Here is a 72,089-nt window from a genome sequence, read left to right as displayed (position 1 = left end):
CAACCAGTGCTCCGGGGAGCACCAGTGGTCCTTGGGGGGCGGCACAAAGCATTTTCAGATGGAGGTCCGTGGCCAAATGTATATCAATTTAGGGGTCCTTGGCATGAAAAAGGTTGAAAACCACTGAAATAAAGGATGTCAAGGTCAACGACTAACAGCAACAGAGTTAATCACTTTAACACTGGCGTCACTATTTTAGGACATGTCATTTTAGCCATTTTCACGATTTTTCCAGATGTTTCGGAAAAAATGTAATAGAAAAATATATTTTGTTTGCTTGGTTTGGCATTCCACGTTTTGGTGGCATAATGGTAGAATGAATTCATCCCCATGTTTGTGCCGAATCTAGGGGGAATGAGATCAGAGGAGCTCCCTCACTCTTTTGAAGTAGTCAGACAGGTACATGGGGCACTGCATGGTCCCTTGAGTATCTTGAAGACCAGGCCCATTGCAAGTTGCTGTTAAGTTAATGTAGGGTTTGATTATGAAAGGGATTATGATTTATAGGGTATTAAGATTATTGCCTCGGCACAACGCCTCTCTTAATCCATTCAATCTGGGAACGCATCTGTGTCATTTTCAGATTTCTTTGGCTATTAAGAAATTACATTTAAAGCAAGCATTGGGGGGGGGGGGGGGGTAAGGGTCAAAGCATGGCTTTTAGAAAATGTTGCAGAATAGTAAGGTCACTTAATATGTTAGCAATGTGATTCTATGTATTTATGCTGTAGGTAGTGTAGCTATTGATTGTACTATTTATTGCTGTACTGTCTGCCTGTATGTATTTTGTTGCAATGGTGTTTGTCTCAGACCAAGGACCACAATGGAAATAAGTTGCACGACATGTGTTTTTCCTGTATAACGTCTAATCAAATCAAATCAAATCAAATTGGCAGGGCTTACTATTTACCTGTTTGAGTGAGTGATAAATAAACCCTCTTACGTATCTCTAGAATCTTAAATCAAATGTTCTCTCTCCTCTCCTCTCAGGCCTACTCCCAGAATTCCCCTGCCATGCCGCCAGCCGCGGCCGTAGCCGTAGTCGTCACCGAAGTGAACTCCGTGGACCTGGACCCGTGGAACCGGACGCAGGTCTGCCGGTGGCCGTGCGAGTGTCCCAAGGCGCCCCCCAAATGCCCGCCGGGGGTCAGCCTGCTCATGGACGGCTGCGACTGCTGCAAGGCCTGTGCCCGCCAGGTGGGCCAGACGTGCAACGAGGCGGACACCTGCGACTACCACAAGGGACTGTACTGCGACTACAGCTCGGACAAGCCTAGGTACGAAACAGGAGTGTGTGCATGTAAGTGTCACTCACCCGGACTCAAACCGACCACAACCCCATCTAAAGTGAAACCCGTATAGGAACTCCAAAGGGCAGTGGTGGAAAGTAACTAAGTACGTTTACTTACAACGTTTACTTACAATTTTGACATATTTTTACTTTACTTGAGTAGTTCCCGATTTTCTATTTTTTACTTCTACTCCACTACATCTCAGAGGCAAATGTTGTACTTTTACTCTACAATTACGCTACAATTATTTGAAAACGTCAGTTATTAGTACATTTTAGATATAAATTATGATTTTATGAAACATACATTAACCACGTCTCATAACGCATCGCGATGCGACGTGTTGTGAGCTTGTAGATCTGCTATTTTCAAATATTTGTGTACTTTTACTTTTGGTACTTTAAGTACATTTTGATGCCAATACTTTTGTACTTTTACTCAAGTAAATTTTGAATTCTGGACTTTTACTGGTATTTCCATATTGCAGTATTTGTACTTTTACGTAAATATTTATAATTTGAGTACTTTTTCCACCACTGCCAAAGGGGAACCTCACCGATGTTTAACGTGAATCCTGTCGTCAGTGTTGCCAGATGGGAAATGTTAAATTATAGTAACGGAGGCTTAACATTATCGTGTTTGAAAGAAAACTATCGTACACAGCCAAAAAAGATATATCACAGGTGTAAATAATGAATTTTCACAAAGAAATGCTTATATATTGTAAGAAACAACCTTGTTTGAGACAAAAACGCATCACACATGCTGCGTGGAAGCAGACAAACTTTCACACGCTTTTTTTGTGATATGGCAAAAGTATCGCACATTTAGGCATTTTTGGTATTATTGATCATACATTGTACGTACAGAGGGTAACATGATGGTACAAATGCAATGATTATCGTACATCTGGCAACACTGGCTTTCGTTCTGTAGTGAGGAGGACGTGTGTAAATGTAAAAATCCCTCCCAACACATTCTTTATGTGGAGGGGCTGGAAAAGCCTTGTTTTGATGAGTTTAAAGGACTAGTTCACCCAAATAATTACTTATTTTCTATCAATTACACAGCCCACGAAGCCTTGGATTCATGGAGATTTTATCGCATTCCTGCGGCAATAGTTTGACGCCCGGGTGGCTGGTCAGAAGGAGACTCCATTGAGTCTCTTTCACTGGTCATCAAATTATTGGCTTAGGAATACGACAAAAACTCAATGAATTCAAGGCTCCATGAATTGTGTTATTGATAGAAAATCTGTCTTGTTTTGCTTAACCCATTCAAGCCGGGAACGCATCTGTGTCATTTTAGATTTCTTTGATCTGCTATTTCTGCTATTTTTGAAAATGTTTGAACATAAATGCCAAAAACACAATTAAATCATTGTTTCATATATTATATGAAACAATTATTTAATTGTGTTTTTGGCATTGAACTTTGGAACATGTTTGGCTTTTTAAGCTTCGTAAATAATGACAATTGACAAAAAATATATAATGTACTATGGCCATATCTAATAATTGTATACACTTTCAAAATGTATTTTAAAAAATTGCTGAAATAGATGATCTACAAGATGTGTTGTAAGCTTGTCGATCTGCTGTTTCCACTATTTTTTTAAATGTTAAATATATGAAACATTTTCAACATGGAAACGATTATGACAAAAATAATCACGATTATCCAAAAAAAAAAGAGTCACGATTAAAGGGGAAGACCACCCATTTTCAATATTTAACTATGTCATTAATATAGCATAAAGGAGTTGTGTGGAAATAAGAAAAATTTTAAATGTTAAAAATTTTAAATGTTAAACCCAAATTGATTTTGGGTTTAACATTGCAAATTACACCATGATGAGTCATCACGGTGTAATTTGCAATGTTAAACCCAAAATCAATTTGGGTTTAACATTTAAAATTTTTAACATTTAAAATTTTTCTTATTTCCACACAACTCCTTTATGCTATATTAATGACATAGTTAAATATTGAAAATGGGTGGTCTTCCCCTTTAAGCGATTATGTAATAACTGTGACAGGCCTAAACTTGTGATTGTGATTTGCTTTGCCATTCCTTTCATGCCAGACATGTCGGGCACGGGCTGCGAGCACGACGGCGTGATCTACCGCAACGGGCAGAGCTTCACGCCCAGCTGCAAGTACCAGTGTGTGTGCGTGAACGGCGCCATCGGCTGCGTGGCGCTGTGCACCGAGTCCCAGCCCCCCCGCGTGTGGTGCCAAACGCCACGGAGGGTCAAGGTCAAGGGCCAGTGCTGCGAGCAGTGGATCTGCGACGAGCCCAAGAGGGGGCGCAAGACGTCCCTGCGTCACGCCGAGGGTAAGAAGCAAGCTTCACCACGCCTTGTGTTATGATGCTTGTAGATCAGTTATATTTTGGGGGTTTTATTCAAGTCCAGGATTGCAGGTTTAAACTGTTACATTTAAGAGACAAAACATAAAATAACAAAGTTACTGAGTGTACACAGTCACATTCTTAGTGTATATTTAAAACCTTTGCCATTATATTTTCAGCTTGAAACCCTTTTTTGTAAATAAATGAGGAAAAGTTAACAAAAATGTGATATTTACTCGCGACCTATAAAGTTTTTGGTGAAGTTTTTGCCTGTGTTTGAAACACTGGTGTGCTCTATGTATCGTTTCTCCCTGCCTCCCAACCAACACTCAACACAGCATGTCAGGCAGAAACTTCCTATCTCCTTATTTCAACTTTTTAAATAAATGAATGTCCTTCTTCATCATCATATTTTTGGACATTAAGGTTTCTATCTAAACCCAGCAATTTGTACTTTATTCGTCACCCCGGCTATCGTCTTTCTTGTCCCAAAACTTTGAGTATATATATTTTTAAAGCGAACATTTGTAACTCAAAACTTTGCTTCTGGGGGTCCCTTGAACAAAATATTTTTGATCCTTGACATGAGAAAGTTTGAGAACAACTGTTCTTATGGGTTCTACTCTCTCTGTTTGTTTGTTCGTGCGTGTGTGCGTGTGTGTGTGTGTGTGTGTGTGTGCGTGTGCGTCGCGCCCTCCAGTGGCCCCGGCAGAGACGGTCAGCTGGCATAAGAACTGCATTACCCAGACAACCCCGTGGAGCCCCTGCTCCAAGACCTGTGGGCGGGGCCTCTCGCTGAGGATCTCCAACGCCAACGAGCAGTGTGAGCTGGTCAAGGAGTCCCGCCTCTGCAACCTGCGGCCCTGTGAGGTCGACATCACCAAACACATCAAGGTACGTAGGCACCTACGATAGGTACCTCCTATCTGCATATTTAAACTGTGTGTGTGTGTGCTTTTCATGCTTTGGTTGGTCGTATTCTGGTTCTTCATGTCGTAAAATCGGGGCGTTTCAAGAATATTTAAGGGTGTGTTATTTAAATGACGCTCGGTTTCAGCCGTGACATTTATCAAGGCTCCGACCAAATGCACGCTAGGATTGGCTGTATAGGATCCTTTGATAAATGTGACTTCGACGTTGGTGTACGGCCACATTTATGGAAAAATATAAGCTGTTTTTTACGCTCCGTTGATAAATGAGGGCCACTATGAGGTTTCCACCCAACATAGACGATACCGTATAGCGTTGCTGTTGGCTGGAAAACAGTTCCTTTCTTAAATATTATTATTATTTTAAAAAAAAACATTTTATTGTGGATCTGCTACTTTTGATGCTTTTGACGCTGTTGTCTGATCAAGTAGGGCCAGGGGGTGGACTGGGCATCTGGCATACCGGTGGGCCGACCATGGTGGTCCGCAAATGATTTTAAAAAAATCCCCCGTTTTAGGATCATAAATCATCCACTACCTTTCAAAATGTTAGAAAATTCCCCAAAATAGCGGAAATACTAGATCTACTTATAATCATACGGTCATTTACGGGTTGTGCGGGCCAATTCTTTTTGTCCCCGTTTTACGGTAATGTTTGGGCTGGGTGGCCTCTCTGGCTCCAGAACATGGAAGGATGCTTTTCAGTAAAAGTGGTGGTATTATTAAGAGCATGTGCGTTTGTATGTGCCTCGACGGAGCCGGCCGGTAGAGTATCTGCACGCCGGTTGTGGTGGGCCGGTCACACAGATTTAGAATATGGAGATAGGAGGTTTCTACCCGACAACAACGAAATGACAACAGAGTGGATGATGTTACAGTAGTCCCACAGCAACAACGCCGTAATGCTAACCGAGTCACAGTCAATTGAATTGCCATTTATTTTCCCTCTCTCTCCCAACTAAATGAAGCCGGGGAAGAAGTGCCTGAATGTGTACAGGGAGGACCTGGCCTTCAACTTCACCATCTCGGGCTGCGTGAGCAAAAAGCCGTACCGGCCCAAGTACTGCGGCGTGTGCACCGACGAGCGCTGCTGCATCCCCTACAAGTCCAAGACCATCGACGTGGACTTCCTGTGTCCAAACGGCTCCGGCTTCACCTGGCAGGTATGTTACTTTTGATTGATTGATTGAAATTTTTATTAGGCAAAAGAATGTAAAACAACACAGTTACATTTATAATGCTTTTGTCTAAAAGGTCCGGCCAAAAAAGTCCTTGCGGACTTGTTTCCGTTGGGGTCCTTGAGTTAATTTCATAGACATATATAGTAGCAACCAAACAGTTCAAAAATCAACATGAAAATACAGATAATACAGAAAAAGTACCACTATGTACAAAAAAAGCATTTAAAAATATATGTACAAAAAGAAAGGGGGGGGGGGAGCATGGAAAAATAAAAAATTATATACAAAAAAAGCATGAGGAAATACAAAATATGTACAAAAAGAGGAGGGGGGGGGGGTCGTCTGTCTACAGGGAAACTGGTACTAGCTCCTCTTTCGGCCTCCAGAAAGATGGGTTTTTAGGGCTGTTTTGAATGAGCCCTTTGGTTTTGGTTTGATTTGATTGTTTATTTCGGAAACAGTTTAACCCACTTAAACCCCATATGGTTGAGCGGAGTCCCTCAGGGCTCCATGCTAGTGTCTTTTGTATTTTTCTGTTGTGGATGAATGGTTAAAGAAATCAAAAGGCATTTCAATTTCAAAGGCAGAAGTTTAAAGCGCATCAAGCCCTATCCCTTCTTGCTCCTATTATTTGTCAATCAAATAACATTGAGGAATAAAGAACATTCTAAAAGGAAGAGCAAATACCATCAAAAACCAAAAAATCCTCATTTCTTCAATGCTGTTGTCCCATAAATCCACACCTTTAATCGTAATTATTTTTCCCTCTTTTTTTTCTCCTCCCCTCCCCTCCCCTCTCCTCTCCTCTCCTCTCCTCTCCTCTCCTCAGGTCATGTGGATCCAGGCCTGCTTCTGCAACCTCAGCTGTAAGAACCCCAACGACATCTTCCACGACCTGGAGAACTACTACGGCTACCCCGAAGTCATGAACTGATACGTTTAGTGGTAAAAATAAAGGGTTATTTGTCGAGCATCTGTTTTAACCTCGTTAACCATTATCAAATACTATTACTAATACTATTCAAAAATAGCAGATCTACAAGCTCATAGCGCGGCACCGAGTGCCGCGCTACGAGCCTGTAGATCTGCTATTTTTGTGTGTGAAAAATTTGAGCAAATCTTTGAATGTATATGCTTTTTAAAGCGAACATTTGTAACTCAAATACATATCCCAAAATACATCTCAACATATTTTGTTCCAAGGACCCCCAGAAGCAAAGATTTGAGTTAAAAATGAATATATATTCAAAATACAGCAGATCTACAAGCTCATAGTGCCACGCTAAGAGCTTGTAGATCTGCTATTTTTGAATAGCCAAAGAAAGCTAAAGTGACACAGATGCGTTCCCGGTCTTAATGGGTTAAAAGGTTAATGCTGCGTTCACACTGGTTTAATACAAAATATACAAAGAAACAACAAAGCTACACAGCATACTGTATATCTGTTGCTTTGTATCTTTGTATCTGCAGTTGAAACCAGCTCAACTTACTCGTAGCTTTGTAGCTGTTGTATCTTTGGAAGCAGCTACAAAGGTGGGATGTATCTTTGTGTCTTCATGTCGCTGGCTTCCATTGAAAATGAATGGTAGACTGTGTCTTTGTAGCTGCCAGTATGAACGCAGCATTAAAGGGATAGTTCACCCCCAAAAAGTTTTTTTTTTCCCTATCGATTAGTCACCCCATGGAGACTTGAATTCGTGGGGGGAAAAAAATCCCAATAATTTGATGACCGGCAGCAGTTCCGGTAGGAGACACAAAGAGTCTCTTTTGTGTCTCCTACCGGAACCGCTGCCTACCGGTCGGCTGGTCATGAAATTATTGGCTTACAGGAATGCGACAAAAAACAAAACATATCCATGAATTCAAGTCTCCATGGGGTGACTAATTGATAGAAAAAAAGTTAACTATCCCTTTAAGCTCTATATTCTGATAGTAGGCTACTCATTGCTATATAGTGTTTGTTCAGTAACAGGAGTCTCCCTGTCTCTCCGGCTCTTTAGTAAACAGAAAATGCATTTTCAGGTGGGTTGCCGATTTCAGCCAATCAGAAGAGAGTACCCATTTATCAGCTTCATGTTTATTGCGTTCCAGTTCCAATGTTGTATCTGCTCATTTCTTTGTGTCATCACTTCCAATTTCACTTGTTTAATCTGTATCCTGACTGAGTTCTCTATCCTGATTGGATAAAATTGGTCTCCTGACCTGAAAATGTATTTTCTGTTTACTAAAGAGCTGGAGGGACATGGAGACTCCTGTTACTGAACAAACACTCTATAGCAATGAGTACTATCAAAATATAGAGCTATTTAACACTTTAAATATATATATATATATATATATATATATATATATATATATATATTTATATATATATATATATATATATATATATATATACATATACATATACATATACATATACATATATATACATATACATATACATATACATATACATATACATATATATATATATATATATATATATATATATATATATATATATATGTGTATCACCTTTCAGCCCTATAAACGTTACGACGAATAGCGAAAATAGCCGATCTATAAGTAGATCTAGTATTTCCGCTATTTTGGGGAATTTTCTAACATTTTGAAAGGTAGTGGATATTTCTTTAAAAGGGCATTTTCTTTCTTTAAAAAAAAACGTTTAAAATATATATATTTTATTGTTTTGAATTTTCTTTTCATCTTTATTTTGTTGTCTAAAATGATATACCCAAAATTGGGAGATCAGGTTAAATCATGGTCCTAATACCTGCAATCTGTTGGAGAAATTATGATATATATATATTTGTTGTCTTCTGCTTTCCACATTTGTTTTTCTTTGTTTGTTAAAGAGTCATTATTCTGCAATATATTGTAATATATGATTTTCAGTATAAGGGATAAATCTTATGAATTTTTTCATATTGGAAAAATTTGTAAATATGACATACTGTACATATGTGTGTTTCCGGAATGGATTCATAAAGCATGGTTTGTTTTGAAGAATATTTAAAGTGCGTTGAGAGTTAATATAGACCAATTTCACTGTTTACACTTAAATGTCCATGCATGCATGCGCACTAAACTGGTTGTACAAAACCCAGTTCTTGTCAACAGTGTGAAATGACCTTGGTTGTTTTCATTTTGTAATTAGTGAGATGGGAAAATGTATATGACTATTATTATACCAGTTAACGGCAGAAGACTGAAATAATGTTGTTAAAAAATCTCAGAACTTTGACAGACAGTGGACGAATATTTACCAATAAATGTTTTTGTTTTGTTGTTTTTTTCATATGAAAATGAATGCTCCGTGGGTAAGCAGAACATTGCTTAAATGTACAATTACAATGCTTTTGTGTATTAAAAGATACATTAAAAGATATGGTGCCTCGAGATGTAAAACTGCATCCTTGACTTTTTTTACCCGTACCTGTACCAAGTCTGGTCAAACCTGGACTAGATTAAAATAAAGAGAAATATTCGAAACAATGACTTTGTGAAAACAGAGTAAAAAAACCTGTGCTCCTCGGAGCACAGGTCTCCGCCAGGTCAGGTACGTTATTCTGGCCTCCTGGTGGCGCTATAATAGGCCAATGTGAAAAGGGTGCCATTTATTCTTAGGTCTTTCACGGCAATCAGACACTGCATTCATGATTTGAGGCATTTTGTTCCAAAAATGTGTTTTGCTAAATTAGACCTGCTGGTGGCGCTATAACAGGCCAATGTGAAAAGGGTGGCATTTCTTCCTCGGCCTAGTGGGAATGTGCGTGTGAAAATTCACGGAAATCGCATGCTGCGTGCATAGGAACAGCAGGAACATAGCTGTTTTACAAGCTTGTAGATCTGCTATTTTCGCCTATTACGACAGGCCCACAATAGAGATGCTAGGGTTTTTGTGGTTAAGTGGCCTGCCGCCTGTCTAATAGAGATGCACAAGAATAGAATACATAGTTTTATTGGCAATTTAAAAAATCACAACAATGTCACCATTAAAAAAAAACGCCAACGTGGATTATACACAAAAAAGCCAAAGCTTGTTTCCATTGTGGTTCACTTTGAGACATAGAACAACACGCTAAAAAACTGTACAAACACCCATAAAAAGCAGAAAATGAAATCCTTATATATAATGTTAGAAACAATACATAATAGAACACCGAAGTCCTGACGTCATTCGTTCATCCCCAGGTTTGCGGAAGTAATTTCTCTACGGAGAATAACATTGGGTCATCTTAGAATCGTCTCATATAAGAATTGTGGTCCAAAAATAAACACACTGTCCCGGCGTTATTGTCAGGGAGGAGGTTCTGTATCGTTTATGATAGTCAGTCACTTATATTTGATACAGTCTGTTTCTGGCGAAAATGTAACTAATTCGGCGGAAGTAACATTAGCGTTTTCTCACCGTCAGTTGATGCTTCATATCCATAAGAGTCAAACCGCCGGGGTCATTTGTTTATTTTTAGAACACAGTTCTTATTTGACGCGATATTAAATACGTCTATGGGATTCAGAACGGGGGTGGAAAACTGCGAACCAGGTAGACAAACAAAGGATGTGTAAATGACGTCAGACTTTGGTGGTCTATAGGACAAGGCTATCCAGGGTAGGGATTTAACTGTGACCAGTTAGTGTTGAGATGGAGCCATGATTTAATTTTCAGGACAAGACCTGAGGCGATTCTTTAAAAAAAAAAAATTCTAACAGTTTTGGGGGGGGGGAAATCATTTAAAAAAAAAAGATTTTTCAAAAATAGCAGATCTACAAGCTCATAGCGCCACGCTATGAGCTTGTATATCTGCTATTTTTGAATAGCCAAAGAAATCTAAAGTGACACAGATGCGTTCCAGGTCTTAATGGGTTAAAGACTGAGTATACTGTAGTGTACTCATTCCAGTACACTGTACCAGTGGTTCTCAAACATTTTCATGTCAAGGACCCCCAAATTGTATAAGTGCCCTAAACTGCGTCTGTACTCACCCAATAATTAATTCCTAAGACTTGGAGTCAGATATTGTCCTCTAGTTTCAAATCCATTTGAAAGTTCTGCCAGAAAATGTGTGTTTAATGAAATATCTCCACTTTTCCACAAGCTGCACACGGATGACTTTTTGCACTATAGTCCCTTTCCCCACACCTTCTCAGAGGAAGTGACACCCAAACATACTACTGGGATTGGGTCTTGAACCTGTGACCATCTGCTCGCTAGAGAGCCACTTTACCCATTCAGCTATGACTGTCTCTGTAGTCACAGTGGTTCTCAAACATCTTCATGACCAAATTGATATATGGATGTGGACGCCCATGTGAAAAGATGTAGTGCCAGGACCCCCCATAAGAAAGATTTATATTTAAAACTTTTTAAAAATTTGGCAAGATGTTGGGGACACATTGTCAGGGCCAATGAGCCACTGAGCTTTTGTTTAATGTTTATTAAAAGCCCTCACTTTCAATACATTTCACCATGTTATTGTCCCTTACACCAGTAGGGATACTATACTAGTCCTGTGTAGTGGAAGAAATCTGGCATTAAAAGTAAAAACATTACTAAAATTGATACGTATTGACCGCAGACCTCCATCTGAAAAGATTGTGCTGGGGTGGCCATAATAAGGATTTGTTTAAAACGTCAAGATTCTTCAAAATGTTGATCTGCTATTCATGGGACTTGAACCCAGGACCTTTTGCTCACGCAGTTAGCATCTTTTCACAGTGAGCTATTGTGATGACTGCTAGAACAGCAAAATAGATGTAATAGATTCATCACAAAAAAGCCATAGGATTGTTTCCATAAACCATCAAGCAACAGCAAAACAATGATACGGAAACAAAATAATTTTAACTGCATATTTTGAGAGTTTGTTTGCATCGTTGTTTGTTATACTCTGTTCAAGTCTTCCTGCTTCTTTAATCTGAAGCATGTTTTAAACACTAACATCCAGAAACCACACCTAAAAGCACCAAAGAGACATGTGTAAATGTGTGGAGGTGCCATAGGCAAGCGAGTTCTGGCGTGGATACCTAGGCGACCTTGTGAACAAGGCCAAAGCAGGTTCAAGTCCCGCCTAGGCACTGAAGCACATACTCATTGATGTACTCTGTTACCCCTGGTGTACGGGGATGCAGTACAGTGGGGCCGGGGAGCGGTTTAGCTCCCCGGTGTTTCCACACCGTAAAACTAGGTGGTTATGGCAAAAGAAATCACACCTATCTGAACTTTTATGTAACCAAGGTAACAATGACAATTAGGTAAGGTCACTTCCTGAACTGCACTGTCTCCTCCAGTGATAGATCAGCGGGCCTATAGGTCTAATAACTCTATGGTTGTGAGCCAGTAGAGCAGCGGGCCTATAGGTCTTATAACTCTATGGTTGTGAGCCAGTAGAGCAGCGGACCTATAGGTCTTATAACTCTAAGGTTTGAGCCTGTAGATCAGCGGGCCTATAGGTCTTATAACTAGTCTAAGGTTGACAGGTTGGCCTCTAGATGGCAGCATTTGACCAGGTGTTTTAATCCCACTGATGAAGCTACAGTGAACAAACAGCTGAATGTCACTCAATTCAACAGAAATACCCCTGGTGTACAGGGATGCAGTACAGTGGGGCCGGGGAGCGGTTTAGTTCCCCGGTGTTTCCACACAGTAAAACTAGGTGGTTATGGCAAAAGAAATCACACCTATCTGAACTTTTATGTAACCAAGGTAACAATGACAATTAGGTGAGGTCACTTCCTGAACTGCACTCCTCCCACCTCACTGTACTCCTCCCACCTCACTGTTTGATGTCTGTGCTGCTGCCCTGTCTGCTGACTGCTGAGCGCTGAGCTTTTCTATAACTAAGCTTGTTTATTCACATTGTGATTTATTGAATATTGCTACCCACTGTTAAATATTGGAATGCAGTAGATGGCGCTCACACACTGTCTTTGGGTTTTCTGGCTCAGTGATGTTGTGTTTGTTACAACGAAGTCAAGTCTGATACTTTTACTCAAGTAAGAAATGTGAGTACTTTCCAACCACTGGCACACAACAGTTGTTACATCATGTGTGGAGGTAGTGATAGGAACCTATGTGTGTGGGCCGGGGGGAACAGTTTAGGTGACGGACCATTCATTCACAGCATCTGAAGCTACTGAAAGGACATATACTCTAGTCTGTATACACATTAATAGAGTTATCAAACACATTAATAGAGTTATTAAACACATAATTACACGGAGGCCTTGAAGAATGGGTACAACGGTTTGTTGAAAACTAAAACGGACGGTTATTATTATGCTGCAGTGGTCACAGCATTAGCATTAGCATTAGCAGCAGCAGCAGCATCATCAGCAGCAGCAGCAGCATCATCATCCAGGTAAAGTGCCTTTTATTTTCCACAGAAACGCCACTAAATCCACATTCGCCACATTCGTTTTTAGATCGACCTGGGATTGTATAATTGTGTACTGGGCTGTCTGTAACCTGCAGCTTGGGCTTAAAGCTAACAACAGCCCATCTTAGACAATTGTAATGATTCATAAACATGGTTATTCATATCTTTTCATTCATTTTCATGCAAGTATGCAATATGGTGTCAACATGGCAAAAAAAGCGCTGGTAGTTGGTACACCTGGTTTCGGCTGGGAACAGGGTTCGATTCCCTGCAGCGCTGTGCTTACTGTTTCATGTTTACATTTAATGTTAGCACTCAATTCATTGATTCATAATACCTGAATGCACTTTTTATGCAAAGCTGTTCATGTGAAAGATGGTTGCATACTGAGCAACACCAGAATATTCACCACATGCTGACTGCATGTTTTAATTTAATTGTGGTTCAAGCATAGGCATAGGATGTTGCTGTGCATTTGATCACTTGGATCTGGGTGTGCATGCTTTCTTTATTATATATTTTTTATTTATTTATCATGTACAATTATTTCATTTCATTTAGAAACATATGTAGGCTATTAGCCTACATAGTATAATGTGTGCAGTGTGCTTTTTGCAAGCTGAAAAATGAAATGATGTGAAATGTGCATCAACAGAAGTAGCTATTGCATGCAAGCAATCAAACTCATCTGTGTCACATACTCCCCCTTCTTAGAAACTCTAGTTTTAACATTTCAGTGCTTTTTGAAAATAATCGGATACATAATTGCTTGCAGCAGGATTTTACATGAAGCAGAGGAGCAGTTGAGAGACACCCAGACACACTGCCGTAGTCTTGAACCTGTGACCTTCTGCTCACCAGACAGTCACTGTGCCCATTCACCTATGGCTGCCTCTTTGATCATAGTGGTTCTCAAACATTTTCATGTGAAGGACCCCCAAAGTGATATGTATTTGGCCGTGGACCCCCATATGAAAAGATGTAGTGCCAGACAGATTTATATTTAAAAAAAAATAGAAGAATTGTCAAGGAACCTTCTTTTTTGTTGTTAATCAAAGCAGAATAAAGACTGTAAGAAGACTGTGGTGCAGAGAGATAGCAAATAGCTCAGCCTGTTAAGACGCTGTCTACATGAACCAGAGGATGCGGGTTCAAACCCCACTCTACTCTTTAACCTGAGGCTTTCCTTTGCAGGCTGACTTCCAGGAGAACAAGTTAAAAGCAGCACAGAAAGCTGTGTGAAGTGCGCTGGACCAGTGGCGCAGCGGACTATCCCGCAGGATACCTTGCCGGTGGATGCTCCACCGCTCGGTTCAAATCCCGTGTCGGGTCCTGAAAAATAACCCATCGATGCGTAAGCAGTGGGGGCGAGGGGGGCCGTGTCCTCCTCGTTGTTTCCAGATAATAAAGTGGTGGGGTTATAGCGAAAGAATACACAGCAAGCTGAAATATTATAGTAGGATTAGAGAGAGGAATGGGTGGGGTTAGATAAAGGAAAAGGTGGAGCTAGAGAGAGGAAGGGGGGGAGTTAGCGAGAGGAAGAGGTGGGGTTAAATACAGGAAGGGGCGGAGTTAGAGAGAGGAAGGGGAGGGGTTAGATAAAGGAAGATAGCTACAGAGAGGAAAGGGTGGAGAGAGAAACAAATTATAATAGATGAAATATCTATTATATCAGATGATATTTATCATATATCTATAGATCACATGGACAATATATGATATCTACAATATATTGTAGTAATCTAGTAATAGATATCATTTATTATGATATCTATATCATTTATTATGATATCTACTACTATAATATAGATGACAACAATATATTGTTATGTAATAGATATCATTTATTATAATAGTTGTTAGATCATCTATTATAATTTGTTGTTTCTCTCTCCACCCTTTCCTCTCTGTAGCTCTCTTCCTTTATCTAACTCCGCCTCTTCATTTATCTAACCCCGCCCCTTCCTTTATTTAATCCCACCTCTTCCTCTCTCTAACTCCACCCCTTCCTCTCTCTAGCTCCACCTCTTCCTTTATCTAACCCCACCCATTCCTCTCTCTAATCCTACTATAATATTTCAGCTTGCTGTGTATTCTTTCGCTATAACCCCACCACTTTATTATCTGGAAACAACGAGGAGGACACGGCCCACCTCGCCCCCACTGCTTACGCATCGATGGGTTATTTTTCAGGACCCGACACGGGATTTGAACCGAGCGGTGGAGCAACCACCGGCAAGGTATCCTGCGGAATAGTCCGCTGCGCCACTGGTCCAGCGCACTTCACACTGCTTTCTGTGCTGGTTTTAACTTGTTCTCCTGGAAGTCAGCCTGCAAAGGAAAGCCTCAGGTTAAAGAGTAGAGTGGGGTTTGAACCCGCATCCTCTGGTTCATGTAGACAGCCTCTTAACAGGCTGAGCTATTTGCTGCCTCTCTGTGCTACAGTCTTCTTACAGTCTTCATTCTGCTTTGATTAACAACAAAAAATAAGGTTCCTTGAAAAAAATTCTAAAAAGTTTTAAATATAAACCTTATATAAATCTGTCTGGCACTACTTTTCATATGGGGGTCCACGGGCAAATACATATCACCTTCACATGAAAATGTTTGAGAACCACTGTGATCAAAGAGACAGCCATAGGTGAATGGGCAGAGTGACTGTCTGGTGAGCAGAAGGTCACAGGATCAAGACCCGACTACAGGAGTGTGTCTGGGTGTCTCTAAACTAGACACAACTGCTCCTCTGTGAGCTAAAGCTGGGGAACATTGGACTATAAGAAGGGTGGTGGGAAAAGGAGAGACATTTTGAGAAAAAGGAAGGGAATGGATGCAATTCTAACTCAGCTTCATGTAAAATCCTGCTACAAGCAATTATGTATCCGAATACTGAAATGTTAAAACTAGCATTTCTAAGAAGGGGGAGTATGGATCCCAAATATGTGACAAAGATGAGTTTGATTGCTTGCATGCAATAGCTACTTCTGTTCTCATCATTTGATTTTTCAGTTTGCAAAAAGCACACTGCACACATAATATAGGCTGTAGGCTAATAGCAAACACAAATAGGTCTAAATAAGTACATGATAAATAAAATACGAAACAATGTTCCTAAATGTCGAGGTTTCAAGCCAGGATGACGTGCATTCAATAATGACATCAAAGTGCATGAGTGAGCATTACTTTCTGTGGGACATAATTTACAGTGCAATGTACACAATGAAAACCCTATCTAATTCAAGGTATTTTAAGTGCATTCAGGTATTATGAATCAATGAATTGAGTGCTAACATGTAATGTAAACATACACAACAGGACAAAGGTGAAACAGTAAGCACAGCGCTGCAGGGAATCGAACCCTGTTCCCAGCAGAAACCAGGTGTACCGACTACCAGCGCTTTCTTTCCATGTTGACACCATATGTCCATACTTGCATGAAAATGAATGAAAAGATATGAATAACCTGGCTTTACCAACACAGCTCTCCTTCAGTGTTTAGTGATTGACCTGTAATCACACAATATACAATTTTTATATAGCATCAACATCATCTATAGCCACTATAAACCCTATACATCAGCTATTTGAAAACAGCTGATCTACAAGCTTGTTGATCAGCTATTTTCAACAAATCAGACCCTTAAACTAAGCTAAACATTCTAAGGAGCATGATAGTGATCAGTGAGTATGTTTATGAATCATTACATTTGACTAACATGGACTGTTGTTAGCTTTAAGCCCAAGCTGCAGGTTACAGACAGCCCAGTATACAATTATACAATCCCGGTCGATCTAAAAACGAATCCACTGTATTCACCAACTCACCAGGTTATTTGAGCATTAAATCGTTTGCTTTGCCACTTTAACCTGTATGCTGCTGCTGCTGCTAATGCTATTCATCTAATTCAGTAGCTTCAGATGATGTGAATGAATGGTCCGTCACCTAAACTGTTCCCCCCGGCCCACACACATAGGTTCCTATCACTACCTCCACACATGATGTAACAACTGTTGTGTGCCAGTGGTTGTAACAAACACAACATCACTAAGCTGTATGTAACCCTAGGAAACCCAAAGACAGTGCATGAGCGCCATCTACTGGAATATTTAACAGTGGGTAGCAATATTCAATAAATCACAATGTGAATAAACAAGAGAAAAGCTCAGCTGTCAGCAGACAGGGCCGCAGACAGGGCCGCAGACAGTGAGGTGGGAGGAGTGCAGTTCAGGAAGTGACCTCACCTAATTGTCATTGTTACCTTGGTTACATAAAAGTTCAGATAGGTGTGATTTCTTTTTCCATAACCACCTAGTTTTACTGTGTGGAAACACCAGGGAGCTAAACCGCTCCCCGGCCCCACTGTACTGCATCCCCGTACACCAGGGGTAACAGAGTACATCGATGAGTATGTGCTTCAGTGCCTAGGCGGGACTTGAACCTGCTTTGGCCTTGTTTACAAGGTCGCCTAGGTATCCACGCCAGAACTCGCTTGCCTATGGCACCTCCACACATTTCCACATGTTTCTTTAGTGCTTTTAATTGTGGCGTTTAAAACATGCTTCAGATTAAAGAAGAACCACTGTAACTCCCACTGTCCCTTCACTTCCTTAATTACTGCAACAAAATACATTTCAAAATATACATTGAAAATGATTTAGTTTAGCTTTTTTTATGGAAAACACCCTCTGTCATTTTTGTGATTCTATTAAAAAAGCTAACTGTGAAAAGAAGCTCTCTGCATGTTCAAAGGTCCTGGGTTGAAGTCCCACAAATACCAGAACAACATTTTGAAGAATCTTGACGTTTTAAACAAATCCTTATTATGGCCACCCCAGCACTATCTTTTCAGATGGAGGTCTGCGGCCAATACGTATCAATTTTAGTAATAGTTTCCACTTTTTTATGCCAGATTTCTTCCACTACACAGGACTAGTATAGTATCCCTACTGGTGTAGGGGACACTAACATGGTATACAGTGAAATGGATTAAAACTGAAGGCTTTTTGTGAAGTGTCAAACAAAAGCTCAGTGGCCCACTGAGTAATGGCGCCTGCCTTTGAAAAGAGAGGTTGCAAGTTCGATTCCCGGTTCTGACGTGTGTCAAGGTGTCCCTAGCATCTTGCCAAATTTGGAACACTTGTTTTTTAAAGTTTTAAATATAAATCTTTCTTATAGGGGCCATATACATATACATATCAATTTTGGGGGTCCTTGTCATGAAGTGGTTTGAGAACCACTTTAACTAAAAAGACAGCCATAGCTGAATGGGTAGAGAGGCTTCTTAGTGAGCAGATGGTCACAGGTTCAAGACCCAATCTCAATGAAAACACACACACTTCTGGAATACAACTCAAATCCCACGCTGTCAGATGGGAGTCTTTGATATGGAAACTTTTTTTAAAACAACTGATTGAGTTGGTTTTGGTAGTTGTAGGCTATATTTTTAGTCTACAAACCCAATTCTTAAACAATAATGTTAAATATTCAGGCTAAAAATATGTCATTTTCATATCATTCAAACAGTTTGTATTTTTTTGTAGTTTGCAGGGGGGACAGGTTCCATTCTGAAGTGATCCACCCTGGCATCTCTCACCTTCTATTTATATCTAATAATCCAGTCTGGAGTGAATGGATCCCAGTTTGCTTGCAATCAACACTAATGATAATGACACTAGTGTGTGTGTGCGTGTGTGCGTGTGTGCGTGCGCGCGTGCGTGTATGTGTGTGCGTTCTTCATGTGACTACTACTAGTGAAGGTACTGGGGTCTTCAATGTACGTTTTTCAAGCCACAAGGACCCCTGTGTTAGTGAGCACCACCTACTGTCTGGCTGCATTCCAATATTTAACCGTAGGTAGTAATATTCAATAAATGTGAATAAACAAGCTTAGTTTGAGATGAACAGTAGACACAGAAACACACAGTTTAGGTTTTGTTACAGGGGTTAACTGTTCATCGATGAGTATTGGCTTCAGTGCCTAGGCTGGACTTGAACCTGTGGCCCTGTTTGCAGAGACCACAGAGGTGTCCACCAACCATCCGTCTGCCTACGGCACCTACACACATTTACACACGTTGATTTTAGTGCTTTTAAGTGTAGTTCCTGGATGCATGTCTTCAAAACATGCTGCAGGGTAAAGGAGCAGGAAGATTTGAACCCACGACTTTTGGATCATGTAGACAATGTTCAACACAGTGAGCTGAGCTACCATGCTGCCTGCTCCAGCCCAGTTTTTGTTTTGCTTTAAGTGACAACAAACAACGATAAAAACACAGAACAGATTTTCGTTTTTGTATATCGTGCTGTCTAGAATCTCTAGATGTTTGAAGGTTTATGGAGCACAATGGAAACAAGCCTCTGGCTTTATTGCGATGAATCCGTCCATGCAGGTACAATAGTTAATTGTGTTAAGAATCTCTCTACATATATGGCAAAGGTCCTGGGTTCAAATCCTACAAATAGCAGATCTACATTCAATTACTTGGGTAAATATACAAAATCATGTACCTCTGTACTTTTTGCCAACTGTTAAAGGGATACTTCACTTTAGGGCCGGGGAAACATTTAAAAAATATATTAAAAATAAATGAAAAAAGTTATGGAAAATTCATGGCCCCCTCACGCATTAGAGTGTCCTACTAATGTGTGAGGGGGCCTTTATTTTGCCATAACTTCTTTCATTTTTTTAATATATATTTATAATGTTTATTTTATGTGAAAGTGAAGTATCCCTTTAATAAAGCATTCAATCAATCAAAACAATCTTGAAATAATTGTGACAAAGTGAAGGCGAGTTACACGTTTTTTAAAGTTTTTTTATTGTCGTTTTGTTTTTTAAATAAATACAAACCCTTTTGCCGTTTATTAAAAATGCTTGTCTCTAGCATTATTAGGCAGATGTGCACCTTTACAAAGCCATTGTTATGTGTTCTTCTACAGAGCTGGCAAGTGTTGCTGTAGTGTAGTGCAAGTAAAAGAGGAGTATATAGAGTGTGTGTCATGTCAATTCTTATGCTTGATTTGTGCTCCGTCGTATGGCCATGTTGCACGCCAAAAAGCTCTACTAGAGCTCACATTAAGAGGGAATCGCTTAGGAATCTAAATCGTTAAAATCCTAAAAGGATCCCAACCCTAGTTGTGAGCTTGTAGACGGTTTATTTTTGACATTCAACACCGTCGTACGGTGAAGTATAAATCAGGAGAATCTGATAAAAAAAAAGAAAAGAAAAATGAACAAATTCCATGGCACATATTTGTTCCATTGTACTTGATTGCATAGAAATTACTTTTTAAAAGAAAAGAAAAAACATTGTTTTTGTTTTTGTTCTCGTCTAAAAAAAAGCCAGAATTGGTAGTTAAAGCGTACAATGCAAAAAAAAAAAGAAGCCATTTTAATTTCTTTTTTACGATGCATTTCTTTTGGATTAATGACATGAAGCATCACATCTTTGCTGGAATGTTCTAAAAATATGAAACAATCTACAATAATTTGATTCCATAAAATCAACATAGCTGCAGCGTTAACTGATGAACATTAGAACTTAACTGAACTTAAGAACATTGTTAGAATGGAAAATACACATATATAAATGTTCCAGAGAACTCTGCGAAGGGGGGCATTCAAAGTATCCCAAAAACAAACAGAGCCATTACAGGAATAGGACACGTATAATGGATGATACACTTCTGTTCCCTTAATTTCAAAAGAGGAATAGCAATTTATGAAAGACAAAACAAAACAAACCTTTGTTTATTCCTATATCTTTTTCTCCACATCTACAAACCTACTCCGACGTCAATTCGGAAAATATGAGCGTTAATAATCATCAACAAAAAACAAACAATTACAATGATAACAAAAAAGATAAAACAAGTCATTTACAGTCAACATACAGATACAGTATATATCATCGCTGTCGGGTGGAAACCTCACATGTCCAGAACTGTTACTTTTCAGGATTCAAATGCAAAATTAGCAAAAGTATCAGATCGACAAGCTCAAAACGCGTCGCTTCGCGTTGCATTTTTTTTTGCTTGTGGATCTGCTTTTGTGTGACGCTGTAGTATGATCGAGTAGGGCGTTAATTTACGGAAAAATACAAAAAGTTAGAATATGGAGATAAGAGGTTTCTGCCCGACAGCAACGATATTAGTTGTGTCAATGTGATACCCCACTATGGTCCAGAACTGGCTGAGGGGCCGGGGGAGACAGAAAAACAAAATTAAAATGAGATAAAATGTACAAGCTGGTGTACTTTCTTCTCTCAAAGCCACTGCTCTCTCCCACATTCTCTGTGTGTGCGTGTCCCTGTGCTGCGTGGCTGCTAACTTAACTAGCTCACCTAACTAACCAACTCACCTAACTAACCAACTCACCTAACTAACCATGAGAGGGAGCAAACTCAGTTGAGCCCTTTATCTCCAGGATTCGTTCAAGGACTGACGACTAGTCTAGCACACCAACACACAAATTAAGGCCAATTGCTTCCATTTTCACCACTTCAGTTCTATATTACTTTGTTGCGCGATGGACAGCGGACATAGAATAAATCTATGAGCTTGTAGTTAGTTTTGTGGACATTTTTAAAAGATTTATGAAATTACGACCTGCCCAAAATAGGGACTCAGGACTTTATAAAGTGGTTAATTCCACTGAATGCTTAGCGGACTGATGGTTGACATAACATTCGTTATTTTCGACAGTGGAAAAGCATCACTGCGTTTCCGCTGCTGGGTCGTTTTGACATAGACATTGATAGCCTTCAACCTCTTCTTCTAACTCTTTGGCATGGACAACGATTCTCTTTTCTAACTGGGGTACTGTGTGTCCCTATTGCGCGCGTATCGTCTTTCTCAGCGCCCCAACTCAGTCCACATCTGTGTTCTTTCTACGTGCGTCTTACAAATATGTGTGTTGGTGTGTCAAGAGTTAGAAGCAGCGCAGCCAAGACCCCCAAGGGATCCTTTTTTTCTTTTCCAAGGTTTTTTTTGGGGGGTTCCAAAAAAAAGGTAACCAGGGTGTGTGTGTGTGTGTGTGTGTGTGTGTGTGTGTGTGTGTGTGGTCAGGTAAAGGGGTGTTGTTGTTGGGAAGGGCTTTGTGTTGCCCACAGTGTCCACACTGACCACCCTAACAGGACACTTCGGTGGACTTGAGCACCTTGTCCACGCTGCTGTTGCCCGTGGCGTCGTGCGTGTGGCTGCGGCTGCGGCCCTCGTTGGTGTGTGAGCGCGAGCGGTTGCCCTCGTTGGTGTGCGAGCGGGAGCGGTTGCCGTCCATGGAGGCCATGCTGGAGCCGGAGGCGGTGCGCGAGCGCGCCAGTCTGGTCATGCTGGCCGAGGGCACTGGGCGGGGAGGAAGAGGAGGAGGAGGAGGAAGAGGATGAGTCACGTTCAGCGATCAGTCTGTTATTGTTGAGATATTTGACAAATCGGTTGGCAAATAATGCTTTATGCTCCGTAGTACAATTGCAATTTAGGCATTTAGCAGTCACTCTTATCCAAAGCAATATAGGCAAGGTAAACGCTTACATCAAATGCAGAGAGACAGTAAACTAGGATCACAGGTAAACCAGGCGAGAACCTAGCATCAGTCTAAACAATAATACTATCAAAAATATAGCAGATCTTCAAGCTTGTAGATCTGCTATTGTTGGTGTAAAATGTTAGTGTTGCATTATGAAGTATAAATCAGGCTACCATGGATTGGTAGTTTAAACCTTAGAAGTAGAGGTGCAATAGTTATCAATATCTTTTCATTCAATATGAGTTATATGTTATAACTTTTTAGCATAGACCTTGTCAATGAATACATAACCCCCAAAAATATGGGTATAACTTCATTCATTCATGAACTGAAATGTTTAGTCTGGAGGGCTGGAGTACTCAAATCTCGCCACCAGGAGGCAGACAGTCCTCTCTTTTCACACCGAGTGTGCTTGGTTAACTTGGTAAAAGGCCAAGTTTAAACACTCACACATTCCTGGGTATTGCTATAGTGGACAAAAGGGGAGGCATTGTCTGCGCGTTTCTCGCATACTTACTGTATCCCATGCCCTGAACGAAGTACTTGAACGCCTCTGTCAGTTTGGCAGGCTGCAGAAAGAGAGACGGAGAGAGAGATTTAATGAGTGACATGAGGACTGATTATGGTATTTGTTGACATATCACTGTTTTAGCTGGCTTCTCTTTAAGTGGGCCTGTGAACAGCTGCCTCTCTGTTAATGATGTGCGAAGCAGGCCAGTGAATTAGAGCAACATGCCAACTGTGGCTCACGTCTGTTGCCTCCTTCCTAATGCTCTTAAAGCACAGCCTTCTTACAGAACCTAACCCTAACACCCCCAACCCCCCACAAGCCACTGATTATCCAGCCGTTCCCCGGTCCTCTCTAAGACATTATCCACTTCAGCCTACTTCAGTGTACCATTGCTGTCGGGCAGAAACCTCTTATCTCCATATTATAACCTTTTGTGTTTTTTCGTAAATTAATGCCCTACTTGATCATACTACAGCGTCACACAAAAGCATCAAAAGTAGCAGATCTACAAGCTCGAAACTCGAAAAATAGCCGTGAGCTTGTAGATCGGCTATTTTTGGACTAAACATAGTTTTTTTTCCCTGAAAAGCGACATAACAGTTTTTGGACATAATTAAGGATTCCACCCGCTATTTTTGAGAATGTGGGATTTTTATTTTGGGGGGGAAATTACATTTTTGGTAGCTTTTTGAAATTGGAATAGTTTTTTGGGGGAATTTCTTGAACATTTAAAAAATATATATATTATAAAATTTGTTTTGCTTATATTATTGAAAATCTTCCCCTATAATGACATGTCCAAAACATGGGAGTTTAACTGGGCCTTAAAGAGCTCCTTCTCTCTCAGCTCTCATTCACACGATAAAAAAACAAATATACACACCTGGTCAGCCTGGGGCTGTCCACCACAATCAGCCATCTAGGGGTAAAACAGGAATACAGAAACAGGTTATTAGCATTTAGCATGTTTAACAAAACACAAATGACACACGCCATTACCCCCCCAACTCCCTCGTTACATGTAACCGTTCCCATTTACTATGCCTCCTGGACGGTTAACCTCGATAAAGTGCGCCTGCCGTGGCATAACAGGTGCCTCATTTGCGTTGGGTTGTGTAACCATAAAAAGGGTGTTAGAGGCCAACGTAAGCAGGTTAATGGGAGTAGATCGTCTGCATGCTCGTCCTGTTCGGGGTTAATGTGTCACCAGGTAAACGAATGCTGAGCCAACGGAATCTTATCAGCCCGATGCCCAAAGGGCTATTAATACCCTGAATGAGCTCTCTAATGGTTCTCTCTCTCCTCACCTTGAGCAGTGTGGTCTTTGTCGGGTCCAGCTTGGTGTTGCACTCCACCTGTGAGAAAACAAGAGGAACAGTCCTTTAAGTAACGCATGTTTTATGTGTTCAGTTTTGTTCTGTGCAGAGGTGTAGTAAAAAATATTTAACATTCTAAATGTACTTGAGGAAAATTACAAAAGCATTGGTATCAAAATGTACTTAAAGTACGAAAAGTAGAAAGTGCTCATTACGCATAATTGTAGTGGAGTAAAAGTACAATTATTCGTCTCTGAGATGTAGTGGAGTAGAGGTAAAAATACTGAAAATTGGAAATGTTCCAGTACAGTAAAAAAAAATACCTCAAAATTTTACTTAAGTACAGTACTTGAGTACATGTACTTAGTTACTTTACACCTATATGCTATCTGTCCTGGAAGGGGGTCAACCCTTTTTGTGATCCTTTCCCAAATTTTCTATATTTTATTTTATTCTCCTCGATTGAGGGTTTATCAATAGCAGATGCATGGACTCAACTAAATAAACACAAGACCTTTGGGATTGGTACAATGAATGACTAAGTTCCAAGTTCAAATACAGTACATGTTGAATGCAGGTATTGCCATGACCCATATTCTCAACCTCAAATGTGCATTGGAAAATGAACAGTGATGTAAAACATTCATGTTAAAGACAGCACGATATCCTGACAAATTGGTCATGCTTGTTGGTGGGGTTACGGCCCAGGAAAACATTTGATGGTATTTTGCTTCCTTCTCGACCTCCTAGGTCACGTTAAAGTGTTATCCTTCCAAAGGTTAATCTTGAATGTTTCCGGAGGCTTAAATAACAAACCGAAAACACGGCTGACACATGTCAGCTGGGTAAGGAGGATGAGAAGTATAACCAGGTGGTATTAATGATTTTCCTGCATTGTGCAAAGTGCAAACTTTAACCCTATATATACACACCACCATACTTCTTTGAATAGTCTCTCGAGATAGACAGTTGATTCACACAATTTTCTGTAGCAATTGAAGATTGCTATTGTATACGTATGATGAATAGCAGCTATTTCTGAACATTTTTTAACGTTTTTGGGGGTAAAAAAAACATAATAATTATTTTTTAATTTTAGCTTTGTTGGTCTAAAATGACATGCCCCAAACAGGGACGCTGTCCCTGGAAAGTGGCTAAACTCACCACAGCATCGACGGCAGGAGAGCTGTCTCCAACCACCAGCATGGACGGACACCTGCAACCAACCAGGCCACACACACACACACACCAGTTAGAAACGCTGCTGGTCAAAGATTACCATCATTTGTGGTTTTATCTTTCAAGTTGAACATGGAGGAAGTTACACGCTTGTTTAGTTTTTTTTAACAACTCACTTGAGCGTTCTGACGTTAACGTTGCTTCCGGGGATCGGCCTCTCGATTTCCAGATCTCGCCGGCTGCAGAGAGGAATACAAAACAGATGAGGTTACAGCCCGAATTTGAATTTAACTTGCTGCTAAAGATCCTCAACATGCTGCTTAAGATCCTTAAGCTCAAGTCAGCATGCATGGCTGTTTCATTGATGCCGACTTTGCCCTGAGTAATTCTGTCCCAGAGGAGGTAAGGTGTTCACGTACGATCCAGTGGCCAATGGGATATCAACGTATATTATGTTTATGGCTACACATGCCCTAAGGCCAGGAAACTTTTCAGGCCGTGACCCCTCAAAATAATCATGTTTGAACTGGGGACCCCCACCCTGACAAGCACTTGGAATTGTAGGAGAACTGAGGCATTACATTTTGTTGTTCGACAGATAAATATTGTGAAAATGTTTGCCTCTTTCTTAGGTAATATCTGACTAATTTGGCCAATGTTTGACGCTTTTTTATATGCAATGTATAAATAGTTGAGTTAAATTGTTGATTCGTTTTTCCCCCTTTTTTTTCAACAATCTGTTTATTGAAGTTTACAAGAAAGACAGTGGTGAAAGTGTTCAAAACAGTTATGGAGCAAACTGTATGTTGGTTTGTTTACTGTTGAGTGAGAAAACAATGTTGCACATTAACACATTGGGTGCCAAAACCGTATATATACGGTTTTGCGCATACTAACGTTGAGTGCCAAAACCGTATATATACGGTTTTTTGAAAAAAAAAATCCTTTTTTTTTTTTTTTTTTTTTCCTTCACAGCAACAGGAAATATCACTCCTACAAGATTTAGACTCCAATCCACCTCCTGGTTAACTTATGACTTCAAAAACCTGTATCTCGGCTCCTGTGCACTTTTCTTTTTTACAATGTTAATTTAACTATTTTCAACTGGCTGCAACTATGGAATGGATTTCCGAATGTTTTAAATTTTTTCCCCCCAATTGTACGAGACCTGTATGTGTGTAATGAGGGGATCACCGTGAGGACGGTGATCACTGAAAATATTTTGTGACTACTTGAAAAAGGTTCAAAATGTTTAAAAAGTCCTGGCACTCAAAGTATAATATTTTAATAAACCTCTGGCACCCAATGTGTTAAGCTAATCATCTGGGGGCCCCCAAAATAATTTGGGGACCCAGTTCCCAGTTTGGGAACCACTGTCCTAGGCCGGCAGGGCAGTGTTTGGTGCATTTATTTACCTGTTGTAGGACTTGACAAAGAGCTGTAGGTTGAACTGGTTCATGCCGTTCAGAATGTGGTGGCGGTAGGTCAGGATCATGTCGGGGTTGTTCTGAATCTCGTCCTGTTAAGACGTGGACAGACAACACAATGATAATGACCTTTATTTATGTACCACTTTTCATACATAGACATTCAGCCCAAAGTGCTGTACAATGCAGCAAAAAATCTAAACAGATTAAAAACAATACAGACAAAAATCTAAAACAGATTTAAACAAAAACGAAACAGCAACATCAAGGTGCTGAGCAATACATCTCATAAGATGCTAGTTTAAAGCTAAGTTAAAATGGTGAGTTTTCAGTTGACGCTTAAAGATGTCGACTGTGCTTGCCTCCATGATTTCTTGAGGTAATGTGTTCCACGGATTCGGGATGTAATTGATTAATGCAGCATCACCATCATTTCAGGACCACAATGGAAACAAAGTTTAGCCTTTTAGCATCATTGTATAATCGTACTAATGTACTATTTGCAAAGTATTCAATCAATCAAAAAAATATATATTTAAAAAAATACTTCTGGGTATTAACTGTAATATAATAGTAGACCTGCCGAAGAAGATCTAAAGTCGAATCTAAATGAAACAGGGAGCCAATGTAAAGTAGCCAAGACTAGGGTGATATGCTCGCAAGAACACAAATCCGTTCAATTTCCACCGTAACCCAAAGACCTGGAGCCAGCAGCAGTGCACTGCAACAGCTCCCTGCCCTGTGCGTGTGGCTGGCCTCTGCTGGACTGGATTACTAACAGTTGTACAGGATTGTCGACCTGATGTGATTTAGGTAGAAATAGCAAAAGTCTCACATAAAGTCCTAAGCTGCAGGCCTCTCTCTCTCTCTCTCTCTGTGTGTTAACCACTTAAGTCCATAAGTCGAACAAGAAGTGGTTGCCCAAGCCCTGGCCTATAGAATGACATGTAACAGGTAGAAAGCAATGAATGAACATACCTTTCCAAAGAGGTGATTGATGAGCATGTCAGGCAAAGCGTGGGCCCAGCCAGTGACCTGCAATGATGACAGTCACAGATGCACATTAGTTTAGCCATCATGAGGCATTTTCTTCTTTTTTCAAACAGAAGACACTCTTGATGAAGATCCAGAGGGACCGAAACGTCACGTCGATGCTTGAATAAAATGTATTTACTTTACTTATTTATTTCCAGGACAGTGCACATGAATGAACATTTCAATCAATACACATGATATCATGTAAATATGCTATGATTAAAAGTATTAAGGTAGACAAGGTGGTGCTGAGCAAGAGCAGTGTGTGGGATTTTTGTTCATGAATACGTTTCTTCATCGGCTGGTTCATTCAGTTACAGTTCCAACGCACCTGCATCTGACCCAAGTGGATGTGCCAATAATTCCTTTGCAAAGACTTTTTCATACACCAAAAGATGGAGGTTCATCATATATGAAATCCCCGAAAGGATGAGGCAACTGGTATCGTTACGTTTTAAGACTGTTAAACTGTATGTGCTATTGACCTCAACGAGGGCATAATAAATGCTAATCGATAACGTCTTACACATACATTATGTAGCAGTAGAGTCGCTTAGAGCCTCTGCCTGATGACCAAAAGCCTAATGTCTCCCCCGGGCCAAGGGGGAATTCCCCTTTAGGCTAGTAGTGTATTCAAAAATAGCAGATCTACAAGCTCATAGCGCGGCACCGAGTGCCGCGCTATGAGCTTGTAGATCTGCTATTTTTGAAAAATCTTGAAAAAATATTTTTTTGATTTAGAATACATTTTTAAGAATAGCCTCAGGTCTTAAAGGGTTAAACCGTGATGGCACCAATTTTCATTATACATTTAGTTTTAGTTGACTTGTTTTGGGTACTGTTCAAGTACTTTTATTTTGTAATTGTACTCCGATTCACGTTCCTTCTGTAACCCAATCCGTAATGGATTTGGATTGTGTCCATTATTGTAACCTCGGCTGTATTGAAAATGAGGGCTTGCCACTCAATTGTACTCCGAGTTTAAATAAAGGTGGTGATGATGAGGATGATGAGGATGCCCAATCCATCCAGTCCTCATCTATTTATCCATCCATCTCTCTATGAGGTCATGTAGTGTTGCTGTGTACCTTGGTTGCTGCCCAGTCCATCCAGCCCTCAGCACATGGGTTGATGTTGATCAGCATGACACCCGTCACCATGGCAGGATAGTCCAACTATCACACACAATATATTTGATTAATAATGTATCTCCACACACACACACACACACACACACACACACACACACACACACACACACACACACACACACACACACACACACACACACACACACACACACACACACACACACACACACACACACACACACACACACACACACACACACACACACACACACACACACACACACACACACGGGTGGGACAATGTCAGGTCCCTGCTCTATATGTCTTGAGACAATTTTTTTTTTAATGCATTCCCTGCATTTCTAGAAATCTAGCAATGACGTGCTTTAACACTAATTTACTCAGCCTAATATGCATGATATGAGTGACAATATGCATGATATGGGTGACACAGAAGGCTTTAAGAAACGGGGCTAAAAGTTATGTCTTCATCGGGTTCATGTCAATAAAGCGAGTTTCCCCACTGATTTCAATGTTAGTGCCGAGCCCAGGCAAAACATTCCAGCAGGCTAAAGCAATAGGGAGCATGACGAGGTCAAAGTCAAAGCACACATTTAGTGAGCTCTGATAATCCCAGTTTGATTAAAAAACCTTAGCTAAAACTTAATTATTCAGCTTGATTTTGATATGGCATTATTTCCCTCCAGTGTTAATTTTGTCTGCACATTTTCAGTCATGAAAATGACTGAAATATTTTAGTTTTAGTCTAGTTTTACTTGACTAAATACCATAAGATTTTAGTCAACTAAATCTGCAGTTGACTAAATCTGCAGTTGATTTAGTCGACAAAAAATTGTTTTGACAGGCCTTGATGGAGTCGTAATGCCTGATTTAAACTTAGCTGTGTGCCGAAAAATTGCAGATCTACAAGCTCGCAATGCACACGTTGTGAGCTTGTAGATCAGCTCTTTTCTGAGTGTGACACCCACACGCAGACTTAGTTCTACTGGATCTCTTCTCCACTCATCCCTCCCTAACATTTTAGTCTAGTTTTTATGTGTTGATAAAATAAGATGTACAATATATTTAGTCATAGTTTTAGTCATCATAGCTTAGATTTAACCCATTGAGACCTGAAGCCGCTTCTAAACATTTTCTAAATCCTAACAGTTTTTCGGAAAAAAATGTAAAAATATAATTTTCACGATTTTTCTAAAATAGCAGATATACAAGCTCGTAGCGCGGCACTCGGTGCCGCGCTATGAGCTTGTATATCTGCTATTTTTGAATAGCCTAAATAAATCTAAAAGTGACACAGATGCGTTCCAGGTATTAATGGATTAGTTTTTATGTAGTTTTCGTAAGTGAAAAAAAGGTAGTCGACAAACATTTTTCAACAAAATTAATCAACACTGTTTCACTCACAGCGAATCTGGTCAAAATGTAGGACCCGGCTCCAGCGCCGATTCCAATAACACTCTTTATCCTGAGGTACACAGGGAATGAAAACAATAATTAATGACAGGATCCTCCTAGTAGGATGTGCTAAAAGGTATTAGAATAAATAAAAAGCAATAAAAAGTTCATACTGGCAGATACAAAAGATACAAAGCTACGCAGCATATTTGTAGCTTTGTATCTTTGTGGCTGAAGTTGAAACCAGCTCAACTTCTTTGTAGCTGTTGTAGCTTTGTAGCAGCTACAAACATCGGATGTATCGTTGTATCTTCATGTCACATGGCTTCCACTCTAAATGAATGGTAGCCTGTGTCTTTGTAGCTTCCAGTGTGAACACAGCATAAAGTCTGAACCGTGAAAGTGACTAACAATAAGCAAGGTCTTATTGTCTTACAACAGGCAACCGTTGATCAAATGCAGAGAGACAGTGTAGTGCCTCAGTAAACTGGGATCACAGGTGTACCAAGAAACCTAGCATCAGTCCAAACAATATAATATAAAAAATAATAATCTGTACAGGATACCAGGTAAACAATGAACCCCGCACCCGCCTAAATAACATGCTATCTAAATGACATTTGAACCTTTGCATAAGTCTGCATATGGTGGTCAAGACTAGAGCCAAATTCCAATACTCAAACTTCTGCCTCCTCGCTTCCTCTGTCATCTGTCGGTGACAGTGTTACGGTGAAATTGGTGACCTGCCGAAATACGTGACCACTGACCACTTCACAAAACTTATATGGAGGTCTTTAAATACGTGGCCTAAATACCGCTAGTTTGAACTCTGCTAATAAACAAACCGCAATGATTTACGTTGTGTGATGTTACTGACATTATGTGACGTCTCCACGATTGTCACATATTTCAGCGGGTCACCAATTTCACCGCAACAATGCCATGCTGGAGGACAAGATGACGGAGGAAGCGAGGATGAGGCAGAAATGTGAGTATTGGAATTCAGCTCTAAGGTCAAATACTACAGGCTAAGGTGGAGTCTGAGGAGTTGACGTCAGGGTGAACCTACCCAAAATGCTTCAGGACATGGGGAAGGGTCTCTGAAACCTGGTCCATAGATGGGTACTCATATCTGGAAGGGAGGACAAAAAAAAATACATATTCAGAAACACAGAGAGAAAAGCATCCAGTCACCGGTCTATATGGTCCAATATTGTTAAAAGGATCCCTGGCTAATATGCCTTAATACATTGTAATTGCCCTCTATAACTAAGATTAAAAACACCTTAGATATTTTATTTATTTTAGAAATAGTTCATCTTTTACTCAAGCGGGACAATGCCCGTCGCAAGTTGACGTCATTTGTCCATGCGTGGTCTAGCCCTATGGAATTTATGGAATGCATGCGCAAATAAAAAACAACGAAAAACTTCCTGCGGTCAATATGATCATCACACAAATATTTTGAATATGTTTTATTTGCACATGCAGTCCATACATTCCATAGGGATGGACCACACATGGACAAATGACATCATCAAATTGCGACAGACATTGTCCCTCTTGAGTAAAAGATGAGCCGTTTCTAAAATAAATACAAGGTGTTTTTAATTTTTAATGTTAGTTATAGAGGGCAATTTTAATGTATTAAAGGGGAAATCCACCAATCCATCAATATTTAACTATGTCATTAATATAGCATAAAGGAGTTGTGTGGAAATAAGAAAAAATTTAAAAAAAAATTAACATTGCAAAAAAAATTTAACATTGCAAAAAAATTAACATTGCAAATTACACTGTGATGACTCATCATGGTGTAATTTGCAATGTTAATTTTTTTGCAATGTTAATTTTTTTTGCAATGTTAATTTTTTTTTTAATTTTTTCTTATTTCCACACAACTCCTTTATGCTATATTAATGACATAGTTAAATATTGAAAATGGGTGGATTTCCCCTTTAAGGCATATAAGGCTCATTAGCCAGAGATCCTTTTAATATTACATTATAGCATCCATGTGACTCTTCAGCATCTGTTTTTCTTTCTATTTATTTGTTAATATCTGTGATTTGGGTCAAGGTGTAGTAGGCCTTTGTCCCACTGACATGGGAACAAAGTTCTACCATCATCAAAGCACTCATTAAGACAATAACGCACTTTATGGTCTGGACTCTTATCAAGCCCTGGTGCAAAGTGTGACTCACTTAGTTGAAGAGTGAGTCACCAGCTCCAGGGTGGGGAGAGCTAGTACTCATATAAATAGGGCTGTCACCAAGCGTAAGTTGACGATTAATTGTCATACAAATAATTGCGATTAACGATTTAATTGTGTTTTGGTATGGGACATATGAATACAAATTGCTTAAAAATTGTTTTGCCTTTTAGGCTTTGTGATAAAAAATTGCACAGATAAGACACTCAAATATACAAAGAAATTACTGACATATTTACTGCCACCATTTGTACGTGATGTTTAGAGCCGATTGGGCTCGAAACATCACACTTTCACAATATTTTCTTGCGCTTTTAGATTTTGCAGCCTACTGTAAGGAGGTAGGGGCAGTATAGATAAATAATTGTGATACAATAATGCACTTTACACCAGCATTCACTGTGGTGAACCATAATGATTAACATATTGTCTTGATTGCTCCAAGTCTATGTATGGATTTTTTGGCTCAGAAAAATCTCAGATGTAAAATATTCACCTTTCCGTCAATAGCGGGCATTTACCACTTAAGCCCAATATACTTTGACGTAGGCTAATAGCAAAAACAGCCGAATGACAAGCTCACACTGGGTCGCATCACTATTTTTGAAAAGTTAGGGGGAAAAAGAACATACACAGTAGTAGGGGAAAAAAACATCATGGGCTTATGTATCCCAGCATGCATCATTGTAACCCCCCCCCCCCCCCTCCTCCTCTCCCCGGGGATCACAGAGTGATTATTTACCTGTTTACCTTCTTGAGAGTTAAGCCTCACGGGTGGCTTAGCCTACATTATATCTCATCTGTTGTATTCCTGGTGTGTGTTTGCGTGTTTGTGTAGTGTGTGTGTGTGTGTGTGTGTGTGTGTGTGTGTGTGTGTGTGTGTGTGTGTGTGTGTGTGTGTGTGTGTGTGTGTGTGTGTGTGTGTGTGTGTGTGTGTGTGTGTGTGTGTGTGTGTGCGATGACATGCATGTCTCACCCAGGGATGCCATGTCTGCTTAGTGCTTATTATAAGCGACTTTGGGCTTGTTGGGCGGGTTGCGCTTTTTTGGGCTCGTTTCTAAAGTGTCGTTGCTTATTTGGGCTTATTTGGGTTCTCAAACATTTTCATGTGAAGGAACCCCATGTATTTGTCCGCGGACCCCCATCTGAAAATATGTTGTGTCAGGGACCCCCATACCAGATTTGTGTTGTTAAAATGTTTCCAAATTCAAAGATTCACGATTTTTCAAAAATAGCAGATATACAAGCTCATAGCGCGGCACTCGGTGCCGCGCTATGAGCTTGTATATCTGCTATTTTTGAATAGCCTAAAGAAATCTAAAAGTGACACAGATGCGTTCCAGGTATTAATGGGTTAAAGTGCTCATGTGGGCCTATGGTCGCTTCTTTTGGGCTCGTTTTCATAGACGTGGTTGCTTATTTCTCTGGCTCTCACCCGGTGGAGAAGGTGCTGGCGCCCTCTTGCTGACCAGGTGCGTCCACGTGGCACACGGCAAAGTGCTGCATGATCTCCTGCATGTCCTCGTGCACGAACAGCGGGTCCCAGCACGTCTTGTCTGGAAAAACACATCGGGAAATTAAGAAAAGGAAGTGAATTAGGTCAGATCAGGAGGACAGGTCAGTGATTGATGCTTGACCTACTGCAGGCACGTGGACAGCAATGACACGATTATATGGGTTTAGACCGACCGTATAGGGGGACACGTGTAGCAAGGTTCTTTATATAGGCTGACAGGGGTCTTTTTGCATGTTTCAAATAAAAAAAGGGACAGTTCACCCCCAAAATGACATTTTTTCTATCGCATTCCTAAGCCAATCATTTGATGACCGGCAGCAGTTCCGGTAGGAGACACAAAGAGTCTCCTTTGTATCTCCTACCGGAACCGGTCCGCTGTTCATCAAATTAATGGCTTAGGAATGCAACAAAAATGTCTCCATGGGGTGACTAATCGATCGGAGAAAAAAACGATTTTTGGGTGAACTATCCCTTTAACTCTTGTGTGTGAATAAAACATCATTATTTTGACCCATCTGTACGGTAGAGCATGTTAATGCAATACAGCCATCACCACTGCAGTGAGTGACCACTACTTGATAAGAGGCATTGTATCAAAGCTCAATATATCCTCTGTCCAAGCGATCTTTTCCAGTCTAATCAACAGTAGAGATGTTGCCGCTCGTGCCGTGGTGCAGGGGACCTGGGTTTGAATCTTGCTCAGGACATAAAAGTTATTAACACATTGAATGCCAAAAACGGTCCGGACCGTTTTTGAGGGTCCAAACGAGAAGTGCCGAAAACGGTCCGGACCGTTTTTGACCCAATTCTATTTTTATACATGTGGGCCACGTGGGGCGCTAAAACGAAACTTTGACATCACCCAATGAGTTTCTGAGAAGAAGAGGCTGGATCTGGCTCCATGTCAAAAATCCTTCCGGTCGGCGTTTTCAATGTTATCTCCTTGATTAAAAGCTTAATATCTCCATTTCTTTTTAATGTGGTGGAAACGAGCCGTTTCCGATCGGCGATCACGCTGCAATGGAGGGTCGCGTTAGAAATATTATTGTTCCAGGCGTTAGTCGGGACCCTCCGCCGTCTCGCACGCACGCTTTGTTTACATGCATTTCCGCGTCGGGGCTTCTCACAGCACTCAACGTATAACGCAAGTGGATGGAAGAAATGCTGGCACTCAACGTATAATATTTTAATAAACCTCTGGCACCCAATGTGTTAAAGGGATAGTTAAATATTATTTATTTACTTTATTTACTTATTTTCTATTGATTAGTTACCGCATGAAGCATGGAATCCATGGAGATCGTTTTGTTTTTGTCGCATTCCTAAGCCAATAATGCCAATAATGACCGGCGGAAAGATGCTAATGTATCCGGTAGGAGACACAAAGGAGTCTCTTTGAGTCTCCTACTAGAAATAGACCTCATCAAATTATTGACTCAGGAATTCGACTAAAACAAAAAAAATCTTTAAAAAAATCATGAATTCAATGCTTCATGGAGGTGTGTAATTGATTGAAAAAAAGTCATTTTGGGGGTGAACTATCCCTTTAAATAACTTATTTTCTATCGATTAGTCACCGCATGGAGACTTGAATTCATGGATATTTTTTAGCTTTTGTCGATTTTCTAAGCCAATAATTTGATAACCAGCGGACCGGTAGGAGACTCTTTGTGTCTCCTACCGGAACCGCTGCCGGTCATCAAATTATTGGCTTAGAAAATCGACAAAAGCTAAAAAATATCCATGAATTCAAGTCTCCATGCGGTGACTAATCGATAGAAAAAGCCATTTTGGGGGTGAACTATCCCTTTAAAGTGTGTCTTTTACCCATTTAGACCCGTTACACCTATATGTTGTTATACCAATACCAATATCAATCTGGGACAGGCAGTGTCTGTGTCACATTAGTCGTTTCTATATATAGCATCGGGAAACGTAGGTTAGGATTTAGAAGGCGTTTTTAGAATCGGCCTCAGGTCTTAACCCATTAAGACCTGATTTAGAGACCTGATGCCCTCTAAATCAGTAGTTATCACACTTCAAAAATTAGCAGATGTACAAGCTTGCATGAGCTTGTACATCTGCTAATTTATAATGGCCAACTCAAAAATACAGAAAAAAACACAGAATGCATTCCGGGTTTTAACCCATTAAAATGTGTGAAAATGTGTGCAAATCTTTCAAAGCATATTTTTTAAAGCAAACATTTGTAACTCAAATATTTGCTTCTGGCCGGTCCTTGGAACTAAATAGTTGAGTTTTTTTTTTTAAATATATTTTATTCAAGAAAGGACTTTTAGAATCGGCCTCAGATCTTAATGGGTTAATGGGCTAAAGACACTGTGATTTGTGTAGATTTAACAGTTAAGGTTAATCTGCTCCCCCCCACGTGGTGCAGTCAGTCGTTTCAAAGCAGGTTTAGGAGGATGCAGCCAAAACAACAACAGGTGAACAGCTTAGACACCGTGTTGCCATGTCTGCTTATTACAAGCGACTTTGGGCTTTGTTTTTCCGTAAAGTTGCGGATATTGGTAGTTGCGGGTTGCATTTCTTTTGGGCTCGTTTCTAAAGTGTAGTTGCATATTTGGTTTTGCTTCCTAAATGTTGTTTAAACCAGTCGTTGTCAAACATGTTTATGTCAATTAATATGTAATTGTCCGCGTAACCCCATCTGAAAACATGTTGTTCTAGGGACCCCCATAACAGATTTGTGTTGTTAAAATATGTCAAAAATCTTTCACATTTCCCCCCAATATTCTTTTGAAAATAGCAGATCTACAAGCTTTAGATTGGCCATTTTCAAATAGCCGACGCAAATAGGCTTAAAGTGCTCATGTGGCCTAGTCGCTTCTTTTGGGGCTTGTTTTCATAGACCTGGTTGCTTATTTCTCTCGCAAAACCTGGCAACGCTAGCTTGGAAACACAAAGGAAGAAGAAGTCCCATGCTGCTTACGGTTCAGTCCAATGTCATGGAAGGTCAGGAGCACCGGCCGGTCGCCCTTGGGAGAGCCCTTCATGGTACAGTGGACTCTTCCGTACGGCGTTTCCACATCGTGCTCCTACACAGATTCAAAGAAATGAAGAAATGAACACCTTCAGCGATAAAAATAAAAATAATACATTATTTAAACAAAAATACGCACTTTTTTTGCAAATCACAAAGTGCTACAGGGTTTAAAAACAATGGCATAAAAGTAGCAAATGCAAATAAAAAGTAACATTCGGCAACATCATAAGAGCCTTCTTGGGGTCAAAAGTAGATTAAAAACTAATTAGGCATAGAGTAAAAGAGCTAAGGAAAGAAAAAGACTAAGCAAAAGCTTTGTTAAAAAGGTCAAACAAGCATCACGCTCAGTAGTAAATAGCAGATCTACATGCTCACAACGCGTCACAAATGTGACGCGTTGCAAGCTTGTAGATATGCTATATACAGCAGGTCAGGTCAACACCAGTGTGCAGCTTAAAAATAAGAATATATATAAATATATAAAATCAGGCTTCAGGAGGAAACAGGTTGGGAAACATTGGCCGTGTGCCAACAATGTCCTACAATGGAATATCAAAACCATGCATAGTTTAGATTCCAGGTTAGAATGAATGAATCATATTTGCATGTGTTTTTCCTGTACGTTTAAGTTAAGTTAAGTCATGTACTGTACTGTACTGTACTGTACTTTACATTACTGCTGACCCTTTTCCATAGCATACCACCATTTTGCACTAGGCCTACTGGTGGTGCAGACTGCACTCACTGCAGACCCCCTTTCTGACCCCCTTTCTGTTTCCCAGGCTTATCTGAGACAGATAATGGCCATGTTTCAGCAGTGCAATTTAATAAAGACTATTATGACTATGTGTTTTTTTCACAAGTACAGATTATAAATTCTTTCCCCCAAACTTTCAGGTTATCTGGTTCTTCATGTTAATGTTCACACTGCCATGATGGTGACGTATATTCATTCATACATCGTTGCTGTCAGGCAGAAACCTCTTATCTCCATATTCTAACCTTTTGTGTTCTTTTTTTTCGTAAATTAGCGCCCTACTTGTAGATCTGCTACTTTTGCTCATTTTGAATTTGAATCCTGAAAAGCAACAGTTTTAGACATATGAGGTTTCCACCCGACAGAGACGATATTCAATGGTGACGCTGTACGTTCAGACATACATCTATTGATAGACACAACATAAATGATGTAAACCCATTCATTCAAAGACCCAGTCCTCCTGAAGAGGGAGGTTCATTACAGCATTTAAGTTCATACTAAACAATCAACTTTTTCTTTAGATGTTACCATCTCAGTTAAACATCTTTTACTGCCATCAACAAATCAAAGCTTCTCATTTTCCTGTGTGGTTCTACAGGCCATTCTTTCCCAGACAAATTAGAAGATGGCAAAATCATACAACTTATGACACTTTGCCAGCAATGTGCAACAACACACTGCCACTAGCACTTCAAACAGGCTTCAGTTCAGAGTGACTATCTATACAGCACCAATACCTACACACACTGCATTTCTCGATCATCACATGGATTAAAGCCAAATAAAATCTCACGACTGAAAATGTTTGAATGACCAAGTCCTAATGTGCGATTTGTGAAACAGTATGAAAAGGAACCCCCCCCCCCCCAACCGACACACACACACTAGCGCTGTTTCTGAAACAATTAACAAAATATGTAAAATGATAATGTTTTAGTATTATTCCTGCTGTTCTACATATAAATCCAACGAGATGAAGAAACCACAGACTGAGGCTTTTGACCTTTGCTTTTACATGAAATATCCGAGGCCATTAGGATTTTATGGAAGATACTTCTGAACATATTGCTCGTTTGACCACTTCAAATGCTCTGATCTTAAAATAATAACTGAAAACTGCCTGTCTACAAGCTATTTTCGCTGCACAACATGCTTCCACAGAAGACATGCTGGCTTCTACTGTATGGAATCCAAATGACTGAAATCAGAACTTTAATCCATGTCATCAGCATAATCTGACACGAGAACAAAACCAACTAAGCAGCTACTCCATAGAAGAAGTCATCACACTTAAATGAACATCAGTGTACTCACGCTGACTTCTATCTCACAAACGACCATTTCCACATCGGAAGAGTCCTCTAAAACCATTTTTTCAGCCAGTTGTGCGGTTGATGAGACCTTAACTAGTAATGAAATGAGTTAAATTAGCAGTAATAGCAGCAGTTAGCTCTTCGAGAGGTAACAGGGATTATAGATCCAATTGCCTGGTGGTAAGCCTCAGAGGTTGGGGCCACCCGCGCTGGTGAGCTGCGTTTTATACCCCCTCGTTGCTTACCGCTCGCCCATAATCTCCCCAGCTCCCATGGTGCCTTGTGGACCGGTCAAAACAAGCTAATTCTAGCCGGGGAAGAGATCCTTAAATTGGATCAGACAATGTCAGACACAGCAGGGGGCAGAGGAGTCGAGGAGTATCGGGTCACGTGATCCATGGGAAAACGCGGCCGTAACGAGGTGATTAAGGCAGCCATCGTTAACCTAATGTACACCACAACATGTACTGTACAGTATGTTATGAATTATTTCAGCTGTGAGCAAAATGGACCACGTGATATTTCATAACAATAACGGCGTGCTTCCCGTAACCTTCCTGCAAATGATCCAATGGACACGTGCCTGACTGGACGGATGCCCTCAATTTGTTTACTTTCTTAATGGAGTTCGTTGGGAAATGGAAAAAGTAAATTTCATCTGACCACTTCCACCACTGGCATCCCTATTTTGCGCATGTCATTATAGGCAAAGATTTTTAAAACGAATTGCACAACATTTCAAACATTTCCAGAATTTCCAGAGAAAAGTGAAAATAGCCGATCTACAAGCTCACAACGCGTCAGACGCGTTGTGAGCTTGTAGCTCGGCTGTTTTCACTATTCATCGTAAAGGCGAAAGCAGCACGTGGGCTGAGGCCCACGTTAAAGGGTTAAGTGGTTTACGGGGTAAACATGACCTCAGGCAAATCGATACTGTTTGCACTACTGGTGGTGCAGACTGCACTCACTGCAGACCCCCTTTCTGTTACCCAGGCTGATTTTATGGACATAATGGCTATTTTGATCAGATAAAAACTCACAATTTAGTACCACTGAAGTTATTATTACCCATCTTCAGTAATACGTGCACAAAAGAGAAGCATTGTTTAAGATAGTGTCTCTTATATTGGGTTATGAACTACAGTAAAAGTACAGTTTCATTGTACACATTAAGAATAAATGTATCCCCCTGATTATGCATCAAACCCACATAAAAAAGCTGCTGTAAGTGGTATATATATATATATATATATATATATATATATATATATATATATATACATACAGTATTTCTTGTTGTTTTGTTATTAAAATAAGTGTTAAATAGCTCAAAGTCTGATAGTAATCATTGCTATAGACTGTTTTTTACAGGGGTGTCACCATCTCTCCAGATCTTTAGTAAATATAAAACATATTACTAGGGCAGGATACCAATTTTATCCAATCCAAGAGGAGTCATAGAGGATAGATGATAAACAAGTGAAATTAGAAAATTGGAACACGATCAAACTGAAGCCGAAAAATGATCTTTGTGGAGTTCTCCAATTGGTATCCCCCCACCTGAACATTTATTTTCTGTTTATTGAAGAGCTGGAGAGACAGGGAAACCCCCTGTTACTGAAGAAACACCATCAATGGTTACTCTCAGAATATAGAGCTTTAACATTTTATTAAACACCCTTTAACCATGCAGGCTTCCTACACATTTGTAACAATGAATGTTCTAAACTTTTCCAAAGTATTTTACCCCATTTCCAGGCCTATATAGCGATCATACAGTGCAATAAGGAGACTCTTACACCTGTGTGCTATCAAAGACTGACTCGAGAGAGGTGTCACGTGGCGAAAAGAACAGATTTACAAGCTAACAATGAATCACAATGCAACATGTTGTTAGCTTGTAGATCTATTCCTTTTGTTATGTGACGTCCTGTACATATTAGGCCACAGGTATTTCACATGTTTTGGGACATGTTTTTATGAACAAAATCAGTAGCCAAAAACGATGTATATCCAAACATTTTCCAAAGCATTTGATTAATTCCAAACCTTTTCCAGGCCTGGAAAACAGTTTATCTAATTTCAAAATATTTCCAGGAATTTCATGACGGTGGGAACCCTGACCAGGGATAGACTAAGATAACCTGCTCGGGAGGGAGGAGTATTGTATGACACGGGGTAACCTCTGAATGTTTGTCAAGATGGTGACAGTGCAGACAGACTGGTTTCAACTGCCAGTGATCTACTAACTCCTTCATATGACCTAGTTACTGGACAAGGTCTTTAGGCAAACCCGCCCAGGAGGAGGACGGTGTCTACGCCTCTCTCTCTCTCCCCAGCCGTCCTCCCTCTCTCCCGTCGCTCCCCACCCAACATGCACATACTGTACTGTACGGTTAGTAGGTAAATTTTATCTATATAGCACTTCTCACAGAGAGATCTCACAAAGTGCTTTACATACAGTGAGTTTGGAAAACAAAACAAGATATTAAAGCCTGTACAATTCATCTCAAGCAGGACCAAAAAATAACACCACAAGCATGGAAATAAAAATCATGTAACATCCGAGCAAATGCTTGTTCAAATAGTAGCATTTTTTTCTTCGATTAGTCACCCCATAGAGGCTTGAATTCATGGATATTTCTTTGTTTTTGTCGCATTCCTAAGCCAATAATTTGATGACCGGCAGCGGTTCCGGTAGGAGACACAAAGAGTCTCCTTTGTGTCTCCTACTGGAACTGCTGCCTCAATTTGATGACCGCTGGTCATCAAATTATTGGCTTAGGAATGCGACAAAAACTAAAAAATATCCATTAATTTAAGTCTTTCAAGACCTGTGGAAGAGCATTCCAAAGTTTGGGAGATACAGCCTGAAAAGGCTTTGTCATCTTTAATTTGTAGTCTAGTATGGGGAACATCTAACAGACCCTGTTCAGCAGACCTTATAGGGCCCTGCTGGACACATTATAACATGGGACAGCAGGTCGGTCAAGCATTGACCCTACGTTATGCATGCAACACATGCAGTCACGCCCAGATAATCCCCTCTCCTCTAAGGCGGCTACACAATCGAAGGCTGATGTGTGTGCACTCACCGTGCATGTGCAGGCGCGTGCATGTGTGCATGCATTAGGAGCGTTTACTGCGTACGCCCCGGGGCGGAAAGCCCAGAGATAGACCAGATGGCACTCCTTTGCAGAAGCCCGACGTCACTAACTACCACTAAGCTCAGACACCTGTTTGACATTCAACGCTTTGCCCTGGATACCTGAGGTCACCTCATTCATGGACAGCAGGCCACTACAGGAGGGCTAGCATGAGGCTGGATGGCCTTTTTAGAGACACCATTGACAAAAACAATATTTGGTGCTAAACGCAACCATCCACTGGCTCAGGGTGGCCTTTACATTTTTTAGCCTATCCAGGTGGAATCAGATTTTTCTGTTATTCCCAAGTCGGAAAAGCAACACAAAAAAAACACTTTGACTGATTTTTGCTAATTAGATTGAACCACATTCCTAGGGGGTTTGAAATATCATTAATATCTGATTTCTATCTGAGTTCAGTCTCAGTCTAGACACTCTAGTACAGGAGTCTTCAACGTTTTTCAGGCCAAGGACCCCTTAGCTGAGAGAGAGATGAAGCAAGGACCCCCACTACATATTGTATAAAATGGTGTTGCAGATTCAAATTCTTCATAGATAGCTTCATATACTGTATTTTCAGACATTTAACCACTTAAACCATCAATACTTAGTAAACTTAACCTTTGGGTCTTTTTCCCCCTCCACACCAAACCTCTTTGCCGAAAATAGCCGATCTACAAGCTCACAACGCGTTGTGAGCTTGTAGATCTGCTATTTTCGGCAAATGTTCCCCTCAGAATAGGGATTCTAGGGTTCAAGTTGTTAATGTAAAAAACAAGTACCTATCACACACAGATTTGGCGGACCCCCTGTAGTAACTCTGAGGACCCCCTAAGGGTACCCCTGGACCCCCTGTTCAAGACCCCTGCTCTAGACACTGAAGCCTGAATGTACGACAGAGTATACGTTAAGCATTACTCGTGCCCATATGTTGTTACATCATTACCACAGCACAGAAGCCAATGCAGATATAGGTTCGAGGACGTCTGAATACACAAAATCAGATCTGATCATCACTTGCTAAATTACAGTGGACAGTCAGTCCTAAAAGGTCAGAACTGAATAGAAATAGTATTTTGTCTGCAGTCTGAACAAAGCCCTAGTCTCACTGGCTCAAGGCTTCAGGCTGCTGTATACAGTACGTGCGTACATGTGAAAAGCACATGCATGTTTTCCAGCCGGCAGACACGGCACTTCAAAAAGACCACCAAGCTCTCCTCAAGCTACAGACGTTACGACGTCACTGGTTGTGGGTTTGACAGCAAAATGCCCTCTGGTCACGAGGATTTGTTTGGAATGACTGAGTGCTGTCCAGGGTGCTGGAATGAGGTGGTTCCACTAACCAAGGAGTTTCCCCAACCTTTTCTAGATCAGGGCCCACTCGAAAAACTCTAAATATATTTATAGGCCAAGTCCCAATCTTAATTGTGAAACATTGTGAAAGGAGAAACTGCTGTGCTACAGAGAGCCAAGTGGAATGAAGTCACAGATTGGGGCTTTAAAGGGATAGTTCACCCCGCTGCGACGTGTTGTGAGCTTGTAGATCAGCTATTTTTGGTGCATGACATGCTTCCATAGGAAGACATGCCCGGCTTCTATGGAATCCAAATGACTGAGCTTGAATCCATGTGGATGTGGGTGAACAAGCGTGTGTGTGTGTGTGTGTGTGTGTGTGTGTGTGTGTGTGTGTGTGTGTGTGTGTGTGTGTGTGTGTGTGGCCACAATGCTGTATCATATCACAACAGCCAATTAGATTTCTGTGATAATAATAACATCAACGCAGACAGAACGTCGTCATCACCCAGAATGCAGCTCAACTAGAGCTGAGTCAACAACAACAACAGATGTTTGTCAGTCAATCGGTGAGCAGTTCTTTATGTCAACCACTAGATGGCACTAGACAGGCTAACATAATGGGGTCAATGAAAGACATCATCTGTTGGTCAGTGGTGGAAAAATAACTCAAATGTTTTACTTAAAGGAGCACTTCACCCCTGGAAGAAGTTCCAGGGGTGACCACAGGGGGGACCACAGGGGGGACCACAGGGGGGACCACAGCGTATCACTGCCTATAACTTCAACTCCCAGAATGCTTTGGTGCCTTGTGGCAGGGGAGGTTCCATGTGGGTGTGATCTCCAACAATAACATCCAAACAGCATGCCAGTGTCGCCATGTCTGCTTATTATAAGCGGCTTCTTTCTAAAATGTAGTTGATATTTGGGCTTGTTTCCAAATGTTTTGATTGCTGTTTAAACCAGTGGTTCTCAAACATGTTCATGTATTTTTCCACAGACCCCCATCTGAAATTATAATTTGTGGCAGGGAGCCCCTAACAAATATGTGTCAAAAATATTCCACATTTTGAAAAGCAAATAAAAATATTTTGCAAAAAATCCACATTTTGGACTTTTTCCCCCTCAAGATTTTTTTGTAAATAGCAGATCTACAAGCTCACAATGGGTTGCGAAGCGTTGTGAGCTTGTAGATCAGCAATTTTCAAATATATAATATCCCATGTCTAGGTAAAGTGCTCTTGGCATAGTTATTTTTCTTTTGGGCTTGTTTTCATAGACCTGGCTGCTTATTTCTCTCACAATATCTGGCAACACTGGCTGTCCTCGCAAACGTTCATCAAGTTACATATATGTCCAAGGATTCGTTAGTGATGTCATATCACTGGGACATATAAGTATCTTCATGCAGTTTCACTTCCGTGTCGCATAGTATTGACATCACTGTCACATCCTTGGTATTATGATCCTAGCCTTTCGTGACGGTGTTTGTTTACCAGCGCTGCTACTCCACGCTGTATTTTTTTTTTCAAGCTTGCGCTTATGAAACACTACACAGGATTATTATTTCATGTCAACATTCAAGTACAACTATCAGAAGATAACTCAGGTAAAGTAATGCCTCACTCTACAAGGGCCGCTGGCCGCAGCTAATGGGAGTGGCCGAGTGGCGAAAGAAGGTTGAACAAAGTGTTACGGACACCCCATTGGGGCTGTCTTTTGAGATGGTCTGACTGAGACACGCCGAGACATGTAGTGCGGAAAGGAATGAGACCAATCTCTCATGATGCAAATAACGTCACGAATATTGCGAAGATTACTAGATATCTAAAAACACAGATTATTCACAAAAAAAACCCAGGATCTTGTTTCTTGACTCCTAAACTTCATTAAAAGACCGAAAACTTCTTCCAGGGGTGAAGTGCTCCTTTAAGTAAAAGTATCAATACTGCAATGTAGAAATACTCTGTCACAAGTAAAAGTTTGGAATTCACAATGTACTTGAGTAAAATTACGAAAGTATTGGCATCAAAATATACTCAAACCAAAAGTAAAAGTACATACTAATGTTTGAAAATAGCAGATCTACAAGCTCACAACGCGTCGCGATGCGACGCGTTGTGAGGTTGTAGATCGGCTATTTTCAAATAGCCTAGGTATAAAATAGGGCTAAAGTGGTTAATGTGTGTTTTATAATATAATAATTTATATCTGCAAAGTAAATAGTAACTAAAGATTTCAAATAATTGTAGTGGAATAAAAGTAGAAGTAACAGTAGAAGTAACAGTATTGGAAATTGGAAATACTCAAGTAAAGCACAAATACCTCAATATTTTACTTGAAGTTACTTTCCACCACTGCTGTTGGTAACAAATTCCAAAGCAAATACAGCCGTAAATAAATAAGTATTTTCGACATCTAATCAAAGTGCATTTGCCATACAGTACATACCCTGATCACAAGTTGCAGCACAGCCTCTCTCAAGCCCTGGAGAAGAAAAAAATTAAAAGGGGAAACGGTTATGAATTTGTATTTTTAAACGAATGCAATTAAAATGAAAGATGCTTTAATGAATCTAATATCCTGAGCCTTCCTCCTGCCATGGAGAGGGTATTTTTACATCCACATCTATCAGAGTCTCATGGTCGGAACAATTTACAGTATGTGAGACTTATTATTCTATTAGGCGGCTGCTGAGGATATTTTTGGTCAATATTGCGATTCATATTACATAACTCTGTCGGGTGGAAACCTCTGATCTCCGTATACCATACTTAGCATATTATACCTTTTTGTGTTTTCTTTCGTAAATTAATGCCCGACTTCAGTGGTTTTCAAACCTTTTCATATCAAGGTCCTTTATGTATTCGGCATTTGAGCCACGGAACCACCGTTTGATGAGATTTAGACTCTCAGACCCCAAACTTTTTCTTTGTCAAAAATAACAATTTGTCTACATTCTCTAATTGTGTTACTTCTTGTAAATTAAGTAATGCAGATGTTTAACAATAATTTAACTCTTGAGAGTGTAAAATGAATTAATGAGAATTTTACTCTCTCAAGAGTTAAAGATCTACAAGGGTCCATTTGGTTACCAATACCAACTCTCCATCATTTAGCTGGGGACCACCTGGATACTCCTCAAGGACCACTGGTTGAGAACCACTGCTCTACTTGATCCTATTACAGCGTCACACAAAAGCATCAAAAGTAGCAGATCTACAAGCTCGAAACGCACAGAGTTTCGAGCTTGTAGATCTGCTACTTTTGATGCTTTTGAATTTGAATCCTGAAAAGTAACAGTTTTGGACATAATTATGAGGTTTCCACACCGACAGAGACGATAAGTTATTACAATGAACATTGCAGCGATGCAACGCGTTGTGAGCTTGCAGATTGGCTATTTTTCAAATAGCCACTGCTTCTATAGGTTTAAAGTGCTCATGTGGCCTAATAGCCGCTTCTTTTGGGCTTGTTTTCATTGACCAATGGTTGCTTATTTCTCTCACAAAATCTGGCAACACTGGAAATGATGGTGTACATGTTGCTGATGATGGCCACCCATCTGGATCCAGTAAATACAGAACTGTAATGAAAGTTAAAACACTGTATTTACAGTCACATACCGGCAAGGGGTCGACCAGCAGGGGCTTGGATTCCACAACCTGGATATCATCCATTTCAGTGAGCTGGGAGAGCCTGTGGGAGAGAGAGGTAGAGAGAGAGAAAGAGAGAAAGAGAGAGAGAGAGAGAGAGAGAGGGGGAAAGAGAGAGGCAGACAGATAGGGTCAAATCAAATGTATTGTCACGTGACAGGTTTACAGGTGTACAAATAGTGGGTGAAATTCTTCGTCTTGCAAGCTTCAAATCATTTGCAGTTTCAAGATAGGGGGAAAGAAAAAGAGAAAGAAAGACATTTTAAAACGGGTCAGAAATAGGTGTTATTCAGTGGTGGAAAAAGTACTCCAATGTTTTACTAAGTAAAAGTATCAATACTGCAATGTAGAAGTCCTCTGTTAAAAGTAAAAGTCCCGAATTAAAATTGTACTTGAGTAAAAATACAAAAGTATTGGTATCAAAATGTACTTAAAGTACCAAAAGTAAAAGTACTAAAATGTTTGAAAATAGTAGATCTGCTATTTTCAAATAGCCTAGGTATAAAATAGGGCTAAAGTGGTTGTATGTATGTTTTATAATGTAAAAATGTATATCTGCAAAGTAACTAGTAACTAAAGTACAATATTTGCCTCTGAGATGTAGTGGAGTAGAAGTAAAAGTACTGAAAATTGGAAAAACTCCAGCAAAGTAAAAGTACTTCAAAATTGCACTTAAGTACAGTAATTGAGTAAATGTACTTAGTTACTTTACACCACTGGTGTTATTTAACCAGGTGGATTAAAAGTATTCCCATTAATGCAAAGAATGTCTCTGACTGGGTCCAACCAAACAGTGTCTAAAAGAAGCGTATCTGTGGTTTCTGATGCTTTTTAAAGAACCTCAAAGAAGAGAAAGTCTCAGGTTACACACAAATGTTTTGTTTTTGATAGTACACGTTCTTTTATTTTTCTGTTCCAAGAACTCGTAGAGAACTTCCAAGAACATGAAAGCACGAGTTTAATTTAAGTGCAAAAATGTCCCACTCCATTCCAGTCGTGCTGGACGCTTATCGCTTTCTGACCGCAGAACGATGATGCATTCCTGGACTATCTCAAAAACCTCCTCAATCAAAAGAAAAAATGAAAAAAGATCAAGAGAGGGTTGACATGCGGTTGAGAGACACGAGTTGTTGAAAACAAAAAGCATGACAGTCAGACAAGTAAATGATAGATGACTTGAACTTGATAGCAGAGCACTGTGCCCTCCCACATAGTGTTGTTGTCTGAAGCCTGTAAATTATACTTTGTCGTGCGATGGTGTCGTCGAGCTCCGAAAATAGCCCATCTACAAGCTCGTGGTGCGTTGTGAGCTTGCAGATCGGCTATTTTCGGGGTGTTGATGATGGATAAACTTTGTGTAAATTTTAACCAGACTGCAGCACACGCAGATAACAACCCCAGGGACGTGCAGAGACGCAGCAGGCCTCAGCCGTTCCAAGTCCAACACCCACAACACACTCCATAGACAAACACACACACACAACACACACATCCATCCCATCCATAGACAAACAGAGAGACAAGGAAAACAGGCAGACGCTGCAGCAAGCTATTCAAGCAGAGAGGCAAGATGCAAAGACAACAGAAAGACATTCAGACATGGATGGACCGGGTCTCTCCATGGAGCATGACTGTGGATTGCTACAATATTATACTATTAGATATTATCTAACATACTGTTATTGTATCATATACTATCTTGTATTATATTTTTTATTATTGTTATTGCTGTCTCTCACACTCCTTCTCCAGTTTTTTTGTTGCCACCGTCGCAAAACTGCTTGCTCAGGGTGGGACGACGTCCGGTCTCTGCTCTGTGTGTGTCTTGAGACAACTTTGTTGTGATTTGGCACTTTAATTCAATTGTGTTGAAGGACACACAGAATGAACCATACATTCACAATTTCAAATGTTATCCATAAAGCCTGGAACAGAAGAAAGAATGCAACTTATGCATAGTGGCACTGCGATGGATCATACCAACTTGTTCTCACTCCTAAGCTTTGAGTTCTTTGTATTGTAAAAGTATATCACCTTGTCTAAGTTCAACATTCCAAGTCTCTCTCTCGCTCCCTCTCTCTCTCTGGCTGTGAAAGGCAGCCACCCACGAAAATAAAATGGTTCATTCATTCATAAAAAGATTATTTATTCATTCATTCATTCATTCATTCATTCATTCACAGAGACAAGTCATCTACGCATATAAAAAAGGTAGGCGGACAAACAAGATAAGCAGAAATAGAATCGATGATTCATTCGTAGCCCGACCAGACATGCCTGCACACGTTGGGTTCCCCGCTGCACTTTGTGTACATAAAGTCTATTATAATGCATCATGCACTATGGAAAGGCAGTGCACATGCCAGGGCAAGTCACGACTACCTCCACTGAAACTGGAACAGCGAGATACGTCGTAACATAATGTGATCCGGTTTGGCTGCAGGTTGTGATCGTTGCATGGGACACGTTGCAACCCTGCCTTTTCCTGTGAAACTTTACATGCAGGTTGATTACTTCCCAAGCTGGCGATTTCACACACTAGCAACCTCAGTGAGGGAGCAATTTGAAACACCCTTATGTGATTAAAAAAAGAACTAAATAGAGTATGTTAATATAACTATATGTACTTGGATCTACCTGCAGTTCTATTGAGAAATATATATCGTCTCTGTCAGGTGAAAACCGCATATGTCCAAAACTGTTACTTTTAATTCAAAAGTAGCAAAAGTAGCAGATCTACAAGCTTGTAGATCTGCTACTGTTGATGCTTTTGTGTGACGCTGTAGTATGATCGATTAGGGCATTCCAAAAAAACACAAAAAGGTAAAATATGGAGATAAGAGGTTTCTGCCCGACAGCAACAATATGCTGTGGCCGCATAGGACCACTACTGGTTGACAAGAGGTATTGCATGATGAAGCTCAAAGCGCAATACAGCACATGGGGGACCCGGGTTCGAATCCCAGGTATAGGCCATGAAAGCTACGGATTGCTGCTTTAAATGTGGAAACTTCAGTAGTCAATACAGCAAATCGTTTCCCCCCATATTATTATTGTCTTATATGAAACAGTGCATCTCTCTGTTCTTCAACTCGTTCTTAAGGGCTGGGAAAAAAATGAAATTGAGACTGAAAAGCATGTCCAAACTCCAAATGACTTTGAACCGTTTACACCAAGGCCCTATTCAGCTACTGACTGTCAACAGGAAAAGTAAAAGGGCAAGAGATGGAAAAAAAGAGACAAGTAATGACAAGACACTGAGAAAGCCAAAGAGAGAGAGAGAGAGAGAGAGAGTGGGACAGCGAGGAAAAGCGGGGGACCCAGAGAGAGAGAAAGTGGGCGTCAGATTGTGCAGTGGATCATTGGAAGAGGAAACGGTCAGGCTGTAGGCTGTGCTGCATGCAAATTAAATCAGGACAGTTCAGAGAGCCCTTTGTCTTGTCCAGCGGGCCGGCGGCTCCTATGAGGGTCAGGGGATCGGCTCTCTCTCTCCCCCCCCCTCTTCCTCTGCTGAACGCCCGGGGCACTTGGCTGACACAGACTTGCCGGAAGTAGGGATTGGCTATCGATTGGGTTTTATCCAATACCGGTGCTAAACCAGGATTTTTTAATACTGAAAACCAATACTTTTCAATACAAAAAATGTGCCAGAACTAATGTACTTTTCTATACAAAAAGAAAACTGTCAAGTGTCAATGTTTTGCTACACTTGGTTTCATTCTGAGAGCCTGCTGGCAGTGCTGCCTTACTTTGCACTGATTCTACATCAGTCTAAATCAGCACACAAGTTACACAGCACTACAAAAAACGGTACATATTCGGTATACGGTATCAGTAGTACCGGATGTGGTGGTACCGGTTCTGGTACGGTACGGGTTCTCAGTACTCAACCCTAGCCGGAAGTCACAGACACCACTGGGTCCATCAAAGACAGCACAGACCTCTAGACCCCTCCACAGGCTGAGAGGGCTGGCTGGCTAAAAATCTACTGTCGATTTAGTCGACTAAAATTTATTTTGTCGGACCGTGATGGCATTGAAATGCCCGATTTATACTCAGCTGTGTGCCGAAAATAGCCGAGCTGAGCTTGTAGATCAGCTATTGTCGGAGAGTGACACCTGCACACAACCAAACACAAAATGAATTGTCTTTTAGTTGTACTGGAGCTCTTCTCCACTAGTCCCTCCCTAACATTTTTGTCTAGTTTATTTGTTGTCAATATATTTAGTCTTAGTTTTAGTCATCATAGCATATATATATATATATATATATATTTGTTTTGTTTTTATTTAGTTTTCGTCAGTGAAAAAAGGTAGTCGACCAACATTGTTCGTCATAGTTTTAGTCGATGAAATGAACACTGCTGGCTGGTTGGCTGGTGATGATGTGCATCATGCACGTCACTCTCCATCACTTGCCTGTTGTTCGTCTTGGTTGCCAAGTGTCCGAGGAGTCCAGTATTTGGCCAAGCGTTTAGCTGTCTGTTTGGTTATTTGTTTGTCACCATCTTTGGCTCTGTGATGTTTGTCTTTCACACACACATCCCCTGGGCTCTGACCGCACAGAAACGTATCCTTGTTGTCAGACTGTTGTTGTTGTATTATGGCCTTCACAACAAGCCAACCAACTGCTCAGTGTCTTCTCTTGCTCAAATTAAAGAAAATGTGTTTTAATCACCCCCAATGTTTCAGTTCAGGTTGTTCTTCAGGCTGAAGCGGAATTTGCATTTAAAAAGTATTTTTGTACATAAAAAGTCCCTAAAAGTTAATGAATTCCTGTAAAACTAAAACTTAATACATGATTACATCAGCAGGAACGACTTTTACAATAACATCATGACATGCACCTGCCAATCATTGTTCAACACAGTGATTCATTATGCTAGACCACCAGGTTATTGGTGCCACAAAATATGTTTCTTTTAAAGATTTGAGGGGAGAAATAGGCAAGGCAGTGAGAGAAACTTGATTCAGCACTGCTGCCTTGTAGACATTTTCTTCTACTTTACAAAATACAGCATCTGTATTCTGCTGAAAACTTTTGCAGTAAATAGCAGATCTACAAGCTCACAACGTGTCGCGAAAGCGCAATGAGCTTCGCCGATCAGCTATTTTCAGCAAAGATATTTAATATAGAGCGAAAACAGAAAAGTCACTAGTATAGACTAGCATCTGTGTCATTTTAAGATTTCTTTGGCTATTCAAAAATAGCAGATAAGCAAGCTCATAGTGCAGCACTCGGTGCTATGAGCTTGTAAATCTGCTATTTTTGAAAAAACGTGAAAATGTGTGCAAATCTTTGAATATATATGTTTTAAAGCGAACATTTGTAACTCAAATGGTGTTTCAGGCCCCCCCAGAAGCACACATCGGAGTTAAACATGTTATGAAACATATATATTCAAAGATTTGCACAAATTGTCCACAATATTTTACAAAATTGCAGATCTGCAAGCTCTTAGCAAAGATATCTTAAAATGGCACAAGATGCTTTCGTGGTCTAAATGGGTTAACCTTGTTCAACTTCAAACTAAAAGAAGTTCATCATTAGAGATCAAATGTGGACATCCGGCCAGTAGGAACTGCAAGAAGAGATATTTCCAAAACACGCCAAGAAGAACGTGCACAAACACACACACATGCACACACATGCACACAAACACACCCTTCTATTAGTTCTCACACGGGGGGAGAGAACAGAACAGAGACCGGAGCGAGCCAGACCCTCACAATAATAGCAGCACAGAGGAAAGAGGAGAGAGAGAATCAAACAACGGAGTCATTTTTCTGCTGAGAGGCCTTCAGAAACATGGCCGTCTTCAACACTGCAGGACCTTTGTCAAGAGACGCACAGGAAAAAATCAGCCCCCGCTGACATTCCAGCACCATGTGACACGGCCAGAAGACCTCGGTCACACTGACCACCATGAATTTCATACAAACAGGGGAATTTTAGAACAATAAAAAGTATGCCCCCCCCCCCCCCCCTCTCCTCTGGAGGTATGTGCTGATGTTGCGTGTCCGTTGTTCAAAACACTGCCAAGTTTTTTATGTCAAGTTGGATGGATAGATTGACCTTCATTGATGCCACACAAAGGGAAATTCAGTTGTCAGTATGGCCAGTGGTGGAAGAAGTACTCTGATATTTTACTTAAGTAAAAGTAGCAATATCACGATATAAAAAATACTCTTACAAGTAAAAGGCCTGTGTTCAAAATGTTACTTGAGTAAACGTACAAAAGTATTGGCATCAAAATGTGCTTAAAGTACAAAAAGTAAAAGTACTAAATTGTTTGAAAATAGCAGTGAGCTTGTAGATCGTCTATTTACATTCTTTTTGGAAAATGTATGAACCTTTACATGGAAACGATTAGATGATTATGTGATAATCGTCACAGGCCTATTAATGGCTGTACTGTAGTATGAATCAAAAGGAATTGTTATGCACATCCATGTAGACTTTGGTGCAGCCAGGACAAAGAAAGACACTGAACCTGAATAAAAGAGGTCTGCACAAATAGCTTCTGCTTCCACTAAATCTTAATGTTCGAGTTCATAAGAGAAAACACTGCAAAGTAGAACGCCCGCAACACTCCAGATTAAACAAAAAGTCTCAAGGTGCTACGCCTCAACAATATGAAACTGAGAACAACAGCCAGCGCACAATAAATGTCCTTTTATTCACCTCTCCACAGACAGAGCAATGGACGCGTTTCAACCCAACAGGTCTTCCTCAGCGTTGACAGCGCTGAGGAAGACCTGTTAGTTTACACATTAAACTTTACTTAGAGCAGCAGCTGTTTGTGTGCAGACTTCCTTTATTCTAGTTCAGTACTGCAGTATATGAAACACAGTGTTCAGTAGTGCAGTATATGAGACACAGTGTTCAGTACTGCAGTATATGAGACACAGTGTTCAGTACTGCAGTATATGAAACACAGTGTTCAGTACTGCAGTATATGAAACACAGTGTTCAGTACTGCAGTATATGAGACACAGTGTTCAGTACTGCAGTATATGAGACACAGTGTTCAGTACTGCAGTATATGAGACACAGTGTTCAGTACTGCAGTATATGAGACACAGTGTTCAGTACTGCAGTATATGAAACACAGTGTTCAGTACTGCAGTATATGAGACACAGTGTTCAGTACTGCAGTATATGAAACACAGTGTTCAGTACTGCAGTATATGAAACACAGTGTTCAGTACTGCAGTATATGAAACACAGTGTTCAGTACTGCAGTATATGAAACACAGGAGAGATAGAGAAAGAGATACAACTAAAGAATACTTTTTTTTTTTAAATTTGTGTATTTTTTCCCCTCCTTTTTTCCCTCTTCATTGTACGTTTTTATTTAACGTCAAATGTATTTTTTTTTGTGAGGGGGTTGGGTGGGAGGGTTTGTTTCTCATGTGTTTTTTTTTTTTCTTCAGAAAACTAGAAGGGTTTCCGTTTATGACAGTTTATCTTATCCTGTAAACTGTGACAATCCTTCAATAAAAAGTTGTGTTGTTAAAATAAAAAACATAATTGGTAGTAAACTGTTAAATGTTAACCACTTTAAACCTGGCCTCACCTATTTTGGGCACATCATTTTATTTTAGGTGAAAATTTTCTTGAATTTCAAACAATCTCCAAAAAATTACTAAAGACCTTTTGTAGATCTACTATTCTTTCAATTTGTGAAATAGGGCTTAAGCCTTAAGGCCTTTGCACACGGGGTGCAATTTTTCGCACGGAAAAAACGGACAATAAAATTTTTTAAATGAACACATGGTTCTCTATGACCTCATGCCACCGGCTCCGAATATGCCGTGCGGCAAGTGGCTGCGGCGATGTGTTTTCTTTTCAATCGAACCCAGTTCGATTCGTGCTTCTTTTCGCATGCGGTAAAAACGGATTGACCAATCACACCCTGTCTGCAAAGGCCTTAAACCACTTATAACCTCCAGCATCCGTATTGTGGGGAAAGCTTTCGCAGATAATAGCAGATCGACAAGCTTTCAACGCGTGGCAGTGTGACGCGTTATAAGCTTGGCGATCTGCTATTTTCCATAACCATATAGACCCCTTAACAGACGACGTCACACTGGCTCCAAACGTCATACTGGCTCCAAATGAAAACCATTCTATCAGGTCTCGCTAGGACGCGCCTCACCAGCGCACCCCGAAACAACAGGTTGAGAATTGATTGCATGAAACAATCACCTGTGCATCCAGTCTCAATGTTATTAAACAAATAATTGGTCTATAGGGTTTAATGCTGTGTTGACACTGGCAGATACAAAAGATACAAAGCTACACAGCATGTTTGTATCTTTGTATGTTTGTAGCTGAAGTTGAAACCAGCTTAACTTATTTGTATCTTTGTAGCTGTTGGCTGTATCTTTGTATCTTCATGTCGCTGGCTTCCATTGAAAATGAATCATGTCGCTGCCAGTGTGAACACAGCATACAGTATGTGGTTAAGTGATTCAACCCCACCAACCCAGACTGGAGTGAGACAATAATTTGATGATAATAATAAAGACCCTAATGTATCCGGTAGGAGACACAAAGAGTCTCCTTTGTGTCTCCTACCGGATATATAAGGGTCTTTATTATTATGGCTCAGGAATGCGACAAAAGCAAAAAAAAAATCCATGAATTCAAGGCTTCATGGGGTGTGTAATTGATAGGAAATAAGTATTTCTTTGGGTGAACTACTCTTTCAAGGAAAGAGTAGTTCACCTACTAACAGACTAACAGACACACTTCCTCTCTGCCACCTGTTACCCATTAAAACCGGGAACGCATCTGTGTAACCACTTTAGACCATTATTTCATACTTTGGCTATTCAAAAATACCAGATCTACAAGCTCATATAGTGCACATATGCAAATATTGTACTTTTACTCCTCTACAATTATTTGAAAACTTGATAATTTTGGGGGTCCTTGACATGAAAAAGTTTGAGAACCACTGATTATAGCAACATACGTTTTTTTTCCAAAAAACTGTTAGGATTTAGAAGACATTTGTAGACAAAAAAATTTTAGTTTAAAAAAATATACCAAAAATAGGCATAGCAGATCTACAAGCTCGTTTTTGAACAGCCAAAGTATAAGATAATGCATGGTTAAAGTGGTTAAAATCTAATATGACAGATGCTTTCTTGGCCTGAAATGGTTAAACCCACTGGGCACACAGCAGAAAGGTCTGACTGGGCAATAAGCTGACACAACTAGGTCACCTAGCTGACTGTGTACACTGGACTGAAGAGGGTTGGATCTCCGGATCTCTGACCCCTACACGCCACCCAGCCAGCCAGCCAGCCAGCCAGGCTAATCTTTTACCTGGCTGGCCCAGAAGAGAGTATAATAACGGACGGAAAAAGATAGATGACTCAGCCAGCCAGCAGCAGCTAATGAGAGGACCTGAATGTGGATCTGTCTTTAAGCCTGATTTACGCCGTGTCATTGTTAGGACGCCGAAAATAGCCGATCTACAAGCTCAGAACACGGCGTGCTTAGCGAGCTTGTAGATGTGCTCATTTCAGCCTGACGCCATCGCAAATTATCGATTATTTATAGATCGATCGATAAGGTGAATGAACTAATTAATTGATCGATCAATTGATAAGCGGTGATTTTCCTGAGAAATACAAACTGCAAGCTACTACAAGCTCATAGCCACGAGCTTATAGATCTACAATTTTTTGGGGAAATCGTGGAAACTTTTGCAAATCTTTGAATATGTTTTTTAAAGCGTACATTTTTTTACTCAAATAATAAAACAATTAAAAAAAATTAAAAAAAAAAACATGCTATAATCAGTAGTTCTCAAACTTTTTTTTTTTGTCAAGGGTAAGATTTGAGTTCAAAATGTATATATTCAAAGATTTTCACACATTTGCATGATTTAAAAAAAATTGGTTAATTGTTAACATATACTTTGTTGCCACCACAAATAGCTAAAATAGCAGATCGACAAGCTCACAACACGTAGTGGTGCGAGGTGTATGGGGCTTATAGATCTTGTATTTTCACAGTGGCTAAAACATTATCCTCAGACTTTCCAGTACAAAGCACTTCCTCCAAGAGAACTAATTAGAACACAACCACTGTACCATTTCTTTGATTATGCAACCATTTTTACCATCTTTAGGTTCCGTTCTATTTTCTTGCACCCTCTCCCTCGTGCGTCATGATGAAAACGTGGGATTATTTGTTTCTAAAGAGGGAATCTCATCTCATCTCACACACACACTGTTTGTGGCAGATGGCTTTATTTAAACTATGGGCCATATTGGCTTGGTGTGTCATTGGCAACAGACAGTGATGCACAGGCGGCAGAGGGGTGTGAGAGAGAGAGCGTGTGTGCGTGTGCGGGTGCGTGTGCGTGTGCGGGTGCGGGTGCGTGTGCGTGTGTGTGAGACTATACTTGTGAGAATCAAATGTCCCCACAAGTATAGTAGAATTTGACAAATAGACATAGTGAGGACCGTTTTCCTGGTCCAAGAGAAATTGTGCGCTTGTGTCGTGCACCGAACAAAATGCCGATCTACAAGCTCATGTCCTCAAGTATAGTAATACTGTCTCTGTGTGCTCATGTGCGTGCGTGCGTGCGTGTGTTAGTACAGCAGCCAGACCAGTTCCAACTTCCTACAATGTCCCTTCCTCATCTTGCACTTCTGTGTTCCTAGAAGGGCGTGTGTGTGTGTGTGTGTGTGTGTGTGTGTGTGTGTGTGTGTGTGGCTATACTTGTGAGGACAAAATGTCCCCACAAGTATAGCAGAATTTCACTTCTGTGTTCTTGGACAAACGGCCGAGCACACGAGGAGGTTTATGTTTATATTTGTCTAAGTACCACCATGTCACGCACACACCGAAGATCTACAAGCTCACAACGCAAGCTTGTAATCTATACGTGTGAGCTTGCAGATTGGCTATTTATTTTTGGCTCACGACACGGTCTTGCGTTGAATGATCTAAAGCAGTGGTTCTCAAAGTGAGGTCCGGGGACCCCCAGGGGTCCTTGGAGGGGGGGCATAAGACAAGACATAAATCTCGTCTTCTGGGGGTCCCTGTCACAAAACCTTTTCAGATGGGGGGGTCTGTGGCCAAATACATATCAATTTGGGGGTCCTTGACACTGTAACAAGTTTGAGAAGCACTTATCTAAATAAGGCTTTTTTTAGGACAGCAAGCTATTCTCAGATATAGAACCCTTAGCCTGCCAGAAGTGACACCGAGTTATGCAACCACTAACAGGAAATAAGGGAAGGATATGGAACTGGTATGATCTCGGATGGAGAAGCCAAAATGAGCTGCAACAAACCATACAGTATAAACAAAGACAAATGCTAGTGGCAGTGGCTGTGGTGGAAGAAGTACTCAGATATTTTACTTAAGTAAAAGTAGCAATACCACAATATAAAAAATACTCTGTTACAAGTAAAAGGCCTGTGTTCAAAATGTTACTTGAGTAAAAGCACACAACAATTGGCATCAAAATATACTTTAAGTACCAAAAGTAAAATTACTAAAATGCTTTTAAATAGCAGATCTACAAGCTCACAATGCATTGTGAGCTTGTAGATCTGCTTTTTCAAATAGCCTATGTATAAAATAGGGCTGAAGTGGTTAATGAATGTTTTATAATATAATCATTATCTGCAAAGTAACTGGTAACTAAAGTTTTCAAATAATTGTAGTGGAGTAAAAGTACAATATTTGCCTCTGAGATGTAGTGGAGTAGAAGACTTCTACTCCACTACATCTCAAGTAAAAGTATTGAAAATTGGAAATACTCCAGTAAAGTAAAAATATCAAAACATTAAGTACAGTACTTGAGTAAATGTACTTAGTTACTTTATACCACTGGTCAGTGGCTTATATTTTCCAAACGAACGCTGTGCTTGATTGCGTTCAGTAAACACAATCTTATTATTTTTGACATTTTTGCTAAAGCCACCAGAACAATGAATAATACACACTTGTCATCAAAGGTCTATTATGTGATGATTCAATAATTGACTTGACTTGAACCATGATACCAGTCCTGTATTCTCAATCAGGCCGATATTTTTGGTGATATTTCCATGATCTGATGTCTACACAAAACCTGATGAACCACATGAAACCTGGCATCCATATTCTGGGAAAGTCATATTATTAGGTGAACATTTCTGCGAAAATAGTAGAACATTCAACAAGAATAGCAGACCCTGGGAGAGACCCTGGGAGACCCTGTGCAAAGAATTACAATAGGGTTAACTGGTTACACTTAAACCCTATATCGCATTGGTTCTCAAAGTGGGGTCCGGGGACCCCCAGGGGTCCTTGGAGGGGTACCAAGGGGTCCCCAGCAAAATTAGTTAATATAGTGTCACACAATCATTTTAACCATATTTTATACTTTGGCTATTCAAAAATAGCAGATCTACAAGCTCATAGCACGGCACCGAGTGCCGTGCTATGAGCTTGTATATCTGCTATTTTTGAAAAATCGTGAAAACTTGTGCAAATCTTTTAATATATATAAGCGAACATTTGTAACTCAAATCTTTGCTTCTGGGGGGTCCATTTTGAGATGGGGGTCCGTGGCCAAATACATATCATTTTGGGGGTCCTTGACGTGAAAAAGTTTGAGAACCACTGCTATATCGTCTGTCGGGTGGAAACCTCATATGTCCAAAATTTTGCAAAAGTATCAGATCTGCAAGCTCAAAACGCGTTTCGAGCTTGCAGATCTGCTAATTTTGATGCTTTTGTGTGACGCTGTAGTATGATCGAGTGGAGCATTCATTTACGAAAAAAAACACAAAAAAAATGTTAGAATATGGAGATAAGAGGTTTCTGCCCTGACTGCAACGATATACTCCATTGACCGGGGTCCCCCAGGGCTCTATTGTTGGTCCACTCCTTTTTTCCTAATCTACACCAAACCCTCTTCTCCGAAAAACAGCTGATCTACATCTGCATTGGTTCTCAACCTTTTCAGGCCGTGACCCCCCAACATAATTATATTGAACTGGGGACCCCCCCAACATAATCATATTGAACTGCAGGGACCCCCCAAAACAATCATATTTGAACTGGGGACCCACCACCCTGATAAGCACTTGGAATGTAGGAGTTGAGGCATTACATTTTCAGTTCCACAGATAAGCGAGGCGTTGGGAGCTTGTAGATCTGCTATTTTCCTTTCTTTCTTTCTTGAGGTATTAAAAAAGGTCTTAAGGTCCTTAAATTGTCACTTCACTGTCATCTGGGGACCCCCCTCAAAATCATGTGGGGCTCCCGACCCACAGGTTGAGAACCACTGATATTCACTGTACAAGCATGTGTACTACTAGGTCTGCTATTTTCTAACAAAGCTTCAACCAAGAATAGGGATGCTTGGCTCCATGTGGTTAAGTGATATAACATACAATCCATAACATCCGGCCACCAGTCCCAGTTATACAAAAAACTCCATGTCTCCCTGTCAGGGTGAGAGAGACAGAGAGAGAGAGAAAAACAACAACATATGCACCGATTCAATTTAGGAGGCGGCCCGGGTTTCCATTTTTAGAGTGCTGCTAGGATAAAAGCCAGCTAGGGCCATCTTTCTTTCCACCCTTTGCCATAGGTTTAAATCCAGTGACCATCAGACTCACTCCGTCTGTACAAAAAAAAAACAATCACTACCTCCCTATAATCTTTGGGAACTGGCTTTAATCTGTCCTGATTGTCTGATCTGTCCGGGAGTTTCTGAAATATAAACAGCAGTAGCAGGCTGGTACAGTTCAGCTGCTGGCACAGCTCTACATTTTCAGCAGATCAGTTATCAAAATTATTGATTTAGCCATTTTTGAAAATGTTTGAAAATATATGAACATTTTTCCACAAGGGAAATTATTGACAATTAAGCAAAAACATTATTGTGATTATTATCTCAAATAATTGCAAGTAGGCGATTATGTAATTATTGTGACAGGCCTATATCCACCAGCAGAAACGCATGCTCCAGCAGCTCTCCACACACTGACACACTGAGGTTCGTATGGGGGTGTCACAGCAGGGATCAACACAGGGATCAACCACAAAGACCTTCTTCTTGACACAACCACTGGTTGATCCCACACGGTTAGGCTACATCATGGGATCATCAATCATATAGCCAGCTGTGTGCTTGTACTGCTTACATCAGCTGAACTCACTTCATTTGCCAGAGGTTACTGTGTTTACTTGTGTCTATATAGTAGAGGAAAAAATTATGTCTGTTAGCTATTCAAAAATAGCAGATATACAATCGAGCTTGTACATCTGCTACTTTAGAACATTGTTTTAAGGATACAGGATAGGTGGGCACTAAGGGACATTTGAGAATAGCAAAATATTAGACCTTAATTGTCGAATGTTTAAACATGTTCTAATCCATGTACTTTACTTTTTTTTTTTACACTGGTGGTAGGTGCCCACCTATCCTGTTACCTTTTCAGATGGGGGTCCGAATACATATCAGCCAAATACATATCAATTTGGGGGTCCTTGACATGAAAAAGCTTGAGAAGCAATACCTGCCCAACAAGACACTGTTGGGCAGCAGAAAGGGGGGGGAAAAAAGTGCAGCGGGAATTTAATGTTTAACAATTGAGATGTCAGAATTTTTGCACTGTGAATAAATATATCATCATTATAATAAAAAATAAAAATAAACTTTCCTGACCCAACAGTAAAGTCTATCTATTGAACAAGTGTTTCTCCTCTGCAGTGTAAAAAACAGTGATGCTTTCTTTTTCTATGGACTAGTTTTAGCATCCTTGAACTTTATAACATTTATTTTTGAAAATAAGTAGGTCTACTAATGCAGCATAAAATAACGATTATTTGTTTGCATTAAGAGTCCTTGCAGGATACATACAGCTTTGACAGTTTGTAGACAAGTTGTCATATTTCCATTTAGCCTAAAAGTAAAGTGTTTTAATTTAATGAGCAACCCAGACGAATTGTTCCTTTAAATGGTAGCTCAAGGGTGGGAACAAAACGACTTGTTGTGAAAAATGATGTGATAATGTCTGACATTAAAACAACAGTGTTTATTATGGCACTCTGGTCACGTGTGAAAAAGCAGCATGCTTGGTCTATATAGTAAACTTAGGCTACTATGTATTTATAGCCCTTTGCATCATTTATAATAATTACTAGACAACAACGTGTTGACATTTTAAGGAATGTCAGACACAGACCAACGACTCTGACACTCCAGAGAAGGCGTTCCCCCCCCAATTTTCAATACTTTTACTTCTACTCCACTACATCTCAGAGGCAGATATTGTACTTTTTACTCCACAACAGTTATTTGAAAACTTTAATTACTAGTTACTTTGAAGATTTTGATTATTATTACAAAACATACCACTTCCACTGCTATTTTCAAATGGCCCGACATGTATATAGGGCTGATCTACAAGCTCAATGCATTGTGAGCTTGTAGATCTGCTATTTTCAAAATATTTTGTATACATTTTAAAACTTGTGAAATGGGACATATCTGCAAGTACTTTCTACTTTTGGTACTTTTAAGTACATTTTGATACCAATTCCCCTTGTACTTTTATTTTTGAATAATGGACTTTTACTTGTAACAGTATTTCTACATTGCAGTATTGACACTTTTACTTTACTTAAGTAAAACATGAGAGTACTTTTATCCCACCGCTGCAAAAAACCCAACGACACCGCATACGGTAAACAAACATCACATGCACATGGTTGACAAGTTGACAAAAACAATCCTGCACATTGGAGTTATTATCGAGTAGAAACTTACCTGTATCTCTTTAAATAGTTGCTTGTATCTGCAGGTGAACAAACACGCAAAGCAAAGAGATCAGTCCTCGAAAACAAACTTGTTCTCCTGTCAGTAAGAGGTGTCTCAGTATAATAAAGACTCTCTGGTGTCTTTCTGCTGACTTGGCGGATCCTTCCTTTATTTACTACGTGCAGCTCAGTCTCAGTCACTGTGGATACAATGTATCAGGGAATGTTATAAAGGCTTGGGGGGCGCGGCCCACTTCCCTTCTCTCTCTACACACTGCACAGACACGGTGCAGAGTGTTGGGCAATAACACTCTGCTGTTAGATCAGTGATCTGCTGCTCTAGCTGTTGCCAAGTAGTTGCATGAGATGAGAGACAGGCCTGATGACACGTACAAGTGGAACTCTCAATGTAGTACAGCAGATTAATGGCACGTACGTTTCATAAGAATTCATCACATTGTGATGCAAGCATGACACACAGATCACAGTTAAAAAAAATTGCTTTAAAACTTATATATTCAAAGATTTGTACACATTTTCCATGATTTTTCCAAAAAACAGCAGATCTACAAGCTCATGGCGTGGCACTCAGTGCGGTGCTATGAGCTTGTAGATCTGCTAATTTTGAATACTCTGTAAGGGCCACTCTTATGGAAAAAGGTGCTGGCCACTCCAAAAATCCAAGATGGCAACCATTTTTTTCAAGATGGCCGCCACCTTAGCGGAGCAGATAGTAATATTATCTTTCAGGTTGTGATACAGGGATGAAATTTGGCACAAATACTCTGTAAGGGCGACATTTTTAGAATATAAAGGAACTACCTGTAGCCCTCTTCCTGTACTTCCGGTTAGACGCGCTGCATTAGTTCTTCCTATTCAGCCTTTTCACATTATTGCTTCATTGTCACATGATTTGTTGCACCAGGCAGTACAAGTGTAGAGCCTCTGCCTGATGACCAAAAGCCTAATGTCTCCGCCTGCCAAGGGGGAATTCCCCTTTTGGCTAGTGGTTAAGATGTTGGCTCTCTATGCAGTAGACACGGGTTTGCTCCAGTCTCTTCCTTCCTTCCTTAATGCTTACCTTAGATGGCACCGGACCAGCCTGAAATTGGCTTGAGGCACGGTCGAACCCCTTTGTTCCTGACTAACCATAATTCCTCATCATGGTTCACCAGTGACTGTTTCCAAACAAACTATGTTTGATGGTGAGCGCTCATGGTGTGCAGAGTCAGGGCATCCCTTGTTGGTGGTAAAGTATCAACATTGGCTTTCAGTTTCTGAACTACGTGGTGGATTGAATTGCTGGTTGATTTTGTGTCATAGGGTTTGCATGGTTCAAATCCGCCGTGGTGCACGCGCGTCTACACGCGTGTCTACACGAACACAATTGGCCCGTGTTCAGGGGAGGGAAGCCGGGTGAAGGGAGGAGCGTGATAATTGTCACTGGGAGTCAGTAGGATACAACAGCAATGACAATACAGCAATGTGTGTGTGGGGAGGAACCAATTGGCATAATGACTAAATTAACCAAAGTTAGGACCAGTTCTGATGGTGGACAATTAGTCTACAGAGTTGAAATAGAGAACTCAATTAAATCAATACAACGTCACATGAGAAATTCACTGATTATAGAAACACAATAAATGCTTGCCTGCAGGGGCGTGCTGGGACCAAAATTCAGCTCTGGGATTTTCCGAACCGGCCCACCGTTTTGTCAACGGGGGGGGGGGGGGGGGTTGGTTTTGTCAACGGGGGGGGGGGGGGGGGGGGCGTTTTAACCCAGCAACCCTATGTAAATTACGCCGCTGCTGAAAAACGTCCCAGCCCAACAGTAACGTAACTAATAATTGGGCCGCGCGACCCGGAAATTACCATAATAATCCTTTTTTTTTTGGTGGCCCATCGGCCGTCTGGCGGCCCGTAAATGGCGCGGCCGTTCTGGAATTTTCCCGAATTTCCCAGTGGCCAGCACGTCCCTGCTTGCCTGTACAATCAAATAGAAATCAGTGAAGTGAATAGAACCACAGAAATGAAAACAACATTGCAATCCGTTGTTAATCCAATATAGTAAACAATGGTGAAACGGGCATTTGTGGAAAAGCTTGAGCCAATACCCAGGTGCTGACTAGGTTGTCTGCTTTTCCCCGGAGGTGTTAAATTAATTTGCAATATCAGTTTTGCCCCATACCCTTTCAAGGATTTGATATGCATTAGGTTATGGACCCTGTTTTGATTTTAAATATATATATATCTGGGACCCCAATCTACACTGTAAAAAAAAGTGTTAATTTAACTCAGAGAGTGTATGGGTCCAATTGTATACACTCTCCGAGTTAGCCAATAGCAAAGTAGCCAAATTCCTGGCAAGTATTTGACCTCAGTGTCAACAAATAACGTTCCATGATACTGAGAGAGATTTTTTTACATTCAGTCATTAGTTTAGACACTCAAAGTGTCACGGTGAAACTTGTTGCTCGCTTTAACCCAGTAAGACCGGGACAGATGCTTATCTGTCATTTTAGATATTAACCACTTTAACCATTATCTTATACTTTGGCCATTCAAAAATAGCAGATCTACAAGCTCGTAGCACAGCACTGAGTGCCGCGCTACGAGCTTGTAGATCTGCTTTTTTATTTATTTATTGTGAAAATGTGTGCAAATCTTTGAATACATATATTTGTAAAGTGAACATTTTTAACTCAAATCTTTGCTTCTGAGGATTCTACAAATGTCTTCTAAATCCTAACAGTTTCTTGAAAAAAAATATGTTGCTATAATCAGTGGTTCTTGATAACTTTTTCATGTCAAGGACCCCCAAAATGATATGTATGATATGTTGTTCCAGGGGCCCTCCAGAAGCAAAGATTTGAGTTAAAAATGTTCGCTTAAAAATATGTATATATATTCAAAGATTTGCACGGCACTCGGTGGTTTAGGTCTACTATTTTTTAATAGCCAAAGTATAAAATAATGGTTAAAGTGGTTACACGGATGCGTTCCCGGTTTTAATGGGTTAATTGTGAGGACAGAGAAATCTCACATAGTGGCGTGGTGTGTGTTGGAATCTTGGCCTTCCCGTGCTATTTACATGACTTCATGCCAAACTATAATTCATCTCACTGTATCTCTGGAAAGGGGAGTCTTTGGGGTGTGTGTGTGTGTGTGTGTGTGTGTGTGTGTGTGTGTGTGTGTGTGTGTGTGTGTGTGTGTGTGTGTGTGTGTGTGTGTGTGTGTGTGTGTGTGTGTGTGAGTGTTTTTTTTTTAAAACACTCCCCGAATGCAAACCTCTGCAGCAGTCAGTTCATTTGAGGCGATAGGAGTCCAAAAAGAAATGATTAGGAATGCAGCCAGCTGGGCCTGCAACCTTGGCGATGGATTCCAACAGGAGATAAAGTCTGTACAAAGGGAAGCCCTTCCCACTATCCATATTATATACAGTCCCTCCTTTGTTGCACACATATATTGTTAAATCAGAGCTAGTTTGTCCTAGCCTGACACTCAGCCTGAATTTTCATTTCGTTTCACTCCATTATTCAGTCTGAAAGCCCTCTCAATGCAGCGGAGTTCTGAGATGGGGGCGTGGCCAAAATGAACCAACGCGATTGGTTCATACTGGATTGTCCCGATCCCGATTCGTCGTACAGATTTTCAACCGAGAAACACCCGCCTTCGAAAGCGTCACCAGACCCTGAATGCTAGGCAAAGGATTCAGGGGTGGAGCCAGGCTAAGTTTGTCCCTTTTCCTTGCTTTATTCAAACGTGCCAATGGAAGTTATTTTTATCTCCGCCAGGCCGAAAGGCATGGCCGAGACTATGTTTTGCACCCTGTCCGTCCGTCCGTGTGTCCGTGTTTCCGTCCGTGTGTCCGTCTGTTTGTGAGCAGCTAATCTCCGGCACTGTTGGCCCGGTCGCTGCGAAACTGTGCACACACACTCCCTGGATGCCAAAGCCGAACCTCTGCCTCTGAATTTTTCAGATTGTCCTGTTATAGCGTCACCAGGAGGCCGATTTGTGCAAAACAAATTCTTTTATATTACTCCTACAGATTTTGTCCAAACATCACACAAATCAGTACACAGTAGTCATGTGATCAACACACATCCGATTTTCCATATTCCATCCTGATTGGCTAACATTGGCCTCCAACGTTTGCAGGATTGGTTTGTTTTGAACAAAATGCCTCAAATCAGGAACGCAGCATGCAATTTGCGTGAAATTGTGCACGAACATTCCCACTAGGCCGAGGAAGAAATGTCACTTGAAAATGTTCAAATCAGCGTCATGGTGGCACTATAACAGGCAGATTCACGTTTTTACCTATAACTGCACCGATCTGCATGAAACTTTGCACGGCACACTCCATAGAGGCCAAAGAAAAATCTTTGCCCTGCGCCACCAGGAGGCTGACTTTCGTTAAAAAAAAAATTGCTATTACTCATTCAGATTCTGTCCAAAAATCACTGTATCCCTATAGTGTATATGTGATCACGACGGATGTGTCCGATATTTCATATTCCATCCTAATTGGCTAAAATTGGCTTCCAACGTTTGCAGGATAGGTCCGTTTTGAACAAAATGCCTCAATTCATGAACGCAGAGTGCACTTTAGGTGAAATTCCCACAAGGCAGAGGAAGAAATGCCACCCTTTTCACATTGGCCTGTTATAGCGCCACCAACAGGTCAAATTTAGCAAAACACATTTTTGGAACAAAATGCTTCAAATCATGAATGCAGTGTCCGATTGCCGTGAAAAGACTTAAGAAGAAATGGCCCCCTTTTCACATTGGCCTATTATAGCGCCACCAGGAGGCCACAATAACCTACCTGACCTGGCGGAGATCTGCACTCCGAGGAGCACTTTTTCTAGTTTGCTTTTATTTTTGTGTGGCTGGCCTTTTGGTTTCAGGGTGTGGATTATAAGGTTATAGAGTTGTTATCATCCCCTGTACAAGTGACTTCTCTGATATAGTGTACCCTGTTATCCTCATATATAGGGCATGACCTTATATCAGTGGAACAGTTACACCCTGTTACCTTTACATATAGGGCACAACCTTTGCCTGAGTGCCAAAGTTTTGTGCCAGTCACAAATAATAGCTCCTTTGATCTTTGGGGCGGATGTATGATCTCATTCCAGATGTATGATCTCATTCCAGATGTATGACTTTTAATTTTTCACATAATATATTAATGGATCTTGTGGAATTTTCCACACTTGCGCGGCGGGACATTTGTCTGACAGTTAACATTGTGCATCTGCCAGTAAAGCGTGCTACTATTGGGCATGATTTTGTGTATAAGGTCCTTGTGAAGATACAATAGCCACACTGTGGTCTTGTAACGTGAGGCCCTCAATAGGAACACACAGTACAATGGACGCATTGGAGGAGGCGAAAAATATAACCACCACCACGCTCATTTCAAGACAGTCACTTTACGACAGACAGCACACACTGAATGAGTCCATGCTTGGAGGGATAGATCGCCAACAAGCTTGTGATGTGATGTTCTTTTGGTCTGGGCACATTCTATCCAGTGGTGGAAGAAGTACATAAAAGTAGCAATACCACAATATAAATATACTCTGTTACGTAAGTAAAAGGCCAGTGTAAAAATATGTTACTTGAGTAAAAGTGCAAAAGTATTGGCATCAAAAAGTTAAAGTACTAAAATGCTTGAAAATAGCAGATCTACAAGCTCACAGCTTGTAGATCGGCTATTTTCAAATAGCCTATGTATAAAATAGGGCTGAAGTGGCTAATGTATGTTTTATAATGTAATAATTTATATCTGCAAAGTAACTAGTAACTAAAGTTTTCAAATAATTTTAGTGGAGTAAAAGTGCAATATTTTCCTCTGAGATGCAGTGAAAATTTGGAAATACTCCAGTCAAGTAAAAAGGCCTACAGTACTTGAGTACTGTAAATGTACTTAGTTACTTTACCACACTGATTCTATCATGACAGATGAACTGAATCATGATAGATGAATTGCACTATGATTGCACTGGTATTTAGTTAGAATATGAAGTACTTCTTTATTTTATTTGTCTTTTTAAAGAGTATGGTAGGATATGTGTAGGATTATAGGATGCTTGTTGTTGTTTTCTGTATTTTCTGTCTTTTTTAAATGCTGACCCTGGGAGCTGAGCTGCAAGATTTCCTATGCATTCGTGCAAATGTCCCAATAATAGCCCTATAATACATTAAGACTGAGAACGCATCTGTGTCATTTTAAGATTTATTTTGTGCAAATCTTTGAATATATATATATTTTTAAGCGAACATTTTAACTCAAATCTTTGCTTCTGGGGGTCCCTGGAACAAAACATTTTGAGATGGGGGTCCGCGGCCAACTACATATAATTTTTGGGGGTCCTTGAAATGAAAAAGTTTGAGAACCACTTTTTTTTTTTAACTGTTAGGATTTAGAAGACATTTGTAGAATCGGCCTCAGGTCTTAATGGGATAAGCAAGCCAAGTGACGGCAGAGTTTTAGTGTGGTTGGTATCGTACTGTATGTGGGTCAATGCGGGATGGATCAATAGTGGATAAGGTGCATGGACTTTCACCAGGCTGATTGCAGTGTTTGTGGGTGCAGCCTGCTGTGTGATGATTCTGCCAATTACAGGGCCCACTAGAGAACAAGGCCAGACGGCTTCTTCCTTTGCAAGGCTTGTAATCAATCATTACCTACATACAAGATTGCCTTGTTGGCATGTTCCAAAGCCATGTGAAATACATGAGCTATCTGACAGATTGCATGTAAGACATAATGTTGGAAAGTACTTCAACAGAGACAGTGATTACAGCACGTCATTTGGGTTTAGCAAGGACACAGGCTCTGCAAGCATATATTCTTGATTGGGATGCCCTTAAAGGAGTGGTTCACCCAAAACATTACTTATTTTCTATCAATTACACACCCCATGAAGCCTTGAATTCATGGAGATTTTTAACTTTTTGGTCCCATTCCTAAGCCAATAATTTGATGACCGGCGGAAAGATGCTTATGTTCCAGTAGGAGACTCAAAGTTGACACTTTGAGTCTCCTACTGCCGCCGCCGGTCATCAAATTATTGGCTTAGGAATGCGACAAAAACAAAATGGACAATTACATATTAATTTGGGGGTTGTTTGGTTTAAACAACATTTAGGAAGCAAGTCCAAATAAGCAACTAGGCTACACTTTAGAAACAAGCCCCCCCCCCCCCACACACACACTTATAATAAGCAGACATGGCAACATTGCCCATCCCCCAAACTCTTGTATGTTTTATCAGAAACAATCAGTCACCCAGTGTTAGGTTTATGACTCCAGGGTGTGGATTCAGCTGCTCACAACAAATACACCATATAAGTTTTATCCATCCTTATACTGATTGATTACTCTAATCAAAGCATAAAATATTATATCGTTGCTGTCGGGCAGAAAGCTCTCATGTCCATATTTTTCCTTTTTTTGTTTTTCCGTCAATTAATGCCCTATACTTGATCATACTACGGCATCACACAAAATGTCAAAAATAGAAGATCTACAAGCTCGAAACGAGGCACAAAGTGACGCGTTTTGAGCTTGTCGATCCGTTTTGTTTTTGCTATTTTAGAATTTGAATCCTGAAAAGTAACAGTTTGAGGTTTCCATCCGATAGAAACGATATGGCAATGATGGCAACAAATTATGTCTCTTTAAAAAAAAAAAAGCTAGATATGAATTCATACAGGAGGAGTAAACAGTTTATGATGTAATAAGAGCATGTCTTTGCCATACAGGGGAAATATTTTCTCAATGAAATAGTTTGAGCATTCCTTTTACTCTAGTGTGTATATGCCCCTCCCAAATACTTAAAGAGCAGATTCCATTGTGTTGGTTCTGCATTTTGACTAGATAGAACTGGAACCCCGTTCAGTTACAATGTGATGCAACAGACGCGTAAGGACCTAGTGATTCAGACACACATGACATGAAAGCATGCCGTAGGTCACGTAATACACATGTTTTTGTCAGTATGACCAAGCTGCTTCACAGGGAAACCTGGGGAGTGTTCATTTCAGTTTACTCTCTGAACGTGCACTCATTGTGTAGCGAGATGTTGAAAAATGTTTCACATGATGTGAAACTGTGCCTGATAGGGTTGCCCAGCCCAGGGCTGGGCAATCCTTTCAGGCACAGTTTCACAGATCAGGGCTGAGCCCTGATCTAGACATTGACTGGGTGAGCAGTAAGTAAGTAAGTAAGTAGGCCTACATTTTATTTGTATAGCACTTCTGACAGAGAGAACTCACAAAGTGCTTTACATGCAACAGAAATTAAAACAGCAAAACATTCAAATGATTACAAACAACAAAAACACAAACTGTACGATGCATCGCGGGGAAAACAAAACAGCAGACCCATTTCACAACCAGGAGGAGAAGCTCATTGACATTCCCCAAATGCTCGTTGAAAGTGCAGCCTGCAGTCGTGTTTTTAAGTGGTTCTTAAAAATCTCCACAGACGCTACAGCCAGTGCTGTGTTCTAGGTTTTTTTTCTGAGAGTTACGATAATCATTCCCTGCACGACATGCGCGTGGTTGTGGAGATACGCTGGCGCGTTTTTAATGGATGAAATAAAATGGTCAGTAGAGGGGATATACGCTTGGCTACGAAACATTTCTGCAGGTCACACTACGTATATAGCGTAACACGGTAGAATACACCACTGGCTGCAGCTCTCAAGACCTGAGGAAGGGCATTCCAGAGTCTGGGAGCTACAGGC

At 40.4% G+C, this 72,089-nt stretch overlaps 2 protein-coding genes across 2 annotated transcripts in view; one reads left to right on the top strand and one right to left on the bottom strand.

The window, feature by feature from the left end:
• The window catches only part of ccn4a (cellular communication network factor 4a), an 18,959-nt gene extending 12,155 nt beyond the window's left edge, over nt 1-6,804 (top strand). The window contains exons 2-6 of the mRNA XM_080442964.1: nt 991-1,300; nt 3,378-3,629; nt 4,345-4,538; nt 5,542-5,736; nt 6,584-6,804. Coding sequence (XP_080299090.1) covers nt 1,015-1,300; nt 3,378-3,629; nt 4,345-4,538; nt 5,542-5,736; nt 6,584-6,688 — 1,032 coding nt within the window. The 5' untranslated portion in view covers nt 991-1,014 and the 3' untranslated portion in view covers nt 6,689-6,804. The remainder of the gene's footprint in view (nt 1-990; nt 1,301-3,377; nt 3,630-4,344; nt 4,539-5,541; nt 5,737-6,583) is intronic.
• A 13,124-nt stretch (nt 6,805-19,928) lies between these two features.
• ndrg1a (N-myc downstream regulated 1a) lies at nt 19,929-63,588 on the bottom strand. The gene is made up of 16 exons (XM_080442963.1): nt 63,338-63,588; nt 47,506-47,578; nt 46,331-46,366; nt 37,314-37,419; nt 34,280-34,400; nt 31,702-31,764; nt 30,642-30,702; nt 29,214-29,300; nt 28,069-28,125; nt 27,079-27,182; nt 25,840-25,902; nt 25,649-25,700; nt 24,476-24,523; nt 24,052-24,087; nt 23,175-23,226; nt 19,929-22,476 (listed from the first exon to the last, which is right to left on the bottom strand). Exons 2-16 carry the CDS (start codon nt 47,557-47,559, stop codon nt 22,262-22,264), a joined length of 1,155 nt encoding a protein of 384 aa, XP_080299089.1. The 5' UTR covers nt 47,560-47,578; nt 63,338-63,588; the 3' UTR covers nt 19,929-22,261.
• Between the last annotated feature and the right edge of the window lie 8,501 nt (nt 63,589-72,089).

This window comes from Gymnoscopelus braueri (assembly GCF_963280865.1).
Source record: "Gymnoscopelus braueri genome assembly, chromosome: 11".
Lineage (NCBI taxonomy): Eukaryota > Metazoa > Chordata > Actinopteri > Myctophiformes > Myctophidae > Gymnoscopelus > Gymnoscopelus braueri.
Note: the sequence above shows the minus strand (reverse complement) of the source record. Positions and strands in the feature narration are given on the sequence as shown.

What these genes read in the sequence shown, in the direction of transcription:
- ndrg1a (XM_080442963.1), bottom strand. Translation starts at nt 47,559, where the DNA reads ATGGATGATATCCAGGTTGTGGAATCCAAGCCCCTGCTGGTCGACCCC. An exon ending in TGCTGCAACTTGTGATCAGG is followed by an intron (nt 37,420 to 46,330) that starts GTATGTACTGTA and finishes GAATCTGTGTAG; the next exon opens with GAGCACGATGTGGAAACGCC. An exon ending in GCCAGCACCTTCTCCACCGG is followed by an intron (nt 31,765 to 34,279) that starts GTGAGAGCCAGA and finishes CCTCCCTTCCAG; the next exon opens with ATATGAGTACCCATCTATGG.